Source organism: Pinus tabuliformis, chromosome 8 (genome assembly GCF_031772625.1).
Source record: "Pinus tabuliformis cultivar Carrire ecotype Pingquan chromosome 8, CPIR1, whole genome shotgun sequence".
Taxonomy (NCBI): Eukaryota; Viridiplantae; Streptophyta; class Pinopsida; order Pinales; family Pinaceae; genus Pinus; species Pinus tabuliformis.
Genome location: NC_142294.1, coordinates 959,370,900 through 959,442,988, shown reverse-complemented (window position 1 = coordinate 959,442,988; position 72,089 = coordinate 959,370,900). Strand labels below are relative to the sequence as shown.

Genomic DNA, 72,089 nt, shown 5'->3' with positions numbered 1-72,089 from the left:
CAGAATCAAGTAGAGTACAGAGAAACAATGATGCAAAAGTAAATAGTTGATTAAGACCTTAACAAACCCCTACTAGCTATGATAAGCATTTCATCAAACATATCATCGACATGTAACCTACAGGTGTAAACAACATAATTAAGTGTATGGATATCATAATTATCTAAGAATCGCTATGAACCATTGTTCCCTCATGCCATTTGTTGCATATTCATCTATTAGGTCATAGACACATTATCCATTCATATATAAGTAAAAACATGTTGAGAGGCATACATAACTATTGTCATAAAATGTGCATATAACTAGCATAGTAGGAACATAAATACAATAAACATGTTAGCCATCAAAATCTATATATACATCAATACCTTTACACATGAAAATCAAGGGAATGCATTTCTCATTAATGAATGCAATAAACCAACCGGAGATGGGACTACCATGTTCCACCCGACCGTAGAATGGCTTATCCAAATCTCTCTTCAACCATTCACCCCCGTGCCATATTCCAAGCATGAAAGTGGGATCTCATAAAACACATCAATCAAAACTCATCCAAGGCTTCCAGAGGCCATCCACCTCAACCCATAAAATAGTGATTCCACCTCACGCTTAGACATCACAAAACCATCATCAGATTGGTCTCCATCCAAGCCTTCTAGGGCTTTTAGAGTGTTTTTCCAACCAAGGCTTCCAGAACTAGTAACTCAACCCACAACTTATACAGGGCTTCTAGAGCGTTTGTCCAACGAAGGCTTCTAGGAATAGTAACTCAACCCACCAAGGGCTTCTAGAGCATTTTTCCAACCAAGGCTTCCAGGACTAATAACTCAACCCAAGTTGTTACAGGGCTTCCAGAGCGTTTTTCCAACCAAGGCTTTCGGGACTAGTAACTCAACCCAAGCTAAGGAAACATGAGAACCAACCAAAAACAAACAATGAAAGTAAACCCACAATCACCATGGCTATCTAGGAAATGGCAAGGCTAGGCAATCCACTATCGATCCAAGCAATTCTCCATGCCAATGACAAATCACAACCAAGAAACCACATGCATATGCCATGCATGCCAAAACTAGTGGAGAAATCATACATGCAACTCGGTATCTGCAACCAATTCTGATGTAGTTGCTGAAGCCAATGCCTTCTTGCACTTTCCTTCTCTTCCTTCGCCTTCTTGCTCCAAGAATCCAAGTATGGCACACCATCCAGGAGTGCTCCAAGAAAACTCTAAGTATCCAAGAGTATGAGAGAGAGAGAGAGAGAGAGAGAGAGAGAGAGAGAGAGAGAGCTCCAACGCTCAACTGAAAAAAGGTTACCAACAGATCCTCATAAGCCTTTCTATGGATGAGGCCTCTATTTTCTTCATTTTCCATTATTCTCCTTCATTTTCCTCCTCAAATGCAACCTGTGACCTTTCACCTCCTTTTTCTCCTAATTTCCATTATTTTCATAAATAAATGTACCAAAAATGCCTTTTATTGCCTTTGCCAATTTGCTTAGCCATAAACAACCAAATGAACACCCCCAAGCATGTCTTGCCCAACATTCAACTTGGAATAAGTGTCCCATTGACCGTGGTTATTGTTTTTAACTTTTATTACATGGAATTTCCACCAGGGTTGTTACAAATGAAAAATCAAACAACTACTCAAAAGGGAAGTCAAGCAAGTCATCTTCAGAAAACAGTGGTAATTACGATGTACCACCAATGTGTGATGGAGGAAAAGAATAGTCTAATTTTGAAAGAAAAAGAGATGGCAAGTGTTGGACATGTGGAGAAAAATATTCCCGAAGGAACAGGTGCACTACGCAAAAACTTTACAATTGTGAAGCAGAATAAGAAGAAGAATCTTCAGAGAATAGCTTCGATGAAGAGAATATGATAAGAATTTCTATGGAAACTATCACAGGGATAGATCAACCACAAACATTTAAGCTTAAAGGACATATCAAGAAACAAAATGTTATCATTTTAATAGATTCAGGAAGTATGCACAACTTTATAGATGTCAATTTCACAAAAAGACTGAACAATTTTCCCTATCCCGTATGTAACACCCTCCTCCCACATCTACCAAGTAACTGACCAAGCAGGGTAAACATGTGATGAGAGGCTACTATGATTAGATTCAACCTCCTATGTGACCTTAAGGAAATGGAATCGACATAAACACATCATACAGACCTTCCACATTAGCTACAAAACCCCTAAGAACCATCTCAACATTTTTGGTAACTAGCACCTGTGTACCACTAAGGTTTTAGGCCATTTGACCTCTGGAAACTCCCATGTCATGGGCCTGACAATGTCTAGGAGGCTCTGGATGCTCTCATGATAAGGCCTGCCAACGTCGAGGGACTATTTTTCTCAGTGTTGTGCTAACGTCCCCTGGTTTTGAGCCACTTTTCAAGCTGAGATTTCCGGCCATTGCCCAAAATTTGTTGTAACTTCCAGAATCCTTTAAACACATGATGACAAGACTAATAAACCAAAAACTAACTTCGGGATTAGGCTTGACCATCCCCAACTAGGACTGACATTCTGTCAAACACTTGGCATCAATGCAATCTACAGGCGTAAACAATAGATTTAAGCAAAGGGGTCTCATACTTATCTAAGAATCACTACCAAGCATTGTTCCCTTATATCATTAGTTGCATTATCATCTATTAGGACATATATACATTCCTCATTTATTTACAAATCAAAACATGAGGAGAGCCATACATCATCACTATCATAATACATGCTTATAACCGGCATAATAACAACAAAATTATCAAGGATACATCAGCCATAAAATCCACATATAAACCAATACATTTATACATAATATATCAAGGAGAGAACCTCTTATTAATGAATGCAAAATCCAACCCCATATGGAACTACCACGTTCCACCTGACCATAGAATGGCTGAGACAAATCTCTCTTCAGCCATTCACCCTTGTGCCATATTCCAAGCATGAATGTGGGACTCAAACCAAGAGAACCAACTAGGGCATCATGAGGCTAAACTGCCTCACCCTCATCAATACGATCCGGATTTAAACAAGAACGCAACAAATTACAGAGATAACCATAAACACAGAGATGCAGTGGAAATAATACTTCATTTCATTAATGTAAAATACTGAAATATGTTTACAAACATAAATGGAAATAAACCAACTAGGGCGATGGTAGCTTATCTCTGAGAAGAGATGTGGTGGCTACATGCCTCTGAACTATGTTACAATGAGGCTTGAAGGCCTATTTATTGTTGAGAAAGAATGGAAACCCTAAACATCCAAAAACCTAACCCTAGAAGATGAAACGCCAAACTGTGGGCCCCATTTGGGTAAATTGGTACATCAACTTCCCAGGGTCGTAAATTTGGCATACGATCTCCATTTGACGTGCACAATATCTCATTAGAAAGATCTATCCAAGAAATACAACTTTGGGAAGAGCAACATCAGTCCATGGACCCATGTTGCTCCCAATTTTCCAAAAAAAACATCGTTTAGGGCCTCAAAACGGTTCCGGAAGTTCAGGACCCGAAAAACTGCTAAAAATAATAAACTATGCTACAATTAAGGAAACTGAAAAGCTGAAAGAAATAATGGTGGGGGTCCAAGTGGACTTGGTGGGTGGCCACCAATATCCACCTGGATCATTCCTCCCCCCTTAGGAAGAAATGGTCCCCATTGCGTTGAGTTCCTCCATGAGATGAGGAAACTTCTGCTGAACTTGGTCCCTGGTGAGCCACTTGCCGTAGTGAAGGAGTTGCCCTGCTTTGACAACTCGATACAGTTGGATATTTTGCTGGTGAGTTTGCTTGATCTGTGTGTCCATAATCCGATCAGTTGCAGCTTGTTCGATGCAATCTGGATTTAACTCTGTGGGTGTGAGTTGTTCTGCAATGTTGGATGTGTCTAGTAATGGTGGAAAGTATTGTAGAAATTTTAAATAATATAACACTTATTCACAGAGATTATCCTGATTATACACTATTTGCAGAATGCATGCATAATACATAACCTCCTCTACGTTGATCATCAATTTTGTAGAATTAAAAACAATGAAACATCAATCGCATGCGCACATTAACACAATATGTAATGGGGAAAGCATACAGCTGAAAACCCTGAACTATCTGTATATTATAATGATAGAGAACATGTAACAATACATAGTACAATACTCCTCACAAGTACTCAGTACTATCTCCACCTGTTACACAAACTAGCTCAAATCTGAATCAAGTCACAGGTTCAAATCTCCTCCGTTGTCTGCCTGCCTCTACTATGCAATCCAATCTGAGAATAGGAATGATCCAAGTTCGAATTCCCTTTTGTTGTACCACGCAATCCTCATTGGCAATCTCCATCAATGATTGTGCAAATCTCATGCACAACTATAGTCACAACTGATAGCAGTCTCACTCTTCCACCCACCTCTAACACTTGTCTGCACTGAACTGTCCATGCACTGAGTTAACTGATGTATTCTTTAGTTGATTTATGAGTTAATAATTAGTGAATTAATTAATAATTAATTCACATCACTCATCACTAGTGTATTCTGTAGTTAGACTAAATACAACTAGTTCAACCAAGTCAAACTGAACACAACTTCCATCAACTCCTTAATCAACTCCACCAAACTCAATCATTTGAGTTCTAACTGAAGTCCATCATGCAATAGCTCAACTGACCCATAAGAAAAGCGTATTTCCTTCTGGCAGTTGCATGTGCCACATCCGTAGCTCGAACTGAAGTGCTCCAAGAGGATAAGATAATGTTTATAGTCCAAATATTATTAAGAGCTAATAATATTCGACTGTTCTATTTTTAGCCTGGCAGTCTAAAAATAGACCCCGCCCATATGTCTAAAAATAGAAGTCCATCTATGTTTACCAACATGACCAATCATCCACAAATAGCATCCTGCAACTCATAGACCATGATCCATATGTCTAAAAATAGACTTTGCGCCAAAAATAGCCTACGGGCCCACTTAGTGAAGGCGACTTCTTTTCACTAAGCTCCATCATCTTGTTGCCTTTTCAACAATCCCTCTCAACAAGATATGGATTATCTACAACCCCTTATCCTGCAACTCTGGAATGTTTTGCATGCAACAAATTTTCCCGGTCCACTTGCTCCAACAGCGCTCGGAACAAAAACACTCCCAACTGACCACTCCGTTGGGCTAGGAACATACTCTGATGCTGAAGCTCTACCTGCTGCTGATAAGTGCTCCCTGTCTGACATCTGCGCGACTGCAACATCTCCATGCACCTCACACCATTGCACACTTCTCTGTGCCACCTAGCACTGTGCAAAACACTTGTGCCTCTCGCATTGTTGCAACCTGCTAGCTATGCACTGTCCTGGGATTCCCTACACTGTCGCTCTCTCTGCCGCTCCATCCGCATCTGTCTGTACCCAATCAGTCAGTTCCTGCTACTCCACATCGGGGCTCCCGTAGCAAGGTCTCATCTAAGAGGTTGGGTACCTCAAGGATCCTGCCCCTCCTCCTTGGGACGATCACTCTATATCGCCCCACCTCCTACCTGGAGGTATGGCTGCATGTGATCCCTCAGCCCACTTGGCTCGAAGTTTCCCCTTACTATAGGTCTCTGCATGAGTAGATGTCTCTACTCGATCTCCTCTCAGCTTCCATTGTTGTGGCTGCTCCACAACCTCCTGAAGTTGCTGCACCAATCGTGGCTCCTCCACAATCGTCTGAGACTTCTTCTGGCTTTGCATGTTGAGAGGTAATATACGCTCCCTCTCAACCACCAAGTCTCCATCAGTTTCCTCGCTGCTCAAGGCTTTGCATGCATCTTGAACCTCAAGAGCATACAAGTTCTTGACCCGTGAACCAATCTGCTTCACTTGTCTAGTGATGATGTGTCTACGGAAAACCTTTCCCTTACTGAAGACTACATCATAGCCTCTGTCTTCCAGCATCGCGATTGACACCAAGTTTCTCTTCAGTCCTGGTATATACTTGACATCGGTCAAGGTAAGGCGAGCTCCATGCTCCCTCTGAAAAATAATCGTGCCTACACCTGTGACATTATACTTCTCATCATTACCCATCGCTATGAGTATCTGGAGATCTTTCTCCTCCAAAGTACTAAACAAAATCTTGTCACCGGTCATGTGGAAAGAAGCTCCACTGTCAAGAAACCAACCCCTTCCCACCATGGATGAAACCATGCATGCAAAGAGTGTGAAATCCAACTCAAACTGTGAAGCAAGTGCCTCACCTTTAGATCCTTCCTCGGATCCCTTCTTGGATTTCCTCCGTGGACAATTTGCAGCATAATGGCCCACCTCATGACAACGAAAGCATCACACTTTCGATTTTTCAACCTTCTTCCCATCATTCGAAGAACTGGATTCGGAAAGAGGACCCTTCTCCTTCCCCTTCTTTGCTTTGGCAGCCAAAGCGCATTTTTCTTCATCAGATGCCTTTGATGAAGATCCGTCCCTGGTATTTCGCCTAATCTCCTCTTGCACAAGATCCGACCAAAGTCTCTCCCATCCTGGCAATTTCTCCCGACCATTGACAGAGTCCTGATAGGAATGCCAACTCTTCGGAAGACCAAAGAGAGCCAAGCTCACCAAGTCCTCATCATCGACAGTCACCCCCACACTTCCCAGCTCATCCCGGCATTGGGTGAACTTCGTGAGATACTTGAGCATACTGTCTCCTTTCTCACACTTGATGTTTCTGAGTTTATCCTTGAGCACCAACTTCCTCTGGTCGCTCTTGCTTTGGAATAAATCTGTCAACGCTTTCCACATCAAATATGGAGAAGCCTTTCCATGTAGGCTGGACACAATGTGATCCTTCACGCCGTCCAACAAAATCCTTCGACACTTTGTTGTCTTCTTTTGCCAAACCTCAACGTGAGCAGCATCAGTAGGCTTTGGGACCTCAGCCTCTATGAACTCCTTTAGCCCATTGTCATCTAACATTGCCTCCATCCTGTCTTTCCATGCAATATAGTTCGAGCTGCCTTCAAGAGCATACTCCAATCGCAATCCGTTGAAAGACATTTCAACTTTGACACCAAGAAAACAATGTTGCAAATTCGAATTCCACCAGCTCAAAAATCAACCGCTTCTGATCTAAAATTCGTGAGAACAAAGTATTTCTCATATAGAGATTGACTGTATGGGCTTTTATCGGATATCTCACCTTCCAAAAGAAGGATGAATCCAGAGGCTACCTGGCCCGATTACAGACTCTGCCTGAAAAAATAAAATGTAATCACTTTCTGAATAATAGATCTGATGATCAACTTTGCTCTGATAGCATGTAGAAATTTTGAATAATAAAACACTTATTCACAGAGATTATCCTGATTATACACTATTTGCGGAATGCATGCATAATACATAACCTCCTCTACATTGATCATCAATTTTGTAGAATTAAAAACAATGAAACATCAATCGCATGCGCACATTAACACAGTATGTAATGGGGAAAGCATACAGCTGAAAACCCCGAACTATCTGTATATTATAATGATAGAGAACATGTAACAATACATAGTACAATACTCCTCACAAGTACTCAGTACTATCTCCACTTGTTACACACAAACTAGCTCAGATCTGAATCAAGTCACAGGTTCAAATCTCCTCTGCTGTCTGCCTGCCTCTACTGCGCAATCCAATGTGAGAATAGGAATGATCCAAGTTCGAATTCCCTTTTATTGTACCACGCAATCCTCATTGGCAATCTCCATCAATGATTGTGCAAATCTCATGCACAGCTATAGTCACAATTGATAGCAGTCTCACTCTTTCACCCACCTCTAACACTTGTCTCCCCTGAATTGTCCATGCATTGAGTTAACTGATGTATTCTTTAGTTGATTTATGAGTTAATAATTAGTGAATTAATTAATAATTAATTCACATCACTCATCACTAGTGTATTCTGCAGTTAAACTAAATACAACTAGTTCAACCAAGTCAAACTGAACACAACTTCCATCAACTCCTCAATCAACTCCACCAAACTCAATCACTTGAGTTCTAACTGAAGTCCATCATGCAATAGCTCAACTGACCCATAAGAAAAGCGTGTTTCCTTTTGGCAGGTGCATGTGCCACATCCGTAGCTCGAACTGAAGTGCTCCAAGAGGATAAGATAATGTTTATAGTCCAAATATTATTAAGAACTAATAATGTTCGGCTATTCTATTTTTAGCCTGGCAGTCTAAAAATAGACTCTGCCCATATGTCTAAAAATAGAAGTCCATCTATTTTACCAACATGACCAATCATCCACAAATAGCATCCTGCAACTCATAGACCATGATCCATATGTCTAAAAATAGACTTTGTGCCAAAAATAGCCTGTGGGCCCACTTAGTGAAGGCGACTTCTTTTCACTAAGCTCCATCATCTTGTTGCATTTTCAACAAGTATGGCCGAAGGCGGTCCACATTAAACATTGGGTGCATGCCAAGGAATGGGGGAACACTGAGATCAAATGCATTGTCTCCCACAGCCTTGGTAATGGTGTAAGGACCATATCAGAGTGGTCTGAGTTTCCGATAGGCTCCGATAAGGCATTCCTTTTACAAATGCAACCAAACTTTGTCGCCCACCTGAAACTTGTGTGGCACCCGAGGTTGATCATGTCACTACTTGTACTTGGCATTTGATTTCTCCAGAATGTCATGGACCTACTGGCGAATATGTTGGATGTGCTCAATGAAGTTGTTTGCCTTATCTGTTTCAAACTGGACATGAGCCGAATCTGCGTTAGTAGCTGCAAATGGCATGGCCACATCAATGGGACACAGTGGCTGGAATCCCAAGCCCACCTGAAAAGGGCTGTGGCCAGTCGAGCTGTGGAGAGCCCGATTGTAGTTGTGTTGAACATAGGGGAGGCTCTCATCCCATGTGCGTGGATGCTTTGAGTTGTACATGCACAGAATGTGTACGATCATCCTGTTGACAACCTCTGTCTAGCCATCAGTTTGAGGAAGGAAGGTTGTGGACTTAGTGAGTTTGGTGTCCAGCATTGACCAAAGACTGGACCAAAATGTACTGAGGAACCTACTATCTTGATCTAAGATGATAGACTGTGGGATCCCAAAGTGTACCCACACTCATTCAAAGAAGAGTTTAACAGTGGCTTCTGCTATGATATTCTTCTTACAAGCTGCCATAATGGCCATCTTCGAGAACCTATCGACGACCACAAAAACACAGTCATTTCCATGGTTAGTGGAATGAAGGCCTGACATGTAATCCATGGAGATGGATTCCCAAGGTCAACTAGGGGTAGGCAACGGGGTATAGAGGCCTTACTTCTTGATGGTCGGTTTGGTAATGGCACAGGTAGTGCATGATCTAATGTATTTCTTGACATCCTGTCGAAGATTCAGCCAATAGAAATACTTTTGCAGTATTGCCACCGTTTTCTCGACCCCGAAATGCCCAGCAGCATGACTATAGTGTGCTTCCCAAATCATCTTGGCACTCTCGCTTGAAGGCACACAAAGGTGACCCAGGTGGCATAACAGGGCATCCTGAAGGTGAAAATCTGAAACATGCTGACCCTCTAGCAGTGTTTGGTATGTGTGGCTGAATTCTAGGTTGCTTTTGTAGAGAAGTTGCCAATCAGAAGTCTCGTGCCCACAAGAGTTGAGCACGGTGGTTAATGCCATGATCGGTGGTTGACTGAGGCAATATGCAACATTATTGGTGCTACCCTTCTTATACTTGATATTCAAATGGAGCCGTTGCAAGTATGTGGACCACTTTTGATGGCGATCATTCTGCAATTTCCCTTGGGTCTGTATGAACTGTAGGGGTCGATGGTCTGTGTGGATGACTGTTTCCTTCGCAAAAATGTAATGCTTCCATTTTCGGCAGGCCTACACAATAGAATAAATCTCTTTGTCATAAGTGGGATACTTTTGTACTGTCTGAAAGTGTCTCACTGTGATATGCCATTGGATGCCTGTGTTGAGTAAGGACTGCCCCAATAGTATAGTCAGACGCATCTGTCTTGACCTCAAATGGTTGTTTCAAGTTTGGTAATGCGAGCACTGGTGTCGAGCAGAGGTGATCTTTCAACTCTGTAAATGCCTTCTGTTGAGATTCAACCCAAAATAATTTTGCTTTCACTCCTCCCTTGGTGACTTGACTATAGGGCCAAGTGATATGAGAAAATCCCAACAGGAACCTGCGGTAGAAGTTGGCAAGACCTAGAAAGTTGTAGAGCTCTGTCAGACTAGTTGGAGATGGCCAATCCCGAATGATTTGGATCTTGGATAGATCCACATACACCCCCTGTTCATCAATAATGTATCCCTGATACTGAACTTGGGTCATGCCAAAAGTGCATTTCTGCAAATTGGCACATAACTTGTGTTGCCGTAGTGTTTGGAGAACCTATCGGATGTGTTGGAGGTGCTCTTCCCAACTCTGGCTGAAGATCAGGATGCCATCCAAGTATACCACTACAAATGAGTTGGTGAATGTCCGCAAGATGTCATCCATTAGCCTCATGAAGGTTGCAGGAGAATTCGTCAATCCGAAAGGCATAACCAACCATTCTAAAAGGCCCTCCTTGGCTTTGAAGGTAGTCTTCCACACATCAGACGGTTCGATTGGTACCTGGTGATATCCTTACTTCAAATCGATCTTGTTGAGGTCATCAATCCGTGGGATTAGGTACCAAGTCCCATCCTTCTTCTATACCAACATGATCAGGCTCCCACAAGGCGATGAACTCGGACATATGTGACCTTTCTACAACAGCTCCTGAATCTGTCTCTTGATTTCATCGTTCTCCAGAACAGAGCGCTGATAGATTGGTCCATTGGGCAGCAGCGCATCTGGGGTTAGATCGATGGAGTGCTTGACTTGACAGTGTAGAGGAACCCCTGCAGGGGAGGTGAAGATGTCCTCGTACTCCTCCAAGACCTTGTCCATTTGTAGTTGTCCTGCGGAGGGGCCCTGTCTGGAGGTCATGGCCACCATCTTCTTCTTTTTTTGAGGGCGTATCATCAGGAAAACAAATTTCCCAGTTTTGGAAATGAGCTTACTACATTGTTTTGTAGTAACCAAAGAGATGGCGGTAGGTGGTGCTACCTCCGGTATCCTGTACAACTTATTTCCCAAAGTAACAATAACAGCATGGGGCCTTGATTCATACACATCATGTTGCTTCCACAAGTATGGTTGTCCTAATAATACATCACAAACTTCAAGGGGAGAAATGTCACGCAATATCTCATCCGTGAAGGGCTTGATGTTGTATGGAAGGCGACACTGCTAGCTCACGCGAAGATCTCGTCCTTGGTGAAGCCACCTGATGGTGTACGGTTGTGGATGTTTTGTGGTTGGTAAGCCTAGTCGCTTCACGAACTCTATTGAAATGAGGTTCTTTTGGCTCCCGCTGTCGACAATGAACAGTAGCGAGGAGCCTTTACCCACATCTGGGAGTGGAAGAGACACTCCTCCTCCTCTGAATCTTCGAGTTCCTCCTTCTGGATCTTCGTGGTGGAAATGATGGCGTTGGGCTCCGCATCGATAATCTACTTCCCTTCATCATTCTCCTTGTCGGGTCAGAACTTCATCATTCTCCTTGTCGGGTTATGACTCTAAGTCGAAACATGCATCTGATTCTGAAACCTTTAGCTCGGCCACCAGTGACTGCTTGGCCCGACACTCACTTGTGTTGTGAGTGGAGCTCGTATGGAACTCACACCACTTTCCCGTGTCCTTTTTCAGCTTCGTGGAACTGTTCTTTGCTTGCAGCTTTGGCGGGTTGTCTTGGGCTGCCCCACCTTGGCTTTGTCCTTTGTTCACCTTTCCCTTGCTTTGGATTCGCATATCCAAAGTCTTGCTTCTTCTGTTTAAACTTTTGCTCGACCTTGACGACATATCGGTATGTCGTGCCGAGCGAGGAGATGTTCAGAAATTCTATTTCTTCCTGGATGTACTTGTGCAGGCAGCCGTGGTATTTGAGTATCAAATGCTGCTTTGAATCCTTGATACCCAACTTTGTGTGAAGGGTATGGAAGATATTGGTAAACTCCGACACATCTTGGTCTCTTCCTTGCTGCAGCGTGGTCCACTTTATGTATTGATCCTCATAGCTTCCGACAGGGTAGCACTGCTCCTTGATGGCATCCTGGAATGAATTCCAAGTGGGTGAGACTGAAATAGTGAGCCGATACTTTCATCCTTCTTCTCGCAGTAGGTTTCCCACTAGTGCTTGACGTGGGGGGCTGCTTTGAGAAGAGTGAAAATAATCTTTTCCCGACTAGAAAAATCATGAACAGAAAAATAACCCTCTAGCAGATTTAACCATTTATCAACAGCATCTGCATCTATCTGACCCTCGAATATGGGGATTTAAAAATTAACTTGCACCTTAAACGGTGTGGCATTTCTAGAGCAGTTGTTGGAAGTCAATGCGTCGCCCCTGGGTAGTCGCTGAAGGATCTGGGCAAAGCTGTCCATCATCGCGTTCCTTTGTCACTCGAGGGCTTCTTCGAGCAAGATTTTGATAGGATCTCCGACCCCCTCATCTTTCTTTTCATCTGCCATGGGAGGCCGTCGGGATTTGCGATGCTAGTCTTGCAAAGGTTCGACCAATTCAAGCCCTAGCTCCTTATATCCTGACCTCGTTGGGGACATGCAAAAAAAAACAGAGAAAAAGCAAGCTGCTCTAATACCAATGATCCAGATTTAAACAGGAACGCAACAAATTACATAGATAACCATAAACACAGAGACACAATGGAAATAATACTTCATTTCATTAATGTAAAATACTTAAATATGTTTACAAACATAAATGGAAATAAACTAGCTAGGGCGATGTTAGCTTATCTCTGAGAAGAGATGTGGTGGCTACATGCCTCTGAATTGTGTTACAATGAGGCTTGAAGGCCTATTTATTGTTGAGAAACAATGGAAAACCCTAAACATCCAAAAACCTAACCCTAGAAGATGAAACGCCAAACTGTGGGCCCGGTTTGGGTAAATTGGTACATCAACTTCACGGGGTCGTAACTTTGGCATACGATCTCTGTTTGACATGCACAATATCTCGTTAGAAATATCTATCCGAGAACTACAACTTTGGGAAGAGAAACATCGGTCCATGGACCCATGTTGCTCCCAATTTTTCTAAAAAACACCGTTTAGGGCCTCAAAACAGCTCCGAAGTTCAGGACCCGAAAAAACTGCTAAAAATAGTAAACTGTGCTACAATAAGGAAACTGAAAAGATGAAAGAAACAATGGTGGGGGTCCAAGTGGACTTGGTAGGTGGCCACCAATATCCACCTGGATCACAATAGGAACCAGGATTTATTGTAATCCATCCCAGATCACTAGGCCAACACAACAAATATGTGATAACACGTTTTACCATGATCTCCACCGGATCATTAGGCCAAAACAAGCATGGATGCCACTGGATTTCTCCATCTACACCGCGAGGAATTTTTCTGTCTCCTAGTCTCTCAGGCTTTACCGCAATCCACACCGGATCACTAGGCCCTAAAATGAGACCCACTCTCCAGGCTTTACTACATATCCCAACTTGGGATTACTAGGCCCAACGGAGAGAAATCCACCTCTTGGCTTTACTGCATATCCCTCCATTCACCGACAAGGATTCCTAGGCCCACCAAGGCAACACAAAATTCGGCTTTACCACAACCCACAATCCGGTTCGAGGATTACTAGGTCATGCGTGCTATCATTCAGAGATCCACCTCACTCAGCATTGAATTCATCCAGCAATCCAGCTCAACCAAAACATGAGAACCCCATCACACCATGGCTATCTAGAAATGGAAAGGCTAGGCCGAAAACACAGTGACGCCTGGAAAAACCCACGCCATAACAACAAAAGAACCACATACAATACCATGCATGCAAAATCTAGTAAGGAAAACATACATGCAAATCAATACTTGCAAAGAATACCGTTGTAGCTACTTGATCCTGCTCTTCCTTGCTTTTTTCCTTCCTTCCTCTTACCTTATTTTCCTTTCTTGATCTAATGCAAAAACTAAACAAAAACTTTCCCACTGATCCTCAAAAGCCTTTTTATAAATGAGGCCTTTATTTTCTTCATTTTCCATTATTTTCCTTCATTTTCCTCCTTACATGCAACCTGTGACCTTTCACCTTTATTTTCTCCAAATTTCCATTATTTTCATAAATAAATGCGTCAAAAATGCCTCATGCCTTTCCAAAGCCTTTTCCAATTTCCTTTAACTATAACAACCGAAATAAAAACCGACTAGGATGTTTTGCCCACCATTCAACTTAGAATACTTGTCCCATCAATCGTGCTCTTATATATTTTTACATGGAGTTTTAACCAAGGCTGTTACACCGTAGTATATTTAGAAGTTATGGTGGCAGATGGAAAACAGATAGATGAGGTAGGAAAGTGCCATAAAGTTAAAATGTTGTTGAATGAATACGAAATGAAGTCCATTTTTTATACGGTCCCTTTAGGAGGAGTATACGTTGTCTTAGGAGTACAATGGTTGCAAACACTAGGACATATTTGGAAAATCACCAAAAAATGTTCATTAAGTTCAAAATGGATGGAAGGGAGTATAAGTTGTTCAGATTCCAAGCCCCACCGACCCAAGTCATTTATGCTTAGAAAATGAAGAATCTTATTCGCAAGGGAGCCCCGATATTCATCACATAATGTCAATAGTTACAGTTATTATAGATGGAAGGGGTTCACCAATAGTTTGAAGTTTCATCCCTAATCCATAAATATGACAAGTTTTTTCAAGACTTACTGATGAAATTGCCGCCTGAAAGGAAAATTGAACATATCATTGAAGTCAAACTAGATTCAACACCAATAAATGTAAGCCATATCGCTACCCCCATCATTATAAAATAGAAATAGAACGGCTAATACAAGATCTGTTAAAGCATGGAGTCATTATGAAAAGTAGAAGTCCATATGCTGCACCAATAATATTAGTCAGGGAGAAAGATGGATCTTTTCGATTATGCATAGATTACAGAGGATTAAACAAAATTAATATTAAACACAAATTTCTTAGTCCATTCATTGATGAGATGCTAGATAAACTCCATGGCGCATAATATTTCTCAAAATTATATTTGAGATCAGGTTACTATCAAATTCGAGTGAGATTAGAAGAAGTTGAAAAGACCACTTTCAAAACTCACGAAGGGCACTATGAGTTTAAGGTAATGCCATTTGGTTTAACAAATGCGCCAGCCACCTTCCAAGCAACCATGAACGAACTCTTCCATCCATACTTGCGAAAATTTGTATTAGTCTTCTTCGATGATATTCTCGTTTACAGTAAAATGTGGAAGGAACACCTCAAACATCTAGAGGAAGAACTTTTCGTATTAGAGAAGAATCAATTTTACACCAAATTATCAAAATGTACCTTTGGGCAAAGGGAAGTTGAATACCTGGGACATGTCATATCCAGGGAAGGCGTCAAATTAAGAATGGCCCAAAGCCAAAAACATATCAAAACTAAGAGGATTCCTAGGTTTAACTGGGTATTACAGAAGGTTCATAAAAAACTATGCACATTTGACGACTCCCCTAACAAACTTGTTAAAAAAATTGCTTTTCAATGGAATGACCAGATAGATGAATGCTTCGACAATCTAAAAAAGTGATGTCAACCACACTAGTACTGGAAACTCCAGACTTCTCCAAACCATTTATAGTCGAATGTGATGCTTCAGGGTTCGGAATTGGAGCAATATTAATGCAAGATAACCTTCCTATAGCCTTTGAAAGTGGGAATCTTAACAAATGGGAAAGATTGAAATCAACTTACCAAAAGGAGATGCTTTCCATCATACATTCTTTAACTAAATGGTGACAGTACCTTCTCGGAAGTAAGTTTTCAATATGAACCGATCACAATAGTCTTCAATTCCTACTTCAACAAAAAACATTATCAACATAACAACAAAAGTGGATGGAGAAATTTTAAACATTCGACCTAGAAATAAGGGAAAGGAAAATGTCATAGCTAATGCACTCTCATGGAGGGATAATGACAATACAACATGCGCCACCTTGGTAGTTAATCCTGACTAATTAGACGAAATACGAGCCGAGTATGCCAAATATTTGGACTGTGGTTCTATGATTGAAAATATTAGTCAATATGCCAATTTTGAATGGAAAAATGACATATTATGGTACAAAGGTAGAATTTACCTAATCCCATCATCCAAATTTAGAATGAAAATTCTAAAGGAATCTCACAGTTCTCTTGCAGTTGGGCATGTCAGATTCTTCAAAACTTACTACAACATTCAACAATCATTTTATTGGAAGGGTATGAGTAAGGAAATCCAAAAGTATGTTGCTAAATATGATGTTTGTCAGAGAAATAAGGGTGAAAATATTCCAACTCCTGGTTTACTACACCCGTTACACATTCCAAATAAAAAATGGGTGGAAATCTTGATGGATTTCATTGAAGGACTTCCTATGTCTAATGGTAAGGAAAATATATTTGTCGTAGTGGATACACTCACCAAATATGCCCACTTCATAGCAATCAGAAAAACTGACACAACTAGGCAAATTGTGGAAGTGTTTTGTAAAAACATTTACAAATTACATGGTTTTCCCAAGGTTATTGTCATGGATAGAGACGAAAAATTTGAAGGCAATTTTTGGAAAGATTTCTGCCACTAAGCAGGAATATATCTCAACATGAGTTCAACTTATCACCCCAAAACAGATGGTCAGGCTGAAGTTGTAAATAAATGTTTAGAAACATATCTTCGGTGTTTCGTCATTAACAAACAAAACAAATGGTCTCAGTGGCCACACCTGGAAAAATGATGGTGCAATACCACCTATCATACTTCAACTAAAATGACAACCTTCCAAGCCCTATATGACTATGAACCACCTAGGTGGAAGGATTTTGCGCTACACAATTCTAAATTTCAAGCAGTAAAAGACCACTTAGAAGAAAGCCAAAGAATTATTAACTTGTTAAAAGAAAATCTAACAGTGGTAGAAAATAGAATGAAGCAACAAGACGACCAACATCGCACTGAAAGAGAGTTTGAAGAAGGAGATTGGGTTTTCGTCAGACTTCAACCCTATAAGCAATTATCATTAAAACAACAAGGGAAAAACAAGTTATCTCCTAAGTATTATGGACCATACCAAATAATAAAAAAACATGTAGTGTGGCTTATGGATTAAAGTTACCACACCACTGTCGGATTCACAACACATTTCATGTATCAAGCCTAAAAAAGGTATTTGGTTAAAATCAAACAAAAACAGAGATTCCAGAGACTCACGAAGAAGGAAGGATCATATTAGAACCTGAAGGCATACTTGCCACCAGAGAGAAGGTACTACGATCCAAGACTATTAAAGAATATCTTATCAAATGGAAAAGACTACTAGAAGAAGACTCATCATGGGAGACAACATTTTTGCCAACAACACCCAACATTGCCTATGCTTTGAGGACAAAGCATTTTTAAGGGAGAGGCAATGTTATGAATAAAATATTCATCACTATATAATATATTAAAATAATTAATTAAATAATAATAAATATACATTAATTAATAATTAATTAATTAATTAAATTAAATTAAAATTTCCCAATTAATTATGAAAGGGTACTTATGTCAAACCTTGTGGCCAATCAACCCCTATAAAGGAGAACCGCCCAAGGTCTTGTAAATCATCCATTATTGAATAATATATATATATATATATATATATATATATCAACGTGTTTGAGATTTGTGAACTCCAGTGAACAAAATAACTGTTCCGAAAAAAAAACCCTAGAGTTAGGGTTAGTTAGGGTTTCTTCACTGCATCCTCTCATCCACTGCATACCTGCTCCTGCTCCTGCTTTGACATCAATGGCAACATGCTCAACACACACGCATACTTTCATCAACACTTGTTCGCACTTTTTGAGTGAGAGGGAGAGAGAACAACGTTATCCTTCTCTCTGCATGTTTCTTTGAGGGCGTTCCTCCATACCTCAAAGAGAACCCTACCTTGGCTTCTCCTGAATGTTCTCTCCCTCTAGCCTGCCTCTTTGATATGCGAGAGGAAAACGAAAATGGGCATTGCTTGCCCTTCCATTGCTTCAGTCTAATCATGTGATGACCATCAGTGGTTCTTCCCAACTCAGTTTAGCCCTAGTTGCATCACATTAAACCTGTAAGGCAATGGCTTCACACAATTGCAAGAAATTGTGGCATTAATTCAACAAGATATGGGTCATGGATTTTCAAATCACGTGGGAAATTAAGTGGCTTGAGGCATTAAAGTGACTCTAGGCAAAAACTGGGGAGAAAACAAGTTTCCCTCAGACCAAGGATCCATAAGGCTATCCAACCTTCAGTCATTTTAATTAATTAATTATAATTAATAATTAAATATCTCATAGATTTGACCATTCATGGTTCTCTCCATGATGGTGTGGTCATCATAATTATATTTAAAATAACGCAGGTAGAACAGGGGGATGTTACAGAAAAACCTCTTCAACTTACTAGCCCTAGGGAACCTCCATATGTTCCCTAGCCCTTCATGCCCAAGCCCATAACTGTCATTTGTAGTGTGTCCAAATCTTGTACTCAAATCACGAGGTGCCCAACACCTCTCTCAACCTTCACAAAGACTAAGAATCCTTATATTCTAAACTCTTCCAAGATTCTTCCTCTCCTCTCTACAAAATGACTCCAACAAACCCTAATATGACAAAATGACCAAAGTTCCTTTCACCATTCCCCGCCCACCCTACCCCATCCCACCACTTATCCCCCTCTTTCCCCAAAATATCATTTTCCCCATTAATGTTTCACCTACCCATTCTTTAAGTCTCATAACACCCTCTCCCCACCACGCCCCACAAAAAAGCTTCACCTACCCACATGTATGTTAGGTCTTGGATTTCACTCTCTTAGGTAAGATAAGATAACAACCCCAACTCCCCACCCCGCTCACACACAACAAATACTAATTGATGCATAATACAATAATTAAACCATTAGTGATATAATCAAAGTCAAAGAGTCACAAGAGGGCCCAAATTAATTTAATATTAAATTAATCATAAGGTTATACTTAAAGTTTAATCAAACTTAATCATTAATTAAGTTTAAGACCAATCATAGGCTTAATCTTTAATCAAACCTAAGGATAATCATAAGCTTAATCATTAATCAATCATCTAGCATAACAGACCATATAATACTAGTGTATTCGTGCAATGTGTGGGTATGTAGTTAACATATGCATACCTCGTACATATACCAATAACACTAACAAGACATTAACCAATAATTAATCTTTCAACAAGTAGGTTAATAACTAATCATAACATAAAAGGGTTATGGAGTGGGGATTATAAAGATGCATTCATTTTAGTGATGATATAATGAAACATGATTTAGCATAATTAAGTAGTTGTATTGATTTTCATAATGATATAACTGTAAAAAATAGGGTGCATTGATTTCAATTATATTATAATGGTTCAATTTATTAATTAAAGAAACGATATCAAGGAAATTGATCCCATGCTTGAGTTTCAACATTAAGATTGTGCACATTATCAAGAGAAATGACAATAGTAACACAATGTAACCCAATTTTTAAAAACATATTATTAATTGAAGTCATATACTTTGTTTGATTAGGTGTAGTTTATCTATTATTATTTTTACTTTGAATAAAATATATAGAACACTAAAACATATAGAGTGCATTCATATACAATGCATTAAAATCAAAATCACGTAATAAAATGGAAATAGAATTATGGGGAACATATTGGGTTGGAGAAAGACACTATTAATATTGAAAAGCAAGAGAGAGAGTGTGTGCGCATGTGGCCTTCATTGCAATAGAATACATATTAAGTTAAATGTTAAAATGGTCTTCCAAATAAACTTTATTTCTCATCTAGATCCATTGAAACATATGAGAAAACTAACACATGTGGGGAAAATAAAAGACGAAGAACGCATAATCTATTAATCTATTATTATAACGATACTATTAATTCTTACAATTTGCTTTATTTGTCATTTAACATTGTTACTTTATTATTGTTCACCTTAATCCTCATGCAATTTTCCAAATGTCTTGCTTCATATTGATTTGTAAATTAAAAATCATACTTAGTAAATTTCAAAGGATTAAATTAATCTAAAACATATACATATACATATTGATGGTGATCAAAAATTTTGATTTACCTATGACTGGAGTTAATGTAGATCCATCTTAATCCTAGATCTATCATGTGTCTAAAAAAGTAAAATCCCTCAATGTGCAAGCTTGTTTTCAAATACTTTAAAAGAATTATAACTTGAAATGTGTTATCCTTTAATCTAAAATTAAAATAAACCTACACTTATTTTTTTAGGATGAAAAAGCATGATATATTTATATAAGAAATATAAACAAGCATGAATGTACATTCATATGAAGTTTATGTGACCCATATAGCCCATATAGTGCTATTCCTTTTGCTCAAAAAGCATATAGACACCATAGATCTGAAACATAAAATGTCATGGAGGAGATAATAAAAAAAAAGCAATATAATGCCATGAAATTAGCAAAATAACCACGCTGACAGTGATCAACCAACTCTTCAAAAGGCATTGATGAGGCACAGAAGGAAAATCTTGCGGCCATAAAAAACGAAAACCAGCATCATATGAAAATAATACCCACAGATAGGAGTCCAGAATTAAAAACCATTAGATCAAAGGAACCGTAAAGCGAACTAGAAATTTGGAGGAGAGAATTTCTGAATGGAAAGGAATTTCCCCTCGACTGCCACCTGCAAAAACCATAAGCTTGGAGCCACCTGAAGACCCTTTTTAGATAGAAAATCTTCTTGCTAATTGAGTGCCCTGTTGATATGACAAATAGAGCCTCCCTCTGATCTGCTCCACAAGAACCTTATCCTGTCTAACCATCCTACCAGCTGGGGCTTGAGAATGTTACTTTTCCCAAGGACATGATCCACCATAGCTTTTGAGTCACCAAAGATAGAGACATTCTGTAAATTAAGAAAGAGACAAAAACTTAGAAGACCAGCTAGGGCCATAGCCTCAGCTTTGCTGTTGGAACCCTTTCCCCCATTCCAGTGTATGAGGAAGTGACAGTTTTCGTTTGCAAGAATATGCACCCCACAACCACATATTCCATTATGTTCGGCACCATCGAAGAAAGCTCTAGGCAAAAGAGAAAGCTCCCGGGGGGGCTCCGTGCATACCTGATTCATTTGCTTGGGAGGCTTCTGCGGGATAGATTCATAGACAGAAGTAATATTTGAGAAAATATCCAGAAATGGGACTGATTTACCATTGAAGATAAAACTGTTGCGCCACTTCCATATGAGCCAAATGGTGATGATGAAAATTGTTCTCCATGACTCCTTTTGCTTACTGCACCATAGAAACGCATCACTAATCGACACATGAAACATATGTTGGATTCCATAGCAATCCTCCAGAGATTTCCAAAGTTGCTGAGATTTATTGCAGTTAAGAAATAGATGGAAATTGTTTTCCTCTACTAACTTGCAAATGGGACAAATGCCAGGACCCTGCCATCCTCTCTTCCTTAAATTCTCCCAAGAGAGATTTCTATTATGAAAAGACAGCCATGAAAATAAAATCATTTTGGAGGGGCATCTAGATTTCCAAAAAATGAGTGGAAAGGAAGGGCTGAGAGGAGCTTGCTTTAGACCGCTCAAATTCTGGTAAATGTCTTTAACTCGAATAGAGTTCATCCCTTTCGAGTTTCTCCATATGAGACTGTCATGATTCGCCGAGCGAAAAATTCCACAATTTCTGAGACGCGTTCTGATGAGATCCCATTGCAGAGCGATATCACCCTGCATGCCCATGCATCCGGCTTCCTTCCAAATAGGAACCGGACCCTGCCAACCAGCAATTAAACTGTCCCAATAGAAAAATCCTTTTCTGTGAAGGAAAATCAATAAAGGCTCAGGAAACTCGATCACCTCAGCTCCACTCAAAAATTGGTCTTTTCCAATAAGAATCTTTTTGCCAGATTGAAAACGCCAGACTAAGTTCTCCAGGAAATAACTTTCGATCTTGCGAAGGCTTAACCATATTGAAGAGCCAGAAGGAGAGCCAATCCTTCCATTTCTGAACCAGAAAGATATATCTTTTTTACCCAAATATTTCTTTTGAATTATGTTGCTCCATGGCCCTTCTTCATATATCCCTCTCCACAGGGACCTACATAACAGAGCCTTTCCGAAAGTCCTCAAATCTAAGAGGCCCCATCCTCCCATGCTCTTCGGCAACGAGATATTGGCCAATTTCGAAAGGTGATATTTCCTTTTGCCTGTTTGACCACCCCAAATAAAATTAGCAGTAAGCTTGTTCATTGACTGAATAATGCTCGCTGGAAGAAAAAATAAATGAGACCAGTAAACTGCTAGCTGGTTTAGCACAGATTGCACCAGGGTCACCCTTCCTGCCAGCGAAAGGCATCTATACTCCCATACAGATATCCTCTTATAAAATCTTTCCGGAATCCATTGCCAGTCCAGCTTTGAATATCTGTTTGCCTTTAAACGAAAGCCCAAGTATTTAATTCCATGACTGATTGGTTGCACCTCCATACCAAAAAGAGCCGATAACCATTCAACCTCCTCCTGGCAGATATCATTGTGGTAGATGACCGACTTTGCACTGTTTATCTGTAATCCTGTTGCCTTCTGGAAATTGAAAAGGATTTCGTAAAAACAAAACCAAGTAAATCTGCATAGAATTCCAAACATTATAATATCATCAACAAATAAGTTATGTGAGATCGAGATGTTCCTGCAGATTTTTAGCGGCTGACACCTGTTTTCCCTGACAGCCTTATTGATATGTAGGCTGAGAGAATTCATAGCCAGAATGAATAGGAGCGGTGAAAGAGGACAGCCTTGACGTAGTCCTCTGTAAGCTGAGAAAAAAGGAGATGGGATTCCATTAATGATGACCGCATAATTCACCTTCTCCACGCAGGCCATGATCCAATTTATCATCCTAGCTCTTAAGCCAACCTTTGCAAGTAAACATCTTATGAATCCCCAATCAATGCAATCATATGCCTTGCGAAGGTCAATCTTGAGAATGATTGCATCCCTTTTTTTGGAGTGAATGGCAAAAAGACCTTCCTGTGTATTTGCAACCGCGTCCAGGATGTTTCTTCCTTGTAAAAAGGCGTGCTGGTCTTTTGATAAGCATTTTGACAGAGTTGCTTTAATTCTTTCTGCAATGATCTTTGATATAATTTTGTAAGAAATATTGCACAGTGAGATCGGTCGAAAGTCCCCGAAGGACTCTGCATTTTCTTTCTTTGGAATGAGCGCTATGTTTGTGGAGGATGTCTTCTGGTTGATACTGCCTGATATCCTGGAAGCTTCTACCATTTTTAACAGATCAGCTTTAATAATGTCGAAAAAGTGAATGAGGAACTCTATAGTCCAGCCATCCGGCCCTGGACACTTATCTCTCTTAAAGGACTTCATTGACTTTAGCAACTCCTCCTCAGTTACTGGCTGAAAGATTTGGTCATTTATATCCTCATCAAACATCTGAGGGAACACTTCAATGCCCCACATAATATCCTGAAAGCTACATTCTTTAGATCTTTTATACTGATTTGCAAAAAAATTCACTGCCTCATTTGTTATTTCCTGTTGAGAATATAGAAAACCACCTCTTCCATCACTAATTTTCCATATGGAATTCTTCTCTCGCCTGGAGTTAGCGAATTTATGGAAAAATTTTGTATTCTTATCCCCTTCTTTAAGCCATATCGCCCTGCTTTTCAACCTCCAAAAAGATTCCTCTTGTTCTAAAATTTTAATTTTTCTCTTTTGAAGCTCCTTTATGTGACTTCTCTCTTTGAAGGATAGGCGATGAGCATTCATGGCTTCCGAAGCACTGTCCAATTCTTTTTGAATTTTCCGAAGATCATTTCTGTTGGATTGCCTTTTCTTAAATTTCCAGTCTTTCACCACCTTTCGCATGTGATCCATTTTATCTCTGAAAGTCATCAAAACCGGAAAGGGATTTGAGGACACCATCTCACTCCATGCTTTCTTTATAAGGTCGTTGAAAGCTGGATCTTCCAGGACTGTTCTGTTGAATTTGAAACAGTATCCTTTCTTGTAGCCCTTTTCCTTCCAACCTAATAAAATTGGTCTATGATCCGAAATGAAAACATTCTCAATCGATGAGAAAGGCATGCCCATCTTGTCAATCAAACTGGCGTGAAGAATAAATCTATCAAGCCTCTTAGCTATGTAAGCATTTTCAATTCTTCCATTCTCCCATGTCGGGCGCATTTGGGAAGGGAAAATGTCAATATAATTCCTCCTCAACAGCAGATCATTTTTTATTTTTCAGCAAGGGGGTCCTTCTTCTTGTTGTTGCCCCATATTTCCTCCATATTAAGAGTGACATTTAGGTCCCCTGCAATCAATAAATATTCAACATCAAAAATTTCAGAGTCAAAAAGCTTCTCCTAGAATTGCAGTCTATTCTTGTAGGGAGCATATACATTCAAGATGTTTATTGGGAAATTGAGTCCCCTCATATGCGCCGAGATCAAAATTCCTGCCAAACAGCTATATGTTTTTGCCTTGATCCAGTTCGGATCCCACAAGACCGCCAACCCCCCCCGAAAGGCCATTGGCTTCCAAAGCAAAAATATGCCAGGAAGGAAACATCTTCCTGAAGTATGAGATTGCTACAGAAGAGGCGTGCATAGTTTCCTGGATAAGAATAATTTTGGGGCTTGCAGAGAGAAAGAAATCCTTTAATGCCAAAATTTTTTGGTCTGCCCCCAGACCCCTTATGTTCATGGAGATGATGAAATTCATTTTGGAGACTTTTCGGCCATGCTTGCTCTAAGAGGCCTTCCTTCTGTCATGTCAATGATAGGAACATCTATAAGGGACAAATTACGGGTTCCTCTACCTGCGCCTTCACCTCTCCCCCTGAAATGCCTACTTCCCCTGTTGTTTTTTCTCCTCACCGTAATATTACTCGCGGAGTTTGGACTTATTTGCGGTGATTTTTGGATTCCAGGTTTGTGAATAGTGAGAGCCTTGAGCTCCAAAGATTTCTTGCTCAATAAATAATCCAAATCACTGCCTATAGAATTTGTAGGCGAAGACGTTGGAGAATTTGCAGGGGTGGCTGATATCATGATTTCTTTTTCTTTACCGAGGGAAGAATAGTTCTTTATAGGGGTTGACGAGGAGGAATGAATGGTGTGGACTTCCTTATTGAAATTTTTATAGGGATGCGGGATCGGTGGAGGATTTGGAACCTCATGATCAGAGGCTGGCTCCAAAGGGGGCATAGAAGGAGATATTGCTGGCTTAGGAGCCTCGTAGTCAGAGGCCAGCTCCAAGGGTGGCATAGATGGCGATATAGGCTGTACGGGAACAAGGGATTTGTGCTGTAGAAAAGGATTCTGTTGAGTATTAGCATAAAACTTTGCCGGATCCTCTGACTCTATAGGAGACTGACTCTCTAAGGATGGAGACTTCACTTGCTTCGGGAATGACGATTTTACTTTGAAGGTCTTTGTCGCATACTAGTGGGAGTCGTGAGGCTTTCAGAAAATATTAAGACACCGAGAGCAGTTTTTTATTAGATGCCCAGTACGATGGCAAGTTGAGCATCTAAAGGGCACCCCCCAGAAATCCAACCTTTGCCTAATTTTTTGTTCCCTCCAGTATATGTCGATATGGTCCGGAAATCCCCCTCTATAAGCTTTATCTATCAAAATCCACGCAACTCATTTATCTTTCTCTCCTAAACACGATGGGTCAACATAAACGCATCTCCCAATGGCATTGCCAATATCTGCTAAAGTTTCTTTTGACCATAATTCTAATGGTAGACCAGGAAGCTTGACCCAGATCAAGTTGTTAGATGGAGTGTTCTTTAAAGGGTTATAGCCCAGATACCATCTGTGCAATGCCAGAAAACTTCTTCTGTACACCCACTGACGCTTCAGAATGATCTCCAGGTCACTGGAATTTAGGAAGTGGAAACAATACCATTCCTTTAGCAATCTGGCAACAATAGGAATATATCCTATTAACGGTTTCCACTGCTGTTCAAGCCAAACTCTCATCTTCGAGTCATCCAATTCCAGAAAATGCCACCTACCGACCAGCGCATTACCCTGGAGACTTTCTATGTGTTTCGCCAGGTGGGAACTATCTATTTTAATGGCATCGGGAGGGGGAGCAATCTTTACAGGTTTCTGAGTTTTCTGAGAATATCCATCCTCCCAGGCCTTTTCTATATGTTCTTTATCGATTTGGTCGGTAGGGCGAGAAGGTTTTTCCTTTGACCGGACAAACCCTTCCGGAACATCTTGTGGGTCCACGGGGTGAATCAGCATTTCCTCCAAGGTGGACTGCCATTCACTTGACAGTTTGGTGCTTCCGTGGACAGATTCCGCTTGGATGGCCGCTTGAATCATAGCCTCCATGGCAGATGTGTCAGATTGTAGGTCCATTCTTTATGATGCCAACTAATTCTTAGCTCATGAGTACCACAAGATCCAAAAATAATCTATGACGGACACTACGGTCAATGGCAGCAAAAGATTTCTGAACAAGATGCCTGGAGTAGGAAGGATAAGAATTCTAAATTCCGACTGCAGTACTGATAGATGAAGCCTCGGGAAAAAAACGGTCCTTTTTTCCAGGAGATAAGGTGTTAAATTTTAGGCCATCTGTCCATCAGATTTGAAAGGGATGACTATATCCTGAGCTGGACTCTGACAAACACAAAATTTTTGAAAAATGGCGGCTATGTTTAAATCGGAAGCTCTGATCCCAATCCCATGGAAAATTAATATCCAAGACTTACTTAGCTTGACTCTGCCCGAGAAAGTCCTGGACAGATGGATGAAATAAAGGCTCGTACTATTGGTCATAAACCGGCTCCCGGGCGAGAAAAATCCGGCCCGGAAAAACCAGAAGGATTCAATGTGAGACTACAGAGAGCAATGAGCTTCATAACGATTCAGAATGATTCTTCATAACAAAACTTCATGAAGTATCTTCTGGACAAACTATACAGCAACAGAAGACCTCACAGACACACCACCAGGGACCTAACTTAAATCGAAAATCCGAACAAGGCTTGGTAATAACAAAATACTTCTGAACCTTGAGCACCGATAACCATGTCCCGTTAAAAAAAGATTTTCCAGGCATGAGAGATCCACAGAAATTCTAATATATGCTTTAAAGGAGTATGAAACTGTTTTTGCTAAATTATTCTAACTCCAAGACCAGTCTATCCTTTCTCTATATTTCTACACAAATACAGTATTCATGCCAATGTTCATATTGCACTATTTAAACAGAGTATAATTGCTTCAAAGCTAGCTGGTAACTTTCCTTTAAGAAGCCTTCTTATAACAGGAAACAAAAAGCAGCATAATGATTCAAACCGAGGAACTACTAACCTGGAGACGCAGGCGAGCCGAGAGCATAGTGCAAGTGAAGAAAGAAAGAGCGGAGGAACAACACAAACGTAGTAGATCCGAGAAGCAGAATTGCATGAGGCAAATTCTGAAACGAAAAGAAGAGACCATGGAAAAGAAACCCAGCCAGAGAGCCAACCGGAGGAAAATGAAGTGAGTTAAGCGAAAAGCATGCAAAAACTAGGATTCAACAAGAGTCATGGCGTATGAAGGGCGAGAGCCAGGAGTCATGAGAGCGCAGGCATGACAGAAACGTGGCATAAGCTTATGGAGACGGCTTGAATCATATTAAGGAGACCAGATGGCTCAAGTCAGAGTAGGCGAAACAAAAAATAACGTGGCCGGCATGCAACGAACTGCTGATACGCACCTGAGTTAGCTTATTGGCCATACCTCCATCGCGCTTTCTGGTTGGATGCCTTCACCTGGACAACGCCACTTAGCTGCCGCGCTCAAGTCTCAACCTCTTCTTTCAAACCTACACTTATTTATTATACTACTCTTTTACATTGTAACAAATCGTCATCATAGACAACCAAACTATAGATAATATTGTAACAAGTCTTCAACATACACAACCAAACTACCTATGAATAATATGGTAGAGTGAATTGATACCTTATCATTTATTTATTATACTACTCTTCTACATTGTAACAAGTCATCAACTTACACAACCAAATTATATATGATAATATTGTAACAGGTCTTCAACATACACAACCAAACTATCCATGGATAATATAGTAGTACCAATGACGTCCCATGTTCGTATAGAAAATGGGAGTGTTGAATGTTTAGTGCCAATCACATGTAAAATATTAGTTAAGATTGACCTGAGGTATTTAAAGGGATAATGGAACAAGCTTTGAACTTCGGTCACAACATTGCTCTTTCGAACTTAAAAAATATGGAAATGGTATAATGTATCATAAAAAATACACGAATGCACAAATCAACAAATAAGATCTCCCCTGCCCTAAAGTGGTTGGCAAACCCTAGTAATTTGAGAAGGACCAGATCTTTAGGTAGAAGACGATACTGGTCGGGGCTTTTCATATTAGAAAGGCAAAGTTATGGGATTGGAAAACGATTAAAGTGTTTTTTGGACTCCTAGTTTGTCCAGTGATGCTATATGGGTGTGAATTGTGGGCTAGTAGCACTTCCGTCTCAAAATGGAAACAAATTGAGAAAATCCAAAAAAACGCTTGATCATGAGCAAGTTCAAAATAAAAAGTTCGATACCTTATGAGATAATGTTGAGTGAAACATGATCAACTTCCATTGAAGCAATTGCTATGGTGTGGCTCATAAGATACCTAAAAAGAATTGAACACATAAGAGTAGGTAGATGGCCTAATGTTATCTTCAATGAAGGCATCAATGAAAGAAGAAAACATGGATGAAACAAAACTACACATGGATGCAAAAATGGAATATCTACCTCAATCCCTGTCCCACAAATAGCAAAGAGCTAAAGAATTTTGTTATGGAGAAATTTCATAAAAATGTATGGGGAAAATAGTTGGGTAGAAAGAAGAAATATTACATTGAGGAATTCAACCTTACGTGTGATTTACAACAAAAAGAGTTCATTGGAGCTAGCATTTCGTGGAGGGCAATGGTTCTTATTGCTCAATTAAGGACCAACTCAGATCAACTTTGGTGTGAAACAAGGCGGTGGAAAAGGCCTAAAGAAGCTTGGGAAGAACAAGTGTGTACATTTTGCATGTCTGGGGTTGTGGAAACGGAAAAACATTTCATTTTGGAATGTGATGCATTCAAAGACATCAGAGAAAGTTATGAGAACATGTTAGCATCAGTTTCTTGGCATTGTCTTTTTAGTGAGAGGATTGTTGGAAGGTTGGGTCAGCTCATCATCAATTTAAATCGGAAAAAGACTAAATTGCAAAAAGCGAAAAACAAGAAACTAATGATCTCATAAACTATTTATAATCTCGTGAACCTTAAAATATCATATCATTTCATTTCATATTTATCAAACTACCCAAAAAAATATAAGGTAAATAACCATTGCACATCCAACCAAAGCCTTCCACGGCAAAGGTGGCCGACGACGCGTGCTTGACGCGAATTTTGAACAATTCGATTTTGTAGAGCTTTTGCCATTCTAATTGATCTATTTAGAGTTAGGCCTTCTGCCCCAAATTTTTGTGTTGCTGTTTGCCTATCTCATGAAGAAACCGATTTATGATTAAGAAAAATTGCGTGTACACGTGTTTCAACACGCTTGACGGTGATACAATACAATATAAAAGACGGATAGTTTGCTTTCAATCGCACATAAAATTGTCTGGGTATTTTCAACGGGATCAGAGAGGAGGAAAGGAAGTTGAGGAGGACGTCATATATAGAATTTATATATGTAAATGTTGGAGAGGTTTAATATTAATATTATCTCGTCCACCGATAAGGAGGTGCCTTCGGAGAGAGGCAACCTAACGAGTTTTCTTTCGATCAGGTACACTCTATTGCTTAAATTCGTTTTCCACTCGTCAAATTTGAAATGATTGGATTTTGCTTTGGTTACAGAGCCTTATATGGCAGTCCATCTTCCAAATTAACATAGTTTAAGTATCTGCTTTGATTTGGTTATTTGGGTTTCTCCAGACAGACAAATTCTAAATTAGGAGGCAGGATCTGGAAAGTGTGTTAATTTAGATTTAGATTGAGGGAGCTCGGCTTCTGTTATTGACCATGCCCCTCTTCAGCTATTGAATATAAGCACCCCTCTGATTTGGATTTGCACTTTTTAGGATTTTGGTGGCAGTGAACAAAGATGTCAATGCTGGATTCATTCTTCAATAAAGGCTTTAAAGGAGTAAGATGGTGAGTTCAAGGTTTTGATTTTGAAGATTTTGAGCAATTACTTTTATTCATAAAAGAAATTAATTTTACTTCCTAAAACCTCAGAATGTCTGCTCTATTTCACTCTCTTCTTAGCGACACAAGTAATATAATGGGTGTACCTAATGTGTGCGATCTACTTAGGGTTGTATACCATTTTCTGTTCCATCTCCTGAATGGGCAATCTTAATTAGTTGGAACGCTAGTTTAGGCCTTAGCAATGGAGAAAGCCTACAGTCAATCTGAGGGCGATGTCACATCTCCTAACTGTTGTGTTAGGGCCTGCTAAAACTATGTTAAGATAAAATATAATATTGTACCACATCCACTAGTTATAGACACAGTATCTAGGGTTACCGTGATTGCCATGGGTAGAACTGTAAGTGGATAGACCGTCATGATTGATAATTCTATGTTAGCAACAAAATTCGAAGAGGATTCATCACGACCATCGAAAAGTTGCAAGTGGCTGGTGTGGATCTCTCAGGCCGTTCTGAGAGGGTGGGTGCCTGCTAAGCATGGAATTATGTTTGGGCTCTAAGCTTCACTACTCCAGAAATCAGAAATCTTCGAGATAGCAAGCAATTGACTGTGGTCCAGTGACTGTTATGATCCAAGTTATAAAAAATTGCACATAATACTGAACACACCAAATATAGGTAGGAAGAGGGCCATAGCAGTTACTTTATTAGAATATATCTGACAATCATGAGATCAAGTCCGTTTGTGCAGGCTCCTAGAGTTTACAGTTTATCCGAAATCATTTTGCGGTTCAAAAAATGGATAATTAATGTTTAATATGGAAATACATTTTTAATTTTTAATTTTCATTTTAGGTTTTAAAAAAAGGATCCGCAGGAACTGATTGGATTGTAGCTAGAATTAATAAAGGTATTGATATTATGCAAGATTGATCTCCTAGTGTGAAAATTTGTATGTTTTGTCCTTTTAAGAATTTGAGCAACTGCTTAGCGACAGGAAATCGTTGAATTTCCAATCAATCTTTGATTTAGAAACTTGAAAATATGCCAGACTGACCTGATATCATTTAAAAACTTTTCGGCTTTTATGATTCTGATTGTTGGTTGCTTTGATCAACAGCAAAACAGCATTGAAGCTGACTATTCCACGTATTAAATTGCTAAGGAATAAGAGGGAGGTTCAGCTAAAGCAAATGCGAAGGGAGATTGCACAACTTCTTCAGAATGGGCAAGAAGCCACTGCCCGCATCCGGGTTTGTGCACAACCCTGAAAATTTTGATAATTCTTATTCAATACTTAAGCTGTAAGCTTTTCTGAATATTTCCAAACTCAGTTCCTAAAGGATGAACATGTCCCTAGATTAAGTTTCAGTAGCAAGCTATTTCTTCCATATATGCAATTTTAGCATTTTGGGTTCTTTTCAGGTGGAGCATATCATCCGGGAGCAAAATATTATGGATGCATATGAAATGATTGAACTCTTTTCCGAACTTGTGGCTGTTCGCCTCCCTATTATTGAATCTCAGAAGTTAGTTACTCGTACTTTTCTTACCAGCTTTTATATACATTTATTCTGCTGCGAGTTAAAACATCTATTATGCATGTTGCTACTGGCAGCAATTTAAATATTTAATCAGCTTTTTATAAATATACTATGAATGAATTCAAATTTTCTATAGTTTTGGAGCTCTTGTTGAATTAGTGTTTCTATTAGCAATCACGAGGACTAATTCAATGTCAGATTGTATGCATGGTTTGGTTGATATGGTTAGTTATAATTATGGAAAAGATATGGTAAACTATAGAAAAATATTTGCTAGATACAAACATTTACAGATGTATATATATAATATTTGGCATTCCCATAATAAGCCCTAGCCTATAATGAAACTGGAATGTTGAGCATTTGACCTGCTGCACACAGTTACTGACTGTCACTTAGTTTTGTTGCTATAATACTTAATTATGTTGCAGCATCATTTGGACCAAAATCTGGATTAAGAAACATGCAAAATTGCTTCTTTGACCTTCGTTCTGGGAAAAGTGAAAAAAAATGAAAGTTATGGAAAAGTTTGCAATAAGAACTTGTTACTTTCATTCTTGAATGTTATTGAAACATTTTGGTTTTTTTTTGAAGTCTAGTCAACTTAAGTTGGTCCATGAAAAAATCCCCTGTTTATTCTGTGTTTTTCACACAGCGAGCTTAAAAGAATGGCAAAAATCTCAGATACAAATTCTTTTCCACTATGGTCAAGGGGAAACTGTTTTACTGCATTCATTTTTTATGATCATGTAAAGACCCTATTTCTCTCCTATCAGACATAAGTTCTCACGAAGAGGAGATTGACCAAGTGTTAAAAATGTCCTCAAATTCAACTTTCACAACCATTTTCTGCAAAAATGTAGTGGACTCATCCCGATATACACTTTTACTGTTCACACCATTTGCAGAACTTTCGAAAGTCAAGAAAGGCAGCTTTCCCCACTCTAATGCACTAATTATCAACGAAACACTGCTGGACTGATTTATATATCATATAGTGAAAACAAAAAACTAAAAAAACAAACAAAAAGTGGCACAATCATGCATCAAAACAAAGTTAGCCATCAATGGCAATCTATATGGATAAATCCGTGAATATTATTAGTCAATTCTTGCTAAAATTGGAAGTGAGTTATCCCTCCAATCAAATGAACAAAAAACAAGTGATTTTTTTCTACACTGCATGTATTTTGATTGATTTTTGCTCGTTGTAACCTTCACATAATTGAGGATTGGATATATTGTATTTAATCATTTTTCTAGTTTTGATATGATTGTGTTCTATATTGTTTTAGCTTTGTTTCACTCGTGTAGTTCTGAAGAGCCTTATTTTACCGAGATTTCTCAATGTTTGCAGAGAATGCCCTCTGGATTTGCGGGAGTCTATTGCCAGTTTATGTTTTGCTGCTCCACGGTGTTCTGACTTGCCAGAGCTAAATATAGTTCAAAGTATGTTTGCTGTCAAGTATGGCAAGGAATTCGTTGTGGCTGCATCAGAACTTAGGCCTGATTGTGGTGTTAATCGCCAGGTCAGTGAACTTCTAATATGAGTTACCTTGCATCATATTTCTGTCTTTTCGATTAATTCTGGATGTAATTTATGTTTTTTCAATATAATACATATGTTCTCAAATATATATTTGTAAATAATTTCTGACTTGATATAACTGTGGATTACCTGTATGATTATAGTGAAAATACTAGGTTAGAGAAACATACCAACAAATCCATTTGATTTTTGCATGGTGGTGAGCCAACTAATTACAGCAATATATGCACTGCTGAATTCCCTAACTTAAATTGTTGACTAGGGGAGCATAAGGTTGTGAAGTGTTATGTACTGTTTATGAAACCTTCAAGATTTTAAATGCTGCTGAGTTGATTCTGCATTGCAATTTCTAATGAATGAAAACTAAATGCTGTTGTATGCATCTATTCTACAGGGCAGTTCTATATGAGCAAGATTAAGTGTTTCACAGTAAAAGCTTTATAGGCATGTAATGTCATTGTTTCCTCTGGTTAATGCCCCAGAACCCTCTCACTTATTGAATCTACAACGCTTTTGAAGTAAAAGACTCCTTGAGAAATAGATCCTTTGGAAGGAAAGTTCATGCTAACAACAACCAAATGCTATGGAAATAAAATGATAACTGAATGTGGTAGAATCAAACTATTCTATAGTACACTGAACATCATAACTGCCCTCTTTAGCTAACACAAGGTCATGGTATGCTGGTGAAAGAGTTAACAAGATGAGTTACATTCTAACTACTGCACTAAAACATGAACGATTCCTCAGCCACTCAAGAAGAGGAGATGCTGGTTCAAGGAATAACAAACCACACAATAACTAGAAGAAGAACACAAATGTAATATTGGTTGTGTGGATGACTCACTGTAGAGCATTTCCAGGGTAGGATCATTCCTTGATCAGTTGCCTTGATGGGCCATTTTGAGTTGTGTGTTCATATTAACTTTTGCTTGAGCTGGAGAGTTGCTGAGAGTGTGCATTCACAGGCCTGTTGTCTTCTTGATTTGGCTGCTGAGTGCTGCTTACCCAAACTGAGATAGGATATGATAGTTTTATTAATGTCCAACAAATGACCATAAAAGTAGGTCGATGGGACTGATGGAGAGTACAATCAATATGAATAGAATGTGGGAGTGCAAGCGCAGTTCCTAGAAAATGCTGAAAACGCTGAAAATGACATAAATAAAGAAAGAAACAAGTAGTGCTGCCACGACATGCCTATAAAGACCATGTCATAATACAATAGCCTGCCAAAAAAAAGAAGTGAGATAGGGAGATCTGGTAATGGAGCTAAAGATGTCAAGGGCTCCTGAGAGAGGCACTGATAGCCCTTTTGCTGTGCTATACCAATCATAGGCTTTAGCAACCCTCGGTGATGTCAGTCATTCCTTTCTAAGGTTTGAAGAAGCATAATATGTTGCAGCCACTTTTGGTTAGCAATCTAACAATTTGACAAGTTCTTTCCACCTTATCCTCTCAGCAGAAACATCAGCCAAAAAACTGTGAGTGAGATAGGGAGATCTGGCAATGGAGCTAGAGATGTCAAGGCCTCCTGAGAGGGGCACTAATTAGCCCTTTTGCTGTGCTATACCAATCTTAGGCTTTAGCAACCCTCGGTGATGTCAGTCGTTCCTCTCTAAGGTTTGAAGAAACATAATATGTTGCTGCCTCTTTTGGGTAGCAATCTAACAATTTGACAAGTTCTTTCCACCTCATCATCTCAGCAGAAAAATCAGGTTTTCTAGATTGTTTTTTACACAATAACTGGAAGATTTTTGTATCTATAAAAAAATCTGTGCCAAATGCATGCAGCAAAGATACTACAGGGAAAAACTTCTGAAGAGTGTTTGACAGACTATTAAAATGGAGAAGCCTGGCTTATATATAACCAGTACAAACAGATAGAGAAACACTAGTCCAATTACATACCTCAATGTTGAGAATTCTGTAAGTCCTAAAAAACGTCAGAATTAATCAGGGTCAATTTTGTTGCTGGCTGCTTCATATTCAGTCCTAGGTGCCTTGAGATTTTATGTCTGGAATTGTTAAAATTGACAACTAGGGCCAAATTCCACATTGGACAGCTTACTTGATGAAGATGATGGTTGCATTAGATTCCTCTTTTCGAGAGGACCAAGATTGATATAAAGATCATCTCATTCGGAGAAGCAGAAGTATGATTTTGAATTCATGCCCACTCATGTACAAATTGTTCAAGTTGGCCTTATCATCATGTAGGCTCATGAAGCCCAATAGACATGACCCTTCACCCTCATCGACTTGTATAAATACAAGTGTCCCTCCTCCTCATTTGGCACATTCATCACTCACTCATTCTCTCTCCTTCTCTCATTGGTTCGTACAACATTGGGCAGCTTCTCTCTCTCACACGTGTGGCAAGGAGGATGAGTTTTTCTGGGCTGAATTGCAGAACCGAAATTTCAGAATTTCAGACAGTTTGACCAGCTTTGACCAGTTTTGACTGTGATTTTTGGAGGAACATTTCTGTTTGACCAGGCCGCATTGACTGGCACAGAAATCGAGATTTTCTGGGCTGTTTGACCCGCGTTAACCACAGGCTTGTTTTCTGGGCTTGTTTGACTGCAGGGTTGACCAAGTTTGACCGCTGCTTTTGTGACTGTTTTGGGCTGACTTTGACTGCTGCTGGAGGCTGAGTTTGACTGCCTTTGACCGAGCTTCAAAGGAGGAGTTTGATTGCTGTTTTGACCAGTGTTGACTTTCTGGTTAGGGCTGAAGTTTGACTGTAGTTGACTGCAGAAATTTACAGGGCTATTTTGACTTTGAATTGGGCAAGTCAATTTGAATTTTGTGCTCTCTCTCTCTTTGCTGAACTTTTGATGTAATAATAAGAAGAGTTGATCAAAGTGTTTTCCCCACATTAGGGTTTTTCCCTGGCATCTGCCAAATCTGGTGTCCTCTTGTCTTGACTTGTCTTCCGCATTTTGTTTCATGTTCTATCTGCTTTTATTGTCAATGTGATTATTGTGATTGCTATTGGAAATTGGAAATTGTTATTGGGCTGCTAAGGAATATTGAAGTAAATTGTGCTAAGCATAGAACATACCATTGTTAACTAAAATTAACATGGTACCAGAGCCTTGGTGAAGACAAAGTCCAAGCAAGAGTGAGAAAAATAATCACTAAGGAAAGTTGTTGGACAAGAATATTGGTCTAGCTTCACTGACGACTACATCATACTTCAAATCTGAGGACAAGCTCAAGTACAAATCCGACTATCATGCGTGGAAGATGACTTTGGAAGAGAATGATGCTATGGATTATGTAAAGGGAAGAGTGGTAGAGCCTTCTTCAAATGCACTTGCTGTCGCAAAGACAAAGTACAAGAAAGGTGAGGTCAAAGCTAAGAAAATTATTGTAAACTCCATTCAAAAGCATTTGGTTTCCTATGTTTAGTTGGTTGGGATCTTCAAAGTAAACAATGCAAATGAAATCTTTTTTCTCAAGAACAAGTTGAAGGACATCAAGGTGGATAGATGAGGGTCTATTCAATCCTACTTCATGGGGATTACTGAAATCAAGAATGACCTTCTATCTATTGGAGAAGTTGTTAGTGACAGGGAGCTCACTCTCATTGCACTTGGAGGTCTTACAAGAGCATGGGATGTGTTTAACACCACTATCCTCAACAATGACAAGATTTTGGGTTTTGATGAATTATTGGCTAGATGCACTCAAGAAGAAACAAGGATGATGGAAAGAGATAAACCCTCAAATGGAAATGATCTTGCTGCTTCCTCTGCTCGTGCTAAGAGGAAGAACAATGCTCGTCCAAGGAAACAAGGTCAAGGATTTAAGTCGGGATTCAAAGAAGGAAGAAAAAAAAGATGCTATAATTGCAACAAGCTTGGCCTTTATGCTAGAGAGTGTCCTCACAACAACCACAACAATTTCAAAGGCAATGGCAATCAAAGGAATAACAAGTTCAACAATAAAGGAAAGAGGAATGTTCTTGTTGCTCGATATGGAAATGGTCGACCTCCCAAAAGATCAAGAAATTCTAGGTATGAGGAAAGTAATGTTGTAGAAAAACAAAATGAATTTTATCTTATTTCCACTTTATCTACCGCCTCTCCGTTGGATACATTGGATCATTGGTTGATTGATAGTGGAGCCTCAAGGCACTTCACTGGGTACAAAGAGGCCCTCTCAAATTTGGTTGAAAAGAAGACTAACTTGGAAATCATACTTGGAGATAATGCCACCTATCCCATGAAAGGAATAGGTACTGTCACTCTTCACTTGAATCAAGGTCAAACCATTCATCTACAACAAGTATTGTATGTGTTCGATTTGAAGAAGAACGTGGTATCTATTTCTGTGATGGAATATAAAGGCTTCAAGGTAGCATTCATTGATGGAAAGGTACGTCTTTGGCAAATAAACCCTAAAGATGCATATACACTTGGATTTAGGGTTGATGGTCTTTATCAAGTTGGAGGAAGGCCTTTGGGAGCCATGTTTTGCGATACTACTCTTCAATCTGAATTATGGCATTGGAGATTTGCCCACTTTATTACAAAGCCTTACATGGGTAAGGAAGATGGTCACAGGTATGCTTGATTTCAACATGAATCATGAAGGTGTTTGTTAGGGTTGTGTAGTTGGGAAACTTACAAGGGGACCATTCCCTTAAAGTGAAAGTGGAAGTTCTGATATCCTTCAACTGGTCCATTTTGACCTATCTGGTATGTTGCCCGTAAAATCATTAGGAAGATACTTATATTATGCTATCTTTGTGGATGACTTTTCTTGCAAAACATGGATCTATTGTAGAAATTCCTTGTAGATTCAAACTACTAATTGTAATTTATTAAAACAATAGACTTGAATCTACTCTACTCATCAACGGAAACAATGATTAATCGATGAAATCACAAAGCATAAAAGAGAAAGAATTCAATCACACATAACACAATAATTTTCTGGGGAACACAACAAGTAAAAATCCCTGCTATCTGTGTATTGCATTAATCAGAAAATGTGAGAAGATTACAATGCTTTGCTCGAGCCCGATCAACCTCTGCACTATCTCAATCTATCTCACTGCTTCCTAGGCAAGCCTTGAATGAATACAATATGCTCGGCTCAACCTTGAACTCAATCTGCACAAGTATTTTCTATCCTCTGTCTGACTGACTGCCTTTGGCCAATACTTAGCCAAATTCCTAGTCTTCCAAGCTCCTACTCATACTGCTATTGCTATTGCTGTTGCTTTTGCACTGCTGCTGCAACTACTGCAATAATGAGTTTGATTTCCCCAGATCTTGAAGTACTAGCTTTCATAGGGTTGCTCCCTCTGAAACTAAACTCCCTTTGAGTCTCGATCTCCTTGTGGGAAATCTCTCTTCCCCTCAATCTGCCAATATCAATGATCACAACTCCTTTCTGTGTCACTAAACATTGGCTCACTGATCTGCCCACTAGCGTCCTTCTAGCTCCATTAAGAAGTTTGCACACAGGGTCTTTTGGATCTACCTTGAACTAGAGCTCCATCAATCTGCAATTTGAAATTCTTCTCTTCTATCGAGATTTCAACTCTGATACCATGTAGAGATTTCTACAAATCTAGCTCTGATACCAAGTAGAAATTTCTACGAATCTGTCTCTGATACCATGTAGAAATTCCTTGTAGATTCAAACTGCTAATTGTAATGTACTAAAACAATAGACTTGAATCTACTCTAATTATCAGCGGAAACAATAATTGATCAGTGAAATCACGAAGCATAAAAGAGAGAATTCAGTCACACATAACACAATAATTTTATGGGGAAAGCAACAGCTAAAAACCCATGCTATCTGTATATTGCATTAATTAGAAAATATGAGAAGATTACAATGCTTTTCTCAAGACCGAACAACCTCTGCACTATCTCAATGCTTCCTAGGCAAGCCTTGGATGAATACAATATGCTCTGCTCAACCTTGAGTTCAACCTACACAAGTATTTTCTATCCTCTTCCTGACTGACTGCCTTTGGTCAATACTTAGCTAAATTCCTCCTACTTCCTTACACTGTTCCCCTGGGAATTAGCCCATATTTAATTGGGAAATTCCATAATTATGAATTGCGCAATCCTCATAGGCCTTTCTCTGATTGCATGCACCATCGGTTTAATTTAGATGATTTTACAACTGATAGTACGTTGTCCCTGAACTCCAATCTCAACTAAGTCTTTCTTTAATCTGACATGCATGAGTTACTTATGAGTGAATCTTCAATTTACTGGTTGAGCAGTGCTGGTTACACCCCACTATTGGATCTCCCACTAATTCCTCCATTAGGTGGAACTAGTTTAACTGAATTTAACTCAGTTAAACTGAATTAAATAATTACAACTCAAAAGAACTCAACCTGGGCCTCTAAAGTTTAGGAACCACTCTACTTGACTCTAGATAGACTCCCAACTCGAATTAACTGAGCCAAATAAGTCAAATTAACTTAGTTAACTATTACAAGTTGTCATGAGATGTGGAATTACAATTTTATTCCTAATTTAATTCAAGGACAAAATTAAATTAGGATTTTCTTTCTTGATGCTATTTTTAACATTTCTTGTTGCTATTTTCAACATCTATTTAGTGAAGAAGAAGGATGGGGTATTCAAATGGTTCTGTTCCTTCAAAGCCTTGGTGGAGAATCAAACATGGAAGAAGATCAAAATATTGAGGACCAACAATGGAACCGAATATGAACCAAATGAATTCAATGAATTTTGTAGAGAGGCTGGCATTAAGACGGAGACAACCGTTGCATACGATCATGGAAGCCACCTGTGCCATGCTTCATGATTTAGGTCTACCAAAGTTCTTATGGGGAGAAGCTGCAAATATTGCCATATATGTTCAAAATAGGTGTCCACATCAAGCATTGAATTTCAAGACACTCGAAGAAGTTTTCATTGGTAAGAAACCTAATGTTTCTCTTTTTAGAATATTTGGTTGTCCCGTGTATTTTCATGTGACTAAAGAAGAGAAACAAGTTGGGAGCATGCGGAAAGAAAGGAACATCTGTGGGCTAGAGTGAAAATTCAAAGGCATATAGAATCTATGTGCTTGGTCAACGAGATGTGGAAGTAAGCCATGATGTTACATTCGATGAAGACATTGCTCTCGGGAAGTCTAGAGATCTCCCCATTCCATGAAAAGAGAATGATGATGCTAAAGGAAAGCAAGATGAACCTTCGTCCGATGAGCCTATCCCTGATGGATCCCATTGATCCACCTCTCGGTGATCCTTTTCCTCAAGAAAAAGACCTTTGTGGCTCAAAGACACTCTCGAAGATGCTTAAAGGCATATTGCTCCAAGAGGGACATTTCGTGAAAGTAAGAAGCCAAACAGGTATCAAGGGTACCTTGCTGCTATGAATAATATTGTTCAATCTAAGCCTTGTACGTTTGAAGAAGCCGCGAAGCACCAAGTATGGAGTACGAATCCACTAAGTATGGAAGGATGCGATGAATGAGGAGTACGAATCCATTACGAAGAATGATGTTTGGGATGTGGTCGCTAGACTCAAGGACAAGTCTGTGGTCACTTCTAAATGGCTTTACAAAATCAAACATGGAGCTGATGGGAGTGCTGAAAAATACAAGGCTAGGTTCATTGCTTGAGGCTTTTCTCAAAAGGAACAGGTGGACTATGACGAGATATTTGCACCAGTTTCTCGATATACCATTATCCGTTCGATTAATTGCTCTTTTTGCCTCTCATGGATGGAGCCTACACCAAATGGATGTTAAGATTGCTTTCTTGCATGGCTCGCTTAAGAAGGAAGTCTACTTTAATAACTTAAGGGGTTCGAAGTACAATATCGAACAACACATGTATGTAGACTGAAGAAATCCCTCTACGGGTTGAAGCAAGCCCCCAGGGCTTGGTATGAGAGGATTGATAGCTATCTTATGAAGCTGGGATTTACAAGGAGCGAAACTGACCTTAACCTATATTTCAAGTTTAAAAATGACATGCCTCTCATTCTGATCCTTTGTGTGGATGATCTATTTTTGACAAAGTGCAAACCCTCTTATTTATCAATGCAAGAAGGAGTTGGCTTCCGAGTTCGAGGTGAAAGACCTAGGACTGATGCATTACTTCTTAGGCTTGGAGGTTTGGCAAAAGCCAGGTGAGATTTTCCTTTCTCAAGGAAAATACATTGTGGAGTTGCTCGAGAGATGTGGGATGGTGGATTGCAAGTGTGTGTCTACTCCGATGGAACTCAACTTCAAGAAGCTATGTGGAAATGCTACTAGGCCCGAATTGGCAAATCCTTCCAAATAGAGACAACTTGTGGGGGCCCTGATGTTCTTGGTAAACTGCCATCCGACATATGCTTCGCTGTGAATATGTTGAGTCCATTTATGGTCGAGCCTCATCACATACATTGGATTGCTGCTAAGAATCTCTTAAGATATCTTCGGGGCACAATCTATTATTGACTGAGATACATTGCCGAGAATTTGAGGCTGCATGGATATACAGATGCTGACTGGGCTGGCAGTGTGGTGGATTGTAAGAGCACGTCTGGATGTTGCTTCTCATTAGGATCTGCTTCAATTTCTTGGATGAGCAGGAAGCAGAAATCAGTTGCACTAAGCACCACCGAGGTCGAATACATTGCAGCTAGTATGGCCTGTTGTGAAGCTATTTGGTTGAGGAAGCTCTTCAGTGAGCTATTTGAGCACGTGCTGGATACCACCGTGATCTTTTGCGATAACCAGAGTGGGATTCGCCTTTCAGAGAATCCCATGTTCCATGACCACTCCAAGCACATTGATATTAGGTACCACTTTATCTAGGATATGGTACAATGGGGAGCAATAAGGCTCCAACACATCAAGACTGATGAGCAGGTCGCAGATATCCTCACGAAGCCATTGGGGAAGATTGAATTTTTAACCTTTCGAGAGAGACTTGGAGTCATGGAAAGACCCTCCCATGAGGGTCTCGCTTGAGTTGGACATTGAGCTATGGGAGCTCCTGGGGGCTTGGGGTACTTCTTGGAGCTATGAGCGACCATAGGGTGAGTGGTTCACCTTCCCCTATTGGTATGCTATGTACAGGGTGAGTGGTTCACCTTCCCCTATGATACCCCATGATGGTTGACATGTGTGTAGGGTGAGTGGTTCACCTTCCCCTACGTATGATGACACGTGTGTAGGGTGAGTGGTTCACCTTCCCCTACGATTGACATATGCATAGGATGAGTGGTTCACCTTCTCCTATGGCATATGAGCAGGATGAGTGGTTCACCTTCTCTTGCTGATGCCCCAACATACATCCTACCCATGTAGTCCGAGACTCATGGGAAGTACCTCTCATCTGGCCAATGAGTTGGGAAAAGTGGATAGGGACCATAGCACTATCGATGGACGCATTGTGTATTGCCGTACTCCCTATGTCTAGGATGCATGGTGTTCAACCACTTGATCTGGGATCAAGTCTGATTGAGGTTCTACCTCTGGGCTGACTTTTGTTAGTGGAGAGTGGTAAGGTCTTGTGACTCACTCTCGATCTATTCTTCTTGATTATTACATCATGGTTCAGTAGAGTAGAGATGAGATGACAAAGATGATACATGATGACATGATGGCATGATGATTGATGACGACAGATGGATTGGCAGGTGGAATTCTCCCTAGTTGAGAGGGAGTGTTAAAATTGGAAACTAGGGCCAAATTCCACCTTGGGACAACTCACTTAATGGAGATGATGATTGCATTAGATTCCTCTTTTCAAGAGGACCAAGATTGATTTAAAGGTCATATCATTCGGACAAGCAGAAGTATGATTTTGAATTTATGCCCACTCATGTACAAATTGTTCAGGTCGGCCTCATCATCATGTAGGCTCATGAAGCCCAATTGTTAAAATTGGCAACTAGGGCCAAACTCCACATGGGTCATCTTATTTATGACAACTAATATTTTTCTTGGATTCCTTTCTCCGGGAGGTGTAGGATTGATCTAAAGATCATCCGATTCTGACATGTCCAAATGAAGTTATGAATTTATTTTGATTATGGTCAAATTGTCAAGGTCGGCCAACAAACTTATGTAGGCTAAGTAGCCCAACAGTCACGTTTATTCATCCTCAATGCTGCATATAAATAGAAGGTGACTTAGCCTCAATTGGACACACTCATCGTCACCCTTATCTTTCTCTCTCCTCATTGATTGGGTACGCAATTCTAGGCAGCTTTCTCTCTCACACGTGCGAAGGAAAGGAGGACAAATTTCTATTTTTTAGCGTTCAGTGCGTTGACCAAATTTTGGGACAGTTTGACCATGCGTTGACTCCTTTGACTATGTTTTTGGGTGAGGTGTTTCTTTTTGGGCAGGCCGCATGTCTGGGCACAGAAATCAAGGCCAAATGTTGACTTTGACCAGCGTTGGCTACAGCTAGGGTTGATCGTAGGCTGGCTGTTTGACCAGATTTGACTAGACTGTTTTTGGGCTATTTGAGGGTTGATTCATCTTGCTGTTTGGAGGCCGAAGTTCACCAATTTATTGAGGATCAAATCTGATCTGTTGACCAGCGTTGACTTTTCTGGTTAGGGCTTTTTTGCTGCTGCTATAAATGATCAGATTTGTAAATTGTACTCCCTCCACTGAACTATTGAAGACTATAAGAAGAATTGATCAAGGGTTTCCCCACATTGGGGTTTGTCCCTGGCTACTTGTGTCCTCTTGTCTTGGTTTGTCTTCTACTATTTATGTTTATGTTCTATCTGCGTTTTACTATCATGTTGATGTGATTGATACTCTGGATATTGATATTGGGCTAATAAAGAAATTGAAATAAAATTGCTTTAAAAGCATAGAACATACCATTGTTGCCTAAAATTAACATGGTATCAGAGCTGAGGTGAAGACAAAGCCCAAGCAAGCGTGAAAGAGCAATCACCAAAGATAATTGGGCAAGGACAAAAGGCTCAATGGGTTCCTCATCCTACTTCCTGGCTGAAGACAAGCTCCATGATAAATCTGACTATCATGGATGGAAGATGTCTCTTGATTTGACCTTGGAAGAAAAGGAAGTGATGGATTATGTGCAGGGTAAAATCCCTGAGCCTCCTTCAAATGCACCGGCTGTTGCAAAGACCAAGTACAATAGGGCTGAAGTCAAAGCGAAGAAGATTATCAGGGATTCCATTGACAAGCATTTGGTGGCCTATATCTCCGAATTGAAGACCTCCAAGGAGATCTACGACAGGTTGGTCGACATGTTCAAGGTTAGTAATGCTAATCAAATTCTATTTCTCAAGAATAAGTTGAAGGATATTAAGAAGGGCAAGGACGAGGACATTCAATCCTATTTCTTGAGGATTACCGAGATCAGGAATGATCTACTTTCAATTGGAGAAATCATTCCTGACAGGGAACTTACTCTCACCACCCTTGGAGGACTCCCACTTGAGTGGTATGTATTTAGAACCACTATACTCAACAATGATTGAATTCCAGGGTTTGAAGAATTGATGTCGAGATGCATTCAAGAAGAAACAAGAATGGTGGAGCAAGAAATGCCTTCTAATAGAAGCAACCCCACTACATTCTCCGCTCATGCCAAGAGGAAGAACACTGTAGGTTCAAAGAAGCAAAGTCAAGGAAGATCGAGATTCAAAAATGGAAGGAAGGGTAGATGCTTTGTTTGTAATAAGTTTGGTCACTATGCGAGGGAGTGTCCAAATAGAAGGGACACATCGCATGATGATGATCACAATCATTCCAGGGGCAACTTCAACAACAACGATCAAAGGAATGGCAGGTCCAATGGCAAAGGAAAAAGGAATGCGGGACATCAGGGAAATGGTCGATCCTCCAAGAAATCAAGGAACTCTAGGTATGAAGAATCCAATGTTGTTAACAATAAGCAAAAAGAGTACTATCTTATATCGGCCCTCTCCACTACCTCTCCTTCGGACACTTTGGTAAATTCGCTGATTGATAGTGGTGCCTCAAGGCACTTCACCAAATACAAGGAAGCCCTATCTACTCTGATAGAAAATGAGACAAACTTGGAGATCATCCTTGGAGACAATGCCACCTATCCTGTGAAGGGAGTAGGGAATGTTACCCTTCAATTGAATCAAGGTAACACTATTCATTTGCAAGAAGTATTATATGTACCCAATCTCAAGAAGAACCTGGTGTCCATTTCGACAATGGAAGACAAAGGATTCAAGGTGGCTTTTATCAATGGAAAGGTACGTGTTTGAAAAAGAAATTTTAAAGATGCTTTTACTCTTGGGTTTAGGGTTGACACTTTATATCAAGTTGGAGGAAGTCCATTGGTAGCCATGTCTTGCGACACATCTCTAAAATCTGAACTATGGCACCGGAGGTTCGCCCATCTTCATTATAAGGCCCTATCCGATGTGAGAGAGATGGTGACAGGTATGCTCGAGTTAGAATCCAATGAATTCCAAGGTTATTGCAGAGAAGTTGGCATTAAGAGGGGACTACAACACCATACACTTCCGAGCAGAATGGTGTGGCTGAAAGGAAGAATCACTATATTGTAGAAGCTGTTTGTGCCATACTTCATGATCAAGGGTTTTCGAATTTTCTATGGGCTTAAGCTGCAAATACCGCCGTGTATGTTCAAAACTGATGCCCTCATCAAGCATTGGACTCCAAGACTCCCGATGTCTCTCATTTTAGAATTTTTGGAAGTCGCGTATATTTTCATGTCCCGAAAGAGAAAAGAAGCAAACTGGGTGCATCTGGGAAGAAAGGAATCTTTGTGGGCTATAGTGAAAATTCTAAGGGATATAGAATTTATGTGGCTGGTCAAAAGGAAGTTGAGATAAGTCACGATGTCACCTTCGACGAAGATATGGCCCTCAGGAAGATCAACAACCTTCCTATCCTAAGGAAGGACAAAGAAGCTGACACTAGAAATCAGGGTGAAAAAGAGGACGAGACGATACCTGATATTGATGAACCTATGGATCCTATAGATCCTCCTCCTCATGAGTCTTCCTCCAAGAGGAGACCCTCATGGCTTAGGGAGACTATCGAAGATGCCGAGAGACATATTGCCCCAAAGGGGACTTTTCGTGAAAGCAAGAAGCCGAACAGGTATCAAGGATACTTGACTGTCATGAGCACTATCATTCAAAATGAGCCTTCATCATTTGACAAAGCCGTGAAGCAACAAATATGGAAGGACGATATGAATGAAGAGTACGAGTCAATTATGAAGAATGATGTCTGGGATGTGGTTCCTAGACCCTAGGACAAATCGGTTGTAACTTCCAAGTGGCTCTTCAAAATAAAGCATGGAGCTGATGGTAGTGCAGAAAAGTTCAAGGTTCGCTTTGTTGCTTGAGGCTTCTCTCAAAAGGAAGGTGTAGATTACGATGAGATATTTGCGCCTGTTGCCCAATACACCACCATCCGCTCGATTATAGCCCTTGCTGCCTTGCAAGGCTGGAACCTACATTAGATGGATGTCAAGACTGCTTTCTTGCATGTTTCGATCAAAGAGGAAGTCTATGTGGAACAACCCGCGGGCTTTGAGGTTCATGATCAAGAATCTCATGTATGCAGGTTGAAGAAAGCTCTCTACGGATTGAAGCAAGCACTCCGGGCTTGGTATGAGAGGATCGATAGCTATCTGATGAAGCTGGGATTCACTAGAAGTGAAGCCGATCCAAACCTTTACATTAAGGCTGAATATGATAATCCTCTCATTCTGGTACTTTATGTGGACGACCTCTTTTTGACAGGTGCATACCCTCTCATTCACAAATGTAAGAGGGAGTTGGCTTCTGAATGTGAGATGAAGGAACTTGGGCCGATGCACTATTTCCTAGGGTTGGAGGTCTGGCAAAAGCCAGGTGAAATTTTCCTCTCTCAAGGAAAATATTTTGTGAAGATATTGGAAAGATTTGGGATGGTGAACTACAAGCCTGTGACTACTCTGATGGAACTTAACTTTAAGAAGTTATGTGGTAGTGCTGCTGGACTTGAATTGGGAAATGCTTTTGAGTATCGTCAACTCATAGGAGCACTGATGTTCTTGGTGAAATTCTGTCCAGACTTTTTTTGCAATTAACACATTGAGCCAATACATGGTTGAGCCTCATCATATGCATTGGATTGCTGCCAAGAATCTTCTGAGATATCTTCAAGGCACAATCACTCATGGACTGAGATACACTGTCAGAAATGTGAGGTTGCATGGTTATTTTGATGCTGATTGGGCTGGTAATGTGGTGGATCACAAGATCACTTCTCGATGCTGTTTTCTTTGGATTCTGCTTCGATATCTTGGATGAGAAGGAAGCAAAAATCGGTTGCCTTGAGCATCGCCGAGGCCGAATACATAACTGCTAGTATGGCCTCTTATGAAGCTTGTTTGGTTGAGGAAGCTCTTTAGTGAGCTATTTGGACATGTGTTGGATACCATCGTGATCCTCTGTGACAACCAAAGTGCGATCTAATTATCAGAGAATCTCGTGTTTCATGATCGCTCCAAGATATAGATATCAGGTACCACTTTATCCGGGACATGGTACAACGAGGATAAATAAGGCTCCATCACATTGGGACTGATGAGTAGGTCGCCGATATTTTAACGAAGCCCCTGGGGAAGGTCAAGTTCTTGGCCTTCAGAAAATGACTTGGAGTCGTGAAGAGACCCTCTTATGAGGGTCTTGTATGAGATGGACATTGAGCTTTGGGAGCTCCGGGGGGCTTGGGGTACTTCTTGGAGCGATGAACAACCATAGGGTGAGTGGTTCAGCCTTCCCCTGTGATAGCCCTTGGCGACCTGTAGGCAGGATGAGTGGTTTATCCTTCTTTTGCTGAGACATCCTACCCATGTAGTTTGGGACTCGTGGGATGTACCTCTCATCTGGCGAATGAGTAGGGAAATGAGGATAGGGACCATAGTACTTGTTGGAAATAATATGGAGAGGGGAGGTGAATCAGTGTTAGCAAATCAATAATTTTTCATTTCCATAATCAGTTTCATATACGCTACTTCAGTTAAGGGAATCCACGTGTACACGCAACTGTGTTTAATGCAACTAGCGTATATCCAGTAAACTTATGATTCAGTTAATTCATCATATGTTGATCTTTAATCAGTGCATCGGAACTTCATTGACCATATAAACAGTAACCAGGTGCAGTAAAACAGAACAGATCATCACACATAAGAAACACATATGAACACCATGAAATAAGGTGGAAACCCAATGCAGGACCAAAACCACTTGCCGCTGTCTTCCATTTAATATAAGAAAAACCTGTTTACAATCTTGTACTGGCGCAGACTCATGCCAGTACGCAGGCACCCACTTGTAGAAGGCTACAACCTTCTCTCGTTCTCCAGCTACTATTGGAAGGGAGCTGCAACCCCCTGGCTCTTGTACTAGCCGCTATATTTACTAGTACGTAGGCGCCGACCTACTGAAGGCTCCAACTTTCACTCTTCCTCCAGGGACCACGTTTCATAAATTTTCAGATTGGATACACCTGGATCACAACATCATAATCTGAAGGCCACGTTTCATCCAATTTTCATACTGGACCATCAACAACATTGAAGCTCAAAATCAATCACCACAAAACACAGAGCAGAACCTAGAACTCTGCAACAACCACTAGAACCATCTGCAAATTCAGATATCATATTTCATAATGTATACGCTACTCTGATGAACCGAACCAGCGTGTATACGCGCTTTTACCAAAGCGAACCCACGTACAGATCTGCAAATATTAACTCATAACTTTGTAGCTATTCCACACATCAATCATACCCAGATCATAACATTTATAGAATAAACATGCGTCAGTAATTCAGATCTAGTCTATCAATGATCAAACCACATAATGATAATACATTCCAAGCCTTAAGATCCCGATCCATCATTCATCATCATCCACATAGGTGCATCCTTAGTTCAAATCAAGCAAAGCATCACAAACCCATAACCTGCATATTGGATCTCTCACTTCATCAGATATTCAATCCTTACACACCTTGGCCTAATGATCTTCTCCTCTTTTTATAGTTTTAGGCCTTTCTCAATACCATGGACCAAAACCACTTAGGACCAATACCTTGGACCAAATACCTAGGGTCAATACCTCGGACCCGATACCTTGGACCAATACCATGGATCAAAATACCATGGACCAAATACCTTGGACCAAAACTTAGTTTTCCAAGATATACGCGACTTTCCTTTTGTGAAAGTGCGTGTGTACGTTATATGCTCTTTTTGGTCTGTTAACCCGCGTGTATACGCTTCTTTGTCAAGGTGAACCTGTGTATACCTCTCTTTGATCATTAATTCTTTGCTATTGACCTGCTGCACTATGATCTGTCATCTGAGTGAGTTGCCATCAAGGACAACACCTGTATCATAATGCCAACAATCTCCCCCTTTGGACTTGATGGCAACAACAACACCAAGTCACTCTCCCCCTTTGACATCAAGGGCAAAGGGTGGACCAAGATATTATTTTGTTCATGCTCCCCCTGAGTACATGCTGAAATCTTTGATTGAGCTTTCCCTTTGTACATACTGAGATGCACTAAATTGTCCATGCTCCCCTTGAGCACATGTAGAGTCTGCAAAAATATTTTTTTAAAAAGAATAACATGACTCTTCAACTCAACTAAGTGAGTATGACCTTCCTATCACCAATGACTCATCAATCTCCCAACCAAGTGGGGATACACTATTTTTGACTCATCCACCCAACCAAGTGGGCATATACCAAATGTTTATACATGACAAAAAAACAAGAAACATTACATCAATCATCCCATGCAAAGTGGGGTTACAAATTAGGTCTTTGCATGACCTTTACATCATATGATATACATGACTTTTATTCCAAAGACCAACAATCTAAACAAGACCATGATAGTCATCAACAACTATCATACACCATATATGATCTACACCATAAGCATCTGTCAACATCATCCAGACCTGTAACCTGCAATACCATTCTCTTGACCAACCAACAATAAGTGTCATCTGAGATAGCAAGATGTATCATTTAGCCACATAAGCATCATCACCAAAGACTTCTAACCATAATGCCAACAATGCATTATTCGAAGCATATGCTCCCCCTGAACCTGTGCCATACCATCATCAACCAGAGCAGATAAGTGACTGAACCATATCAGACTCCTTTTTCGTAGTCTGTACCGCTGCTTTTTCTTCAGAACACCATATATGCGACTGTGCAGCGTCTAACTCGCGTATATACGCGACTTCTCTTCATAATAAGTGCGTATGAAAATTGGAATACTGAAGTTTTACACTTTCAGCTTCCCCTGGGTCTGTCATGTTTGCAAACTGAGCTATGCCACATCTTTCTGACAATAATTTTGTCTTCTTCAATACCTGGGATTGAGATGATGTATGCTTCTTTTGGTTTGGTGTCCGAATTTTGCTCCTGCATTCCTTTACTTTATGTCCAAACTTGTTACACGCATAACATCTTATATGTTTCATATTCCTTTTATTGCAATCAATAGATTTGTGACCAAACATATTGCAAGCAAAACAATATCCCTTAAAGTACCTGGAACTTGATGATTTTTCTGTGTGATGATCTTGAACCATTCTTCTTCTGCATTTGGCTGCAACATGTCCAAAATTATGACATATAAAACATTCAACATCATTCTTTGAAGGAAATAACCGACTATTACTTCCACAATTAGGAGTAACAGATTTTCTTTGAAGAATCTCTTTCCTTGGTTGTTGATGTGGTTGACTTTCTATTTCCTTGTTGAGCATCTCAGATTTTTCATTGGAGTTTCTTACCTTACCTTGTGAACTAGATTCACCTTCATGAAAACCAAGACTAGTCTTTATAATGGGCGAACGCTGAACTTTGAGGATTTCATCTAATGTTTCTGATCCTTTAGCAAATCTAAGATTCAGAGTCTTTGTCTTTTCAAGTTCTTTTCTTAGACTTACCACTTCACATTCTAACACTTCATTGTGTTTGTCCTTTTCAGTGAGTTGATGTGTCACTGTGTTTATGACTGTATCCTTTTCTGCCAAACTGATTTTTTTAAGGAAATCTTCATTTTCTGAGTCATTATTTTCATATGCCATGAGTAGTCTAATTTCTTGATCGTCTTCATCACTATTGGACAAGCCATCACTATCATCATGAGTATAATAAGCCATCACTATCATCATGAGTATAATAACTTATATTACCTTCTTTAGACATCTTCCCTTTGTTATGAGGGCATCTAGCAGCGTAATGACCAACTCTTCCACAAGAAAAACATTTGAAAGGTAGCTTACCTTTGAACCTTCCAGAACCCCGTTGAAGCTGCTTGACAAAATTTACCTCATCTTCTTCTTCTGAGATGTGTCCTGATTCATAGAGTTTTTCTTTTCCTTTTGCTGATGCTTTAAATGCTGCTTCTCTCTTATCTGATGGTCCTCCTTTTCTCATCTCAAAGGCAGTTAAGATTCCGTGAAGCTGCGTCATAGTGATATTCTGCAGATCTTGTTTTTCTTCTATGGAAGACACTTTGGGTTCAAATTTAGCAGACAAGGATCTCAAAACTTTCTCAACTAAGACAACTTAATTTCTTCACCGAGATTCTTCATACAATTGACAACTTCATCTATACGTAGGAAGTAACTAGCTATGCTTTCATCACTACGCATATTAAGAGTTTCATACTGATTTCTGAGAGTTTGAAGCTTAGCACGTTTTACTTGAGAGTCTCCTTTGTAGCTCAGAACGATTTTGTCCCATATTTATTTGGCTGATTTGAGTTGCATGACCTTGACAAACTCTGATTTTGACAAACTTCCCAATAAAATAGTGACAACTTTGGCATTGGTTTCATAATCCTTTCTACCTGCCGTATCTGTAGGAATTGCTGTTGGAAATGTATATCCTTTTTCCACAATTTCCCAAACATCTGTTCCAAGCGATTGTAGATATGCTGTGGTTCTTATTTTCCAGTAAACAAAATTGCTCCCATCGAAGATTGGCGGTTTGATGGATCCCATGCTCTCTTGATTATTCATTTTGATGGATCTCCCTTCAAGCGATCAAGCTTCTTCTGAAGGACCTGCTCTGATACCAATTGTTGGAAATAATACTGAGAGGGGGGGGTGAATCAGTATTAGCAAATCAATAATTTTTCATTTCCATAATCAGATTCATATATGCTACTTCAATTAAGGGAATCCACGTGTACACGCAACTGTGTTAATGCAACTAGCGTATATCCAATAAACTTATGATTCAGTTAATTCATCATATGTTGATCTTTAATCAGTGCATTAGAACTTCATTAACCATATAAATAGTAACCAGGTGTAGTAAAACAGAATAGATCATCACACATAAGAAACACACATGAACACCATGAAATAAGGTGGAAACCCAATGTGGGACAAAAGCCACCTGCTACTGTCTTCCTTTTAATATAAGAAAAACCTGTTTACAATCTTGTACTGGCGCAGACTCATACCAGTACGCAGGCATCCACCTGCAGAAGGCTACAACCTTCTCTCGTTCTCCAGCTACTACTGGAAGGGAGCTACAACCCCCTGGCTCTTGTACTAGCCGCTATATTTACTTGTACGTAGGCGCCGACCTACTGAAGGCTCCAACCTTCACTCTTCCTCTAGGGACCACGTTTCATAAATTTTCGGACTGGATACACCTGGATCACAACATCATAATCAGAAGGCCATGTTTCATTCAATTTTCATACTGGACTATCAACAACATTGAAGCTCAAAATCAATCACCACAGAACACAGAGCAGAACCCAGAACTCTGCAACAACCACCAGAACCATCTGCAAATTCAGATATCATATTTCATAATGTGTACGTTACTCTGATGAACCGAACCATCGTGTATACGCGCTTTTACCAAAGCGAACTCGCATACAAATCTGCAAATATTAACTCATAACTTTGCAGCTATTCCACACATCAATCATACCCAGATCATAACATTTATAGAATAAACATGCGTCAGTAATTCAGATCTAGTCTATCAATGATCAAACCACATAATGATAATACATTCCAAGCCTTAAGATCCCGATCCATCATTCATCATCATCCACATAGGTGCATCCTTAGTTCAGATCAAGCAAATCATCACAAACCCATAACCTGCATACTGGATCTCTCACTTCATCAGATATTCAATCCTTGCACACCTTGGCCTAATGATATTCTCCTCCTTTTATAGTTTTAGGCCTTTTTCAATACCATGGACCAAAACCGCTTAGGACCAATACCTTGGACCAAATACTTGGGGTCAATACCTCGGACCCGATACCTTGGACCAATACCATGGATCAAAATACCATGGACCAAATACCTTGGACCAAAACTTAGTTTTCCAAGATATACGCGCCTTTCCTTCTGTGTAAGTGCGTATGTACGTTATACGCTCCTTTTGGTTTGTTAGCCCACATGTATACTGTTAAAATTGGAAACCAGGGCAAAACTTCATGTGGGTCATCTTATTCATGGCTGATAATATTTTTATTAGATTCCTCTCGTCGAGAGGTGTAGGATTGATATAAAGATCATCTGATTCCGATAAGTGTTCATGGAGATATGAATTTATTTTGATGATGGAATTATTATCAAGCCGACCTACAACTCATGTAGGCTCAGAAGCCCAACAGTCGCATCTATTCACCCACCAATGTTGTGTATAAATATAAGAGAACTTTTCCTCATTTGGACTCACTCATCTCATCACATCTCTCTCTCTCTACTGCAAAGATATGAGTCTCTTCTCTACTGCGCTGAAATGGGTCTCTCTCTCTCACACATGTGAAGCCGGAAGCTGTTGAATTTGAAGCTGCAACTGCAGAAGTAAAGATTGACTTGCGTGGCCTAGATCTCCTCTTTGGAACTGCGCTGTAGGTTCATCTGAACCTCCTTTGAAAGCCGCAACTTTTGGTGGTGGAATGAAGTCAATCCGACAAACGGTTTGCAAGATATCGGCTGCCCTAGTTTGAAGCCGGAAACTGCTGAAACTGAAGCTGCAACTGTAGAAGTAAAGATTGATTGCGTGGCCTAGAAGATCTCCTCTTTGGAACTGCGCTGTAGGTTCATCTGAACCTCTTTTGAAAGCCGCAACTTTTGGTGGTGGAATGAAGTCAATCCGACGAACGGTTTGGAAGATATCGACTGCCCTAGTTTGAAGCCAGAAACTGCTGAAACTGAAGCTGCAATTGCGGAAGTAAAGATTGACTTGCGTGGCCTAGAAGATCTCCTCATCTGAACTGCGCTGTAGGTTCATCTGAACCTCCTCTGGAAGCCGAAACTTTTGGTGGTGGAATGAAGTCAATCCGACTGTCGGTTTGTGAGATATGGTCTGCCCTAGTTTGATAATGAAGCCGCTAATGCTGATGCTACTGATCTAGGGTTTGCTATTGCTGATATGAATCAGATTTATTGTACTATTTCTCTGCTGTATTATTGAAGATAAAAGAAGATTTGATCAAAGGGTTTCCCCACACATTGTGGGGTTTGTCCCTGGCTAGCCGCCACATCTTGTGTCTCTTGTCTTGGCTTGTTTTCTGTCGATCGTTTAATGTTCTATCTGCACTTTACTTTATGTACATGTGATTGCTAATCGGTGGAATATAATAAGAAAAAGAAGTAAACTGTTATAAGCATAGAACATACCATAACTTAACATATACGCTTCTTTGTCAAGGTGAACCTGCGTATACCTCTCTTTGATCATTAATTCTTTGCTATTGACCTGTTGCACTATGATCTGTCATTTGAGTGAGTTGCCATCAAGGACAACACCTGTATCATAATGCCAATAGTACAATCGATGGATGCATCATGTACTACCGTACTCCCTATGCTAGGATAACTGATATTGATCTGGGATCAATGGGAATTGACTTCGGGTCAGTAAGAGTGGTATGTGACACTCTCTTTTGATTGGAACTGACTTCGGGTCAATAAGAGTGGTATGAGACACTCTTTTATTTAGGACTGACTTAGGTCAGTAGAGAATGGTATGATACATTCTTGATCACTTCTTCTTTTTCATAGTTTAGCAGAGAAGAGCAGTGCATTGATGGCAGAGATAGTACAGATTGGCAGATGGATTAGCAGATAGAGTTCTCCCTAGTTGAGAGGGAGTGTTAAAATTGGCAACTAGGGCCAAACTCCACATGGGTCATCTTATTTATGACAGTTGATATTTTTGTTGGATTTCTCTCTCCGAGAGTTGTAGGATTGATCTAAAGATCATCCTATTCTAACATGTACAAATGAAGTTATGAATTTATTTTGGTTATGGTCAAATTGTCAAGGTCGGCCACCAAACTTATGTAGGCTAAGAGGCCCTACAATCATGTCTATTCATCTTCAACGTTGCATATAAATAGAAGGTGACTTAGCCTCATTTGGACACACTCATCTTCACACTTCTCTCTCTCTCTCCTCATTGATTGGGTTCGCAATCCTGGGCAGCTTTCTCTCTCGCACGTGCGAAGGAAAGGAGGACGAATTTCTGTTTTTGAGCGTTGACTGAATTCTGGGACAGTTTGACCATGCGTTGACAAGCAGTGTTGATTCCTTTGATTGTGTTTTTGGGTGAGGTATTTCAGTTTGGGCAGGCTGCATTTCTGGGTACAGAAATCGAGGCCAAACGTTGACTTTGACCAGCATTGACTGCAGCTAGGGCTGACCGTAGGTTGGCTGTTTGACCAGATTTGACTGGGCTGTTTTGAGGGCTGATTCATCTTGCTGTTGGGAGGCCGAAGTTGATGAAATTATTGAGGGTCAAATCTGCCCTGTTGACCAGCGTTGACTTTTCTGGTTAGGGCTCTTTTGCTGCTGTTATAAATTATCAGATTTGTAAATTGTACTCTCTCTCTGCTGAACTATTGAAGACTATAAGAAGAATTGATCAAGGGTTTCCCCACATTGGGGTTTGTCCTTGGCTGGTGCCACATCTTGTGTCCTCTTGTCTTGGCTTGTCTTCTACTGTTTATGTTTATGTTCTATCTGCATTTTACTATCATGTTGATGTGATTGCTAATCTGGATATTGATATTGGGCTAGTAAAGAAATTGAAGTAAAATTGCTCTAAAAGCATAGGACATACCATTGTTGCCTAAAGTTAACACCAATAGACATGACCTTTCATCCTTATCGACTTGTATAAATACAAGTGTCCCTCCTCCTCATTTGGCACATTCATCACTCACTCATTCTCTCTCCTCTCATTGGTTCGTATAACATTGGGCAGCTTATCTCTCTCACATGTGGCAAGAAGGACGAGTTTTTCTGGGTTGAATTGCAGAACCGAAATTTCAGAATTTCAGACAGTTTGACCAGCATTGACCAAGGGCTTGTTGACCAGTTTTGACTACGATTTTTGGAGGAACATTTCTGTTTGACCAGGGCGCATTGACTGGCACAAAAATCGAGATTTTATGGGGTTTTTGACCCGCATTGACTGCAATGTTGACCATTGGTTGACCAAGTTTGACTGCTGCTGGAGGCTGAGTTTGACTGCCTTTGACCGAGCTTCATAGGAGGAGTTTGATTGCTGTTTTGACTAGTGTTGACTTTCTGGTTAGGGCTGAAGTTTGACTGCAGAAATTTACAGGGCTATTTTGACTTTGAATTGGGCAAGTCAATTTGACTTTTGTACTCTCCCTCTCTTTTGAATTTTTGATATAATAATAAGAAGAATTGATCAAAGAGTTTTTCTCACATTGGGGTTTTTCCCTGGCATCCGCCAAATCTGGTGTCCTCTTGTCTTGGCTTGTCTTTTGCATTTTGTTTCATGTTCAATCTGCTTTTACTGTCAATGTGATTATTGTGATTCACTGACGGGTCATTTCGTCCAACACGAGAATTTGCTGAGAGGGTAGAATTCCAAAGCCCAGCCTGGTAGCTTTTGAATATGTGCCATAGCACCAAACACTTACTTTCGACCACCTTTAGAATTTGTCACTGTTTTATGAGAATCCCCATGACCACTTCCAGTTGTGCTAAGAATTTTGCGTTCTTGACCTGATTTTGCTGAGATAGAAACTGAATTCTATTAGAATTGGCATCTATCAACCCTTTATGCTGGTGTAGCATTCTGCACAGTTCTTGAAGTTCCTGAAGACCACTAGCTGTGACAGAAGAAGCCTGAAAAAAAGAAGGGGGGAACTGGACGAGGAGCAAATGTTGTAGGAAAGAGCTGAAGTCATCATGCACAGAAAGCAAAAACATCAATCTTTGTGTATTCAAACCAATTAATAGAGTACGCCTATTTCCAAGAGCAAGTCCCAAATATGAATGGCTTCCATACTCACAGTTACATCACAGATGCCCATGTTCCCATTCCACCTGAGAAAGTAATTAATCCCTCGCACGAATAAATCGATCATGTGAGGATTAATTTGACTGGGAGACTGTGAGGTGCGGGTGAACAATTCATAATGAGAAATGAAGAACGAGGGAGGTAAGCAATACAAGAGTTGTTGTGTCATTCTGATGGAACCTTTGCCATGTATGCAAGCTAAGTGCCCCAAGAATAAATGTTCCAAGGATATATCAAAAGCAGTGTTATTAGAACTAGTCTGAACCAGATGGTTTGACTTGTTGGAGGGAAAAATTGCTTCGGACCAGCCTCCTGAACCATTTTTGGCCAGTTCTGTACTAGACCAACCATTTTCACCGAACTGGTTGATTCAGTAAAGCCGCATACATTGCAACACGTGGGGCATGTTTTGCTATTTTTTATAATTGTTTAAAATTTCTCTCTTTGCTGGCTATTGGCCCACAGTATGTGCCTAATATTCAAACCTATGGTCCTACTATTGCTATGCAATTCATGGTAATGAAACATAGAGAATGTCACTTTACTTAAATTTTTAACATGACCATGAAATGATTCAGGATGCTTGAGAGTGGTTTTGAACTTATTGGATTTCATATGGAGAACGTTTAATTTTAGATCCAACTCAAGATGACTTAACAATTTTCAAGATTTCAGGATTGGGGGGATTGCAACATTTCCATTGGATCTTGTCATGTACGATGGTATGGAACTAGTATTTAATCAAGAGCCCCAAACCCTCTATGTACCTTGATGTTAGTGACATTGGTTGTCAAACTCTCTATCATGATCCTACTAGAATTGTACCCATCACTTAAACAAAATCTTGAATTGACATGCTAAGCATTTTTTAATCTTATTGTAATGCTTAGAGGGTGATATTGATGGTGAACTAAGTCACCTGACACGGGGATTCGGGACACGTAAGATTCGAGATTCGTGGTGTCGGATTCGGACACGCTGACCCCCCAGAACAGGACACGTTATATATTATTTTATTAAATATATATATATATATATATATATATATTAAAAATTAGATATTATCATATTTCTTACACAAATTTTAATTAATGATACAAATTTATTGATTTCAAACATGGATCTTCATCTATAGCTATTAGCATGCATAGTACATACAAAATTCAGATAAATGTCAGTGGTACTGGTCACATAAATGACAAATCTATCAAAAATTTAAATCATGATTCATAATTCATAACTAAAAGACAACTTACAACTACAAGATAGTAAGATAAACACACTGACAATTGTAGTTTTCTCATTAAGTCATCAAGTCAAAATGTGTTACATAGGTAGTGTTGGTGCAATGCCAATGGCAAATAGAAATAGAAAATATAAAACAACTACAGGTATACAAGCCTCAAGGCATCAATCAGCATCACTGTCCCCATCATCATGGTCCCCACTGCTCTCCTCTGCATCCTCCTCCTACCCTGTATCCATAGTCGCCTCTGCATCCTCCTCCTACCCTGTATCCATAGTCGCCTCTGCATTTGCTGGTATGGAGGTGGACCCTCTAAGTCATCAAATCTAACAGGCTCTAGCACTGGATCATTGAGATCCATGTTGGCCAATGCCAACTCAATAGTGGTGTCTAGACCCATATCATTAGGAACAGTGTTACTTGGGAGCGGGAGCGGGAGCGAAAATGGGAGCAGGAGTGACATATTCAGAAGCTCTTGGTTTGGTGCTCTTGATTAAATATGAGTTCCATACCCTAATACATGACAAAATTCAATGGAAACATTGCAATCCCCCAACCCTAAAATCCCGAAAAACTGATAAGTTTGCTGGATTTTGAATGAAATCTAAAATTCTACTTTCTCCATATGAAATCCAATGAGGCCGGAACCACTCTCAAACATCCCGAGTCATTTCATGGTAATGTTAAAAATTTAAGTAAAAGGATGAAAATGAAGATCAAGGAGAATGTCACTTTTACTTTAAGAATTTAACATTACCATGAATAGCATATCAATACTAGGGCCTAGACTTGATCATGAAGCTGCCAAAATGCTCAACTCCTTGCTGCAACAGCACAAATCACTTGCCAAATGAAAATATTAATGAGCAAACACGCCCTTTTCTTTCCCGCACTGAGCTTAGCGAGTCCTGGAAACAGGACACGTGTCCTAAAATCGCGACACGCTTTTGAAAATCGTGATACGACCTCGGACACGACATGTCGGAAACAGACACGACGTGCCATATGATTTGGACACGAATCCGGACCGAATCGTGTCGGATTCGCTGGATTCGGGATTCATAGGGGGTTTAGGACGAATCCGGTGACTTAGATGGTGAAGATTCCAATATAAACAAATATTTTGATGATCTGAAGCTATTTGTTGTAGCATGACTTTTTCTGGATGCTAGAAGCCATCTAGGGCCTGTTTTTTTATGTATTTTTGATTCAGAGATGGATTGCACTTGGTGTTATTTTGGTTGTGTCCTTGCATGTTATATAAATGAGAACTTTTGCTTATTTGTGTACAAATGGTTTGGATTCATATGAATGCACATTAATATATATGTTTTTCTTTAAAATTTGAATATCATGTGTTTTTGGTTGATCGATTTTTTGCTCCAGTTTTTTACTGGTTCCGGTCTAGTTCTGATCGGTTCCCGGTGCAAGGGGTCAACCGGCTCGATGACTGGTCCGATTCTGATAACATTGATCAAAAGACATTATTGTATAGTTTGAAAGTACACTTTGGTGTTGATGATAATCACACATGCTTTTTCTTGTGTTGCCTTGTTTGCGATTGAATCTGCCTTGACACTGTTTGCCCTCTTAGCACATGATAGAATTCAACAATGGAAAAGGAACGCAAGCCTTGTTTGATTTTGTCAAGGATTGAACCCAGTGTTGAGTTGAGAGGAGATGTGCCCAATATAATATGTCTGATATTCTTATAGTTCCTCACTACAATTAACCACTATATGTGAAGGGTGTTTGCTAGGTTCACTCCTTGCAGCTTTGGCCTGGTTATTAGAAGCGACTCCCAAACTCTAAGCATAAGCATAAACTAGTGTTTCTGTGGGGCAAGTGAGAACCCTTCTCGCTCCTGCCACCCCAAGGTTTTCCACATTGTTGATAATAGGGGATAGGGTGTAATCCAACTGAATTTAGTTCATACTATTAATATCTGTAAAGAGCTGTTCTCTGACCTAGCAAGGAGTGGGGTTTCCGCTTCTATGGTTCTTTAGGAAGCTCTTGCCATCTTACTTCACCCTTGAACAACTAAGCATTGTTTAACCTTCTATGGAGTGCAACTGCCTCCAATTGTTTCCTCTCTATTGCTGGGAATGGAGCTAGAGCTACAGTTACCTTTATATAGTTTTTCCAACACCATCTGTCCTGGCACATTCTACTGCCACAACTTCGTAATTTTTCATTGCTGCAAACCTAGTTTGTTTGATTTGTAGCCAAGATATGAATGCCTTAAATCGAATGTCCTCAACATAAGGGGTTGAAGACCACCCAACTTTTCAAGTAGCACATAATTGTGTAGATAATGCTCACATGGTAAATTTTTCCCTGTAGAAGGTTGTTGAAATAGAGTTCACAGATCCAAAGGTTTTTGAATATCTCCCTTTTGCTTGGAAACACAACATTTCAATTTGAAATTTATACCATTATTCATTTAGGTATAGAGCAAAAACTCTTCCAAGTGGCTTGCAGGCTAGCATTTCATTGGCATATTTAGTGATCTGTTTGCTGAAAGATGTTAATCTTATCACCACTTCAGCCTTCTCTGTAGTCTCTTCTAACTGTTTGGCCACCCCAGTCTTTAGCTCGTTGCGCCGAGAGATGCTCTACAACCCAGGGTGAGGGAGATGTTGTCTCGTAATGTTACATTTAAAAATAATAAAATAATACTTACATTCACAAATTAAAAAATATTAACAACAAAAATAGTCAATGTTGGCCATAATTAAAATACTTCAATTTCCACCTTAATTTTAGATCAACTTTATATAGAGAGATAAAGTAATTGAAAGTAAAAAAAATTAATTTACTTTTGAGTGTGAGGGAGAGCTGTAATTCCTTCACTATTTAATATGGAGTTTACAAATGACATTCAAAAAATAATAGTACTGATATTACATGATGCATAATTCATTTTATGTTCAAGTGACATGTAATATTTAAAACAAAAATATATTAATAACAAAAAAATATTTTAGTATCAGCTGCAAATAAAATATTTCAATATACAAATTAAATAACAATTTTATATAATGTTTACATAGAGAAAAATAAAGTAATTTAAATTAAATTTTTTCTTGTATTTATTCTATTCTTAATATGGAGTTGATATATTACATTAAAAAATATTAATAATAAAAATAAGTTTAATGTGGGTTGCAATTCAAATATTTCAATATGTATGTTGAGTAAAAGATTTTAATATCAAATATATAGAGAAAAATAGTGAGAGTGTTCTTATTCCATTAATAGGTTCTTTCTAATTTAAGGTATGAGGGATATTTGTATTTCATTCAATGTTTAATATGGAATTGACATGTAACATTTTAAAAACTATTAATAACAAAAATAAATCATTGTGTGCATGTGTGTGTGTATATATACAGAGACAGATAGACAGACAAACATGTAACATTCTAAAAATTAATTCAACAAAGAGAAAAAGAGAGATTATATCCCATGGATATATGTTCTTTACTTTAGAATATGAGAGGACATGTATTAACATTTTAATGTAGAGAATGTGAAACATAAATAAAGTATTTCAATTTCAACTAAGTATATATTATATAAAGTAGGGTGAAAATAAAAAAAATTCTTGTAGTTAAAACATTTTATTAGTGTGTTGCTTGAAGCTAGTGTAGATTCATCTTAACTCTAGAGTTGTCAAGAGCCGAGAGAAATCAAATCTCTCGAGGTGCTAATCTTTCCTCAAGTTTTACACTCAAAAAGATGTTTGCATCTTGAGGGATTTGATATGTCTTGGCACTTGGTAGATTCAGAGTTAAGATGGATCTATGCTGATTATTCTCTTTCATGAGTGAGTATAAATCTAAGTCGCAGGAAACGCTTGTAGGGGAGGAGTTTCCATACGGAAACGGAAACGAAACGCGGAAACGCGTACGGTACTGCCCAGAAACGCGTTTATAGGCCGTACGACGCCGTTTCCACATGCAACTTGACTTTTTTTTAATTTTTTTTTTATTAATTTGTCTTCTAATTTTTAATTAGGTTTTTCTAATGCCTTCTAGTTGCTTTTAGATGCCTGTCTAAAGTTATAAAAGTGAACTTTTGCCCTAGTGTTGATATGCAGTGCATCAGGAAGTTTGAGGCATATGCAGTTCATGGTAATGTTAAATTCTTAAAGTAAAAGTGATATTCTCCCTTATTTTTCATTTTCATCCTTAACATTACCATGAAATGACTCAGGATGTTTGAGAGTGGTTTCTCCCTCATTGGATTTCATATGGAGAAAGTAGAATTTTAGTTCTCACTCAAAATCCAACAGACTTGTTTGTTTTTCAGGGTTTTAGGATTGCAATGTTTCCATTGGATTTTATCATGTATTAGGGTATGGAACTTGTATTTAATCAAGAGAACCAAACCCTCTATGCAGGGGAGACTCCCAATAATCAAGAGCATGTAGGGTACTAGGGTATGAAACTTGTATTTAATCAAGAGCACTAAGGTTGTTCGACTATGTAGGAGGAGACTCCCAATCAAGCACGAGACAAAAAATTAGAAATTTCTCGTGGCTGATTTTGGATATTCTATTTCCATTATGTGATCGTTCATGAGTAAATGTGATGTAAATTTAGAGACTTACAGTTTATGCATTGACAATTGACAATTTTATCATAATGTAATAAATTAGGATGTATCATATATGCTTTATGATTGCACATATTTCTTAAATGTCCTAATATATATATATATATATATATATTCGCGTTTCCCTGTTTCCAAAATTTTGGGGGGTCGCGTTTCGTACCCGTGCCCATTAAACTCGTACTTGTTTCCCTGTTTCCAAAATTTGGGGGGGGGGGGGGTCACGTTTTGTACCCGTGCCCGTTAAACTCGTACTTGTTTCCCCGTTTCGTGCAACTTTGGTATAAATTATGATCATATTCAAAAGTGGCAAAAGCAAAATTATCATCCAAGTGTTCAATTGCTTGTTAGTGCTCTTGGACAGAGATGACTATTGTGTTTGTGCTTCAGCTTCCGTTCTTTACTTAGCTGCTTCTCATTTGGCTATCCACATTTGCCTCATTAAATCTTCAGCTGTGACAGTTGTGTCAAGCTTTGAAGTTTTCTTCTTCAGCTTGTGTGACCCCGATCTCTTCATTTGCAGTGGTTGAACCCTCTTAGTGTGGGTTTCTTCACTTGCATTTTCTTCGACAATGAGATCCCAAACCCTAAGGGAGTGATTGCTGCTTGTTGAGGAGAATCTTTAACATCAATGTCTCTTGCAGCCTGCATAGTAGAACCCACTTTAGTAACCCTAGAAACCTTTGTTTTTTGTTCCTTGGTAGGTTTCTGGCAGGTTGCTCAGTCAAATGGAGGCTGATGAATTCCCCCTCCCGACCGCCGGGTTAAAGGATTGGCTGTCCTTGGCCACAGAGTAGGATAAGTGGTGGGTTTCTGGGTGGGATAGAGGTAGAGTTGTAGCTATGAAAGAATTTGAAGAATTAACATGCAAATTTACTCAAACAGCATTTAGAAAAAATGCTGAGAAATATACATGACTGATGTCCATATTAGATTTGTCAGCCCATCATTTGTAGTTGTGAGCAGATTGTAGCAGCACCTTTGGAGCAATGTTTGGCAACAATCTTGAACTCAAAGGGAATATAAGATGCCGTTGAAATTTGAATAAAACCTTTCATGTGTTTTGGTTGCCTTTGTTTTCTATAGTGGATAACTTGCTGTTATACTAGTTTTCAAGTTATCCACAGTTCTATGGTGCCTCGTGGAGTTGTCACCAAGGAAATTATTTATGCAGTTAAGATAAGTGCCTCTAGCCAAAAAGTTGGTTTTCAAAGGGTTTTTCTATCTTATGATGCCGAAGAAGGTTTTCATCAAAGCTTTTTTTCTTTTATTAATGAGATATCAATGAAGAAAAAACTATGAATTCAGGATAAGGGTGCCCTCAATCATGTTTAATTGTCTTGCTTGGTTATGTACAACAAAAATAAATTCCTCCTTTTGCTTGAAGGTATCTTGTAGGACATTAATTTGTGTCCACTGATGAGGAGGGGAACTTTATCTTCCTCATTAATGCAAATTTGAACAGAACCATGTTCAAATTGTTCTGAGTTTCCCTTTGACTTTAAATTTTTAAAGGGCCAAGTCATCTTGTTTTGGATTTTCCTTTGAAATATCCTAATTGTTTGCTTTTGATGAAGCGATCATGCAAACGAATTCATTGGCTCTGAATCACTTTTTTGTAGAAGAATGATTGCTATCAAATCTCATCCAGGGCACATTGGGTTGGTTGATTCATTCTTTTTGTGCTGTATAAAGATAAAGCCTTGACTCTAATGTTGTCCAGAGAGTTTTGATTTGAATAGTATTGACAATAGCATTGTTTTAATATATACTAGCTCATATACTTGTCCTTCCTTTTGTAACAATGGCCTTCCTTGCTGGGACTGGGTTGCCAAGGCTGCCCATTGGTGCATTGGTTGGTTTTAACTTTTCAGTGAAGTTATATCTTTGGTTGAGTACTAATATTGAAATGTAAGTAGCAGATTCTATTCTCCTTCTGTAAGCTGACACTGTCAAACTCACTAAAGCTAGAATCCTGTGATCTTTTATGTTAACCGTAATAATAAAGTCACTGTATGCCAACTTGCAGATCATTGAAAAGCTTTCGGTCCGTGCTCCTTCTGCTGAGGTGAAATTGAAGTTACTGAAAGAGATAGCTGAACAACATGAAGTACAGTGGGATCCCTCGAACACAGAAGCTGAATACTTCAAGCTGCATGAAGATTTGCTGGTAAGGTTTGAACATGAAGAGTCTATCAGAAGAACAATTTATTTTTATCATTTATACGTTGCATCCTACTTCTGGACTTGTCAATTTGATCTTTTGATTTTACATTGTTAGGATGGACCCACTCAGTTTTTCAATGGGTCAAAAATTCCTCTTCCAGATGAAAAAGATCATATTCCTCCAGTTGAGTCTCCTAGCAAGGGTTCCATCTCAGATTCAGGTTCTGATGATTTAGACCTGCCTTCGGTTCCTATGGAAGCAGATGTACAGAGTTCAGATGTAAAAATGGCTGCAGAAACAGTGCCCTCGGCGTCCTTTACTCCTGTACATTCTGCCCCAGAAAGTACATTTTCCGGAGGCAATCATGACACTGTTCCGCGCTCATCATCCCTTGGATCAGATGTTCCAGTTATGAATGTGGGTTCACCAGTTGCATTGCAGACTTCATCCCCTGATCTGTCAGATGACACATGTAAGGAGAAGCAGTTTGTTCCTTTTATTACTTCACCTCCTTTTAGAGTTGGTGAGAATAGAGGGTCACCTTCAACAACAGAAAGTACAGGAAACATGGGTACGAGCAACATGGACTTTCAAGATGTTTTGGCAGCTGCTCAAGCAGCTGCAGAAACTGCTGATCGTGCAGCAGTAGCTGCTCGGGCTGCAGCTAATCTTGCAAAAGTGAGAATCTCAGAAATAATTTCAAAGACTGGTTCTAGAAGCTCTGCAATTAATGACAATGCTACTTGTGCAGATGATGCGAGTAAAACAATGCTTTATTCTAGCAAGGATACTATGAATGACACAAGCCTGCCACAGGGCATTCAGTCCAAGCAGGATCCATTAGCTGGACAATGGTCCAATGACATTTTTGATATAAATTTAGAAAAGGGCAAAATAAGGCAAGAAGCTGAGTCGGATTTACATGTATATCAACAAACTTTTGAGAGAAATTCTGTTGAGGCTGCAAGTGTTCCTCCACCTTCAGTTCATCCTGATCAGAATATTTTCCCCAGCACAAGGACATCCAGCAATCTGCATCATGACCCTCCTGGCGAGATTTCGCCTTCCCTTAAGGAACCAGCACTTAACACTGAGTCAACTCACCAGCCTGAACGTTTGAATTCAATGGAGGATGATTCCTACTACTCTTACCCCAATTTATTTAGTTCTCAGAATTCTTTCTCCCACCGTGCTGACTTGTAGGCCTTGCGTAATCTGACAAGTTTTATGAAGTCTGCGTTTGACACTTGCCAACAACTACTGTTTTTTTACATGAGCCCCAAAAACTTAAGTAATATGACCCTGGCATTAACTAATGTCTAGGTCAAAATCTCTCGTGGAATAAAATTAGGCATGAGTGGAGTATCTTGATGTAGTTGGCTATAATGTGTCGGTTTGCAAACACAGGGAGGCTTAATATGGTTTAGTAAAATCTGCTGTAAACTGTTCTCTTTGTGGGCAGAATGTACAGGCAAAAGTACATTTGTAGGTCGATGAATTCAGTATATTGTTTTGTAATTTAAGATTACTATGAACGAGTGGAACAACATATTTGTTTTGATTTGTATGAGCTTTGATTTTATGGACAACTTTAGCCTACAAATTATATCATTTATACCAGCTAACATAAGAGATTATCTATATTCGTAACTTTGTTGTTTCTTCTATCTAAATTTATCTTCCGGATTCTATGTATATGGTTGTTGAAATCTAGCTTTATTCCAAATACATGCAATGTTTGATCTGCAGATTTACATAACAACATATTTGTTTTGATTTGTATGAGCTTTGATTTTATGGACAACTTTAGCCTACCAATTATATCATTTATACCAGCTAACATAAAAGATTATCTATATTCGTAACTTTGTTGTTTCTTCTATCTAAATTTATCTTCCGGATTCTATGGATATGGTTGTCGAAATCTAGCTTTATTTCAAATACATGCAATGTTTGATCTGCAGATTTACATGATTGCCAGCGAGGTCCTTGAAACAAATTTGTCTAATTGATATGTGTTCTGTATACTCCTACAATAGTTCCGTATTTCATTTACCAAAGTGAATGAAGCTCGAAAATATTCCGTATAGTTGACAGCTTGGGTGGACTAAGTTTAGACTCTTATAATTCATGCTTTCAACGAGGCTTCCGGTTATCTTTTATGCTTAAAGCGGCAGCTTACAAAGAAAGTCACATTAAATTGGAATCCTTTGTGTATTTACACCAGTGTAATGCCAATAATTTAAAGAGAAAAAGAAACAAGGGGGAGAGAATGAACATCTATATATTATAGTTTGCATTCTTTTCTTGGTAAGTATTTTAGATGGGATAATATATGTGTATGCTTGCTATTTTACAAAATTGTTATTAGAAATCTGACCTGTAAATATATGAAAATACAAATATACTCGAGAAATAACAAGATTTGAATATAGATAAATGCTTTTCTTTATTGATCAAATCTTTAAAGTAGGGCAACACTATACATTCACTCTTTAAGGAAGGAGAACACTCCACAAGCCATACGCTTCTCCATACAATATTTTTTGACATTTTTTAATGAAGAGTCTCTAGCCTTTATATAGGCCTTATACATACAATACTATGGTTCCCTCAATACCATCTATTTAATACCATGGGCTTATTACATTATTGCTAACTACTTTTGGTTCCATACATGATATGGGTTAACCACTTTATTTATTACTATGGCCCATCCCATTATTACATTATTCCTTTGGGTACTTTCCTCTGTATCCCATATTATTTTCTCTAGGTATACTACATTCCACCCCCCTTAAAGATTTTTCGTCCCCGAAACATAAGAACACATAATAAGATCTACTAAAAAGAGTAGTCCACTGGTACTATGCGTGTGCATCTAGCCATCCAAGAGAGGTGAACACTCGATTTCGCTGGTGCTTCGCTCGTTTGAGATGGAAGTTGACCCTGACGACTTTTCTGTGTTGATGTGTAGTAGGTGGATCGTCGCCCCTCTCTATCTGTCATGCAGGGGTGGTTGTTTTTGTGGCTAATTTGTTGCCATCGTGTTGGTTGTTTTCTTGTGGGGTGATGTGGGTGGTGATATGCTGAAGTTTTAACCAACAGTATATCTTTCTTTAATTCACCGCTTAATGGAGCCTGATTGGTATCTGGTACATGTTGTGGCCAGTGTCCTTGGACTTTACTTGTTTTTCTCGTACTTCGTTTAATGTTTGTGTTTGGTTGTCGACCATCAAGGGCTCATCATCTGATGTGTCAGTCCCTGGAACATCTTCTGCTTTAGCCTCCTTGGACTCTACCTGTTTATTGATGGAAATATTTTGTAATGTATTTTTCTTCTTTTTATACCAGAGCTTCAGAAATTTCTTCTGTACATTAATAATGATAGTACCAACAGATTCCATCCAAGGGTATCCCAAAACAACATTCACATTAGCCATATCTGAAGCATAAAAATCATAATGCACTACATATTTGTCCAGAGAAATCTCCAGATCTTTAAAAACTTGTACTTGCTCATTATTAACTTGTGTGTGCTCTATCTGTTTAGCTGGAATTTGCAATTTTTTAGCCAAATGATTATTAATAAAATTATACTTGCAACTAGGATTTATAAACACAACTATCTTCTCCTTCTGAATATATCCATGAACCTGTAATAAACAGATATCAATAGAAAATAACCCCACATGTTTTTCATTATCTTGTTTTCTAGCATGAGACCATTTGTCTACAAGGAGTTTTTCAAATTCTTCCTCTGAAAATTCGAACTTCGAGGTGTCAAGTGAATACCACCATATGGTAGTGTTTTCTTTCAAATTAAGCCATAAGAAACTTCTCCAAGATTTTTGATGAGTTTTCTTCAGTTTTTTTATGAATTCTCCAATAGTAGGACCATTATCTTTCCCTGTAAAAAAATTGCTTGCTAGAAGCCATGAAAAGGGTTTTGAAAAAAATCACTCACTTGGTGAAAATTTAAAGTGGTTACAATTCAATCAATATTGCTCAGAATTCTTATTATGACTTATTTTCGGAAATGGAACAACCATTCAGAATCTTCCCATGTGATAGAAACCCCGATTTAGGTACTGGAATTTCAGAATTGTGCTGCCACTGTCCCACCGTTACAAAAATTTCTAAAAAAGCATTGATTTTAAATAAGCGATATTTTCTTCATTCGGATTCCGATTCATCCGATTTTTTTGTTTGAAATTGGGTATTTTTTTGCAAAGAACCCAGATCTGCAATTAGATTATGTAAAGTTTGCACGAGAACGCACAGATTTGATCTGCAAACTTGTCGCTCCGAAAAATGTCTGCAACACAACTGCTTTTTAAATCAGTGATATCTTCTTCATTCCGACTACGATTCAACGGATTTTTTTTCAAATTGGGTATTTTTTCACGAACAATCCAGATTTGCAAATTTTGCACAAAAACGTACAGATTTAATCTAAAAACTCGCCACCCCAAAAAGTTCCTGCAAAAAAAAAAATTCCGTTTTGCCCAAGAAAGTGCTCCGATACCACTTGTTATGGATCTGACATGCAAATATATGAAAATACAAATATACCCAAGAAATAAAAAGATCTGAATATAGATAAATGCTTCTCTTTATTGATCAAACCCTTAAGGTAGGGTAACACCATACATTCACACTTTAAAGAAGGAGAACAATCCACAAGCCATATGTTTGTCCATACAATATTCTTTGACATCTTTTAATGGGGAGTCTCTAGCCTTTATATAGACCTTATACATACAATACCATGGGTCATTACCATGGTTCCCTCAATACCATTTATCTAATACTATGGGCTTATTACATTATTGCTAACTACTTGTGGTCCTTTACATGATACGGGTTAACCACTTTATTTATTACTACGACTCATTCCATTATTATATTATCCCCTTGGGTACTTCATCTGTACCCCATACTATCCCTCATAGGTATACTACAATAAATGTTTGAAGTTTACAAGATAGACATTGATTTCGCTTACCTTACATCTTCTTTAGGTGTTTTGGTCGTGTGGGATCTTGCTCATTTTCAGTGCTCATCTGGGTCTTTGGTGTGCTTTCTTCCCCTTCAGATATATTCTCGATGCCTAAGGTGATATAGGAATAGATCTTGGGTCAAGCCGACAACTTGGACCTTCTGTTCAAGCCTTTCCAGTTGCTTTTCAGATTCAAAGATGTAATCTTGCAGCTGTTTACCCTCCCCCATATCCTCCTTAACCCACGCGAATGTGTTTGTACATGTTCTCTACAACAATAGATCTATTTAGAAAATCTTTAACCATTTCGTCCATCAGGTCCATTGCTTGCCATTGGTGCCCTTCTAGATCCACTACCACCCTATCGAGTCCTTTGCCCCTTCTCTTTGTTCTTTCCCCTCCTTTACCCAATGTTCAACTAGTTTTTTCTGACTATAGAAGCATGCCTAGCCTCTAGCTCTCTTAGTTAAGCAGATCCCGAGTCTCCTGTTGATGGTTGGGGTATGCCACACAATAATGGTCACAACGATCAGACTCTTGCGATTGGTATTGTGTTGCAACAAGAAGGTCATCTATTTTCATGATAACAATGCTTAGCATTTTGTGATCTGTATGTCTAGATGGCATTTTAATATTTGTACTTGGACATAGTTGCTTGCACCAGATGGTGTTTTGAAATAATTTTGATAGATAGTGTTTTGATATAATTTTGCTAGATAATAGTTATGGCAATTTTTCCTGTGTCTTGAGGTTTTTAATGGCATCATAGATGGTGCTTGTATTTAATTTCGCAGCCCATGTTTTATAAATAGATGCTCATGTACATATCTTTCTTTATTAACCATTATAAACATTCTCAAAATAATTAATCTTGCAACTCCTTTTTAAAGAGATTCTCATGAATATATAATTTTTCTTTATTAACAATTCTAGGAAACATTCTTAAAAAGAACTTTGGTAATTACTGTTCAATTCTTCCATGTTGAGACAAGATTTTTCTCCTTAACTAGTTAGCTTGCACCATATCAAATTGCCCTTGATAGGCTGCCCTTTCCTAGTTCCCCTGCTCCCCTCTTTGCTTCTTTCCATCTTGGCTATGCCCTTAGATTTTTTACCCTACTCTACTCATTTCTCCC

The 72,089-nt window shown here is 39.3% G+C and overlaps 2 protein-coding genes across 3 annotated transcripts; one reads left to right on the top strand and one right to left on the bottom strand.

Moving 5' to 3' along the window:
* Positions 1–20,951: 20,951 nt before the first annotated feature.
* LOC149238652 (uncharacterized) lies at positions 20,952–24,338 on the bottom strand. The gene is made up of 3 exons (XM_089369631.1): positions 24,076–24,338; positions 22,939–23,841; positions 20,952–22,851 (listed from the first exon to the last, which is right to left on the bottom strand). Exons 1-3 carry the CDS (start codon positions 24,336–24,338, stop codon positions 20,952–20,954), a joined length of 3,066 nt encoding a protein of 1,021 aa, XP_089225757.1.
* Positions 24,339–29,827: 5,489 nt separating this feature from the next.
* Positions 29,828–67,518, top strand: LOC149238651 (Regulator of Vps4 activity in the MVB pathway protein). Of its 2 annotated transcripts, XM_089373133.1 has the most exons (7): positions 29,828–30,086; positions 30,382–30,454; positions 31,574–31,706; positions 31,879–31,982; positions 33,355–33,526; positions 65,814–65,954; positions 66,066–67,518. In XM_089373133.1, exons 2-7 carry the CDS (start codon positions 30,405–30,407, stop codon positions 67,152–67,154), a joined length of 1,689 nt encoding a protein of 562 aa, XP_089229259.1. In that variant the 5' UTR covers positions 29,828–30,086; positions 30,382–30,404; the 3' UTR covers positions 67,155–67,518. The 2 variants fall into 2 exon arrangements, with proteins under 2 accessions (XP_089229259.1, XP_089229260.1); XM_089373134.1 differs by lacking the exon at positions 29,828–30,086 and having other exon boundaries at positions 30,116–30,454.
* Positions 67,519–72,089: the final 4,571 nt, after the last annotated feature.

What these genes read in the sequence shown, in the direction of transcription:
- LOC149238652 (XM_089369631.1), bottom strand. Translation starts at nt 24,338, where the DNA reads ATGGGCATGCCTTTCTCATCGATTGAGAATGTTTTCATTTCGGATCAT. An exon ending in GACTGGAAATTTAAGAAAAG is followed by an intron (nt 23,842 to 24,075) that starts GCAATCCAACAG and finishes CGCTAACTCCAG; the next exon opens with GCGAGAGAAGAATTCCATAT. An exon ending in AAGGCTGTCAGGGAAAACAG is followed by an intron (nt 22,852 to 22,938) that starts GTGTCAGCCGCT and finishes AATTCTATGCAG; the next exon opens with ATTTACTTGGTTTTGTTTTT.
- LOC149238651 (XM_089373133.1), top strand. Translation starts at nt 30,405, where the DNA reads ATGTCAATGCTGGATTCATTCTTCAATAAAGGCTTTAAAGGAGTAAGA. An exon ending in AAGCCACTGCCCGCATCCGG is followed by an intron (nt 31,707 to 31,878) that starts GTTTGTGCACAA and finishes GGTTCTTTTCAG; the next exon opens with GTGGAGCATATCATCCGGGA. An exon ending in CCTATTATTGAATCTCAGAA is followed by an intron (nt 31,983 to 33,354) that starts GTTAGTTACTCG and finishes CAATGTTTGCAG; the next exon opens with AGAATGCCCTCTGGATTTGC.